At 39.1% G+C, this 72,089-nt stretch overlaps 1 protein-coding gene and 2 long non-coding RNA genes across 4 annotated transcripts; 2 read left to right on the forward strand and 1 right to left on the reverse strand.

Annotated features, from left to right (window-relative positions):
- Positions 1–31,058: 31,058 nt before the first annotated feature.
- LOC110716214 lies at positions 31,059–34,843 on the reverse strand. 2 transcript variants are annotated; one of them, XR_002510428.1, is made up of 6 exons: positions 34,434–34,843; positions 34,042–34,314; positions 32,163–32,231; positions 31,943–32,040; positions 31,764–31,842; positions 31,059–31,412 (listed from the first exon to the last, which is right to left on the reverse strand). It is a non-coding gene; the product is annotated as an uncharacterized LOC110716214 (long non-coding RNA). The 2 variants fall into 2 exon arrangements; XR_002510429.1 differs by having other exon boundaries at positions 32,486–34,314.
- A 4,089-nt stretch (positions 34,844–38,932) lies between these two features.
- LOC110716727 lies at positions 38,933–42,086 on the forward strand. Its single transcript, XM_021895363.1, has 5 exons — positions 38,933–39,205; positions 40,699–40,897; positions 40,990–41,234; positions 41,601–41,804; positions 41,913–42,086. The coding sequence occupies exons 1-5, from the start codon at positions 38,933–38,935 to the stop codon at positions 42,084–42,086; spliced, it is 1,095 nt and encodes a 364-aa protein (XP_021751055.1).
- Positions 42,087–42,098: 12 nt separating this feature from the next.
- Positions 42,099–43,165, forward strand: LOC110716223. The gene is made up of 3 exons (XR_002510430.1): positions 42,099–42,221; positions 42,307–42,687; positions 42,857–43,165. It is a non-coding gene; the product is annotated as an uncharacterized LOC110716223 (long non-coding RNA).
- Positions 43,166–72,089: the final 28,924 nt, after the last annotated feature.

Consider the following 72,089-nt stretch of genomic DNA (forward strand, 5'->3'; position numbering starts at 1 on the left):
GCCTTTAATTCCATTCTTGGTTACCCATGTTACAAACCCGATGGCCGATGTTTTACCAACCCTTAGTTGTGAAGCGTTTACCTCGCAAGGTTTGTTTGAGCTTATTGTGTATAAATCAAGAATAATGATCGATAGTTGGTTTGAGCAAGTTTGAAAGTGAGCTTAATTGTAAAGATGTAATATGAAAATTTGTTTTTGAAAAAAAAAAAAGAAAAAAAAAAGAAAAGAAAATCAAAAAAAAAAAAAAAGGAGAAAAGCCGTCCGAATTGTGAAAAAGGCGAGGACATATGAATAAAAGCTTTGAAGTTTGAAAAAGGTGATTTGAGTGTGTATAACATAGAGAGTTTGGGATGTGTAAAAGTGTGATCAATGTTTATTGTGGAATGTGAATTGCATCTTTTGAACTATTGTTTTTGAGAATTGTGATTCTTGCGCTTCAATTAGGAATTAACCCCATTTTTTAAATTGTTTTCACCTACCTTACCCATTGCCAATACATTACAACCCTTTAAGACCCTTAGACTTTAGAGGTGTTCGGTTCTCAAACGGTGGAGGGAGATACCTTTCAACCCTATGGAAAGATTATGCGTAATCGAGATGTCGGGATACCTTTGTTATTTCCTCAAAATATCACTTTTTCCGGTTCCTTCGAGGAATCACGAGGGGCCAATTAGGGTGGTGATTTGAAGCAAAAGGGGAGGACGTGGCCGGTTTGGTTGGGTTTAGAGGGAAGCATGACTTCTTTGTTCTCTATGCTTGGTTTAGGTTTTGTTTGCATTTTGATCAACGATACCTTGGATTGTGTGTCTCGTTGCTTGTTTGAGTGAGTTTTCATTCCGTGCATGGTTGTTCTAAGTAGGATCCATTGACTTCATTCCGTGCTAAATTGGATTTATATGTAATGGCAATAGTTTATTTGATCATGTGTGTGTGTGTGTATCCCTTAGTTTTTCTCGAGGACTAGCAAAAGTGTAGCTTGGGGGATTTTGACAAGCGCACATTAGGGCGCGCTTTAAGGCATATAAATGGGTGATTTTGGATGTATTTAGGCCCGTTTTGGTCGTTTATTGCCTTGTTACACTCGTTTCCTTCATATTACGTGCTTCACGGGTTTCGGTCTGTTTTTGGTGTGATAACAGGTATAGTTGACCAAGTTATGTCGAGTCCCGAACCATTGGTGCGTAATCAGGCTATTATCGATCCTAGTCCACCAAGCTAAGGCTTTGCTGCGGTTCTCAAGGCCTTGAAAGGCAAGTTAAGTAGCAGGCAAGGCAGAACAGTTCACAAATATGACACCTTTTCACTATTTTGCTCACAACTTTCGGTATACAAATGATAATGGAGTGATTCCAATTGCATTGGAAAGTAGACTTGAAGAGCTTTCCAACGATATATTGCACGCCTTAAACGGAGCTCTGGATAAGAAGTTGTGACTGTTTTAAGAAGACCAAAGTGCCTACAACCTTCCTGCCTATGCTGCACGGCCGTGCCAGGCATTAGCACGGCCGTGCCAGATTCAGCACGGCCGTGCCAGGCATTAGCACGGCCGTGCCAAGCCAATTTCCATGCCCGTGCCAGTGCCAGATTCAGCACGGCCGTGCCAGATTCAGCACGGCCGTGCCAGGCATTAGCACGGCCGTGCCAACTTCAGCACGGCCGTGCCAGGAAGCTGCACGGCCGTGCCATATATAGCACGGCCGTGCCAATTTGAAGAAGAAACCCGGTTTACTTACTGACAAGCTAGCACGGCCGTGCCAAATACAGCACGGCCGTGCTGATCCAGGGTTAACTGCGCGCTTGACTACTCCGAATTAGAAGACGTATATAAGGCCCAACTTTAAGAGGATTCCGGAGACAGTTTTTAGAGATAGTTTGGAGAGCTTTGGTAGAGAGTTATTGGAGAACGTTCTTAGTATTAGAGATTCATTAGTTTTATTAGAGAATTTCCTAGAGATTTTAGTTTTCTTGGATTGATTTGAAGCAAGATTTGTGAAGATTCTTTGTATTATTCATTGACGACGGATATCAAAGTTCTGAACTTTTCCATTGATTCGCATCAATACAATTGGTATTATTCATTCTTGTTTATTAATCAAGCTTTATTATTCCTTAATCAGAATTCATGTTTATATCTATTATGCTTTTGGAATTCATTATTGCTTTGATTATGAATATGTGTGAGTAGTCTCCTAGCTAGGGTTTCGGGATGAAACCCGGCCTAGGTAATCTATGTAATTGAGGATTGATTTTGATAAACGGATTGTGATTAAATTGATTATATGCGATTGCATGTTAATTCATTATAATAGGAGTAGCTAACCTAGAATCTTGAATTTAATTGCATGATATTCTTGATTTGAACAAGAGATTGTGAATTGAGTATTTCATTATTGAATGTGGTTTGATTATGTATCGAGTAATGTTAAGTGCATGAGAAATCCAAGCTTAGTATTGCCCGTTGTCTTCCTATCACATGATATTGATCAGACTTATAGTCTTTGCATATCCCGTTTGTCTCTGTGATTCCTTGTTGCTTAGTTACCAATGGTTAGGCGGATTCCCGTTCTCCCTAGTGTCTTAGTTTATTGATTTATTCCATCTTATTAGTAGTATTTTAGAACACCATTTTCCATTGATTTCGAACTAGCTTAGGTTTAAGATTGATTTGCAATTACTCTCGTTCCTCGTGGACCGAACCTTTATTTGCCATTGTACTTGGTTATAGGGTGTTCGTATAAGTATTGTTTGATTGAGAGTTAGATTGTAGCGACCGATTTAACCCCTGTCATATTGTTATTATGATATTCCTAGTATCATGTCTAGGGTAATTTTCATATTAAATATGATTACTATGATGCCTTTTATTCTCTTCCTAATATTTATGATTGTTAGTATCATGTTAGGGTTAAAGATTTGATTTTTATTGCTTAGTGACATGCTAGGTTTTGTTATTAATCTTGTTAGTATCATGCCTAGGATCTTGCTATTTTTATTACGCTTTAATATTCACATGAACATGATAATTATTATAATTGTTATAATTTATGATTATTATTATTATTATTATTATTATTATTATTTTGATAACGATTATAATTATTGTCATGATTATTATTATGTTGCTTGATACTTATTATTTATTGCTTGATCACACATTTTATTGCATGTTTAAAGGGAATTGGTACTTGTAATCACGCTTAATGAGATATTTAATAATCTTGTTAGGTTAACTTTGATTATAATTCAAGTGATCGCCAATAATAGATTTATTTGTGCATTAAATTCAACCAACATAGATTAAACAAGTTTAGGGTTAACCTAATGATTGCATGTTAATCAGAAAGCGCACATGAATACGATCAGAATAAAGTATAGGCCTATTATTAGGGCAGATTCAATCTCTTTTAGGTTGGATTTGTACATTCATCCCCGAACCCTTATTTGGTTCATGACCTTATGGATTTGACGATCTCTTGGATCGTTAAGGGGTGTAACCTTCATCCTATGAACGGTTTACAAGTTCCTTAAAAACTTGTTGGCGACTCTTTTGCTCTATCTTCTTCCCTTTTGGACGCCACCGTACTTTAGTGTATGATCACAGTGGGGTTCAAGCTAGTGGGATTTAAAGGCTTAAAATTATTCCCTACAGTTTTTGGCGACTCCACTGGGGAGGATTTCTATTTTAGTTCCTGAATTTGTTTCGGCAATGATTTAGAATGAGTGGATGAGACTCGAAAAGTTCTAAGTATTTCATGTGCGTAATATTGATTAACATTATTGTCATATGCATAAAAAAGATCTCATTGGAAAGACCATCCGTAATGAGTTAAAAACATAGGATTTTACACGTAGGAAATTTGAGGAATGTCTTTCACAACTAGGAGTGAAATAACACCGCGCGAAACTGGAAACTTTTATCGAGCACAGAAAGCTGCTGAGGCATGTGGGAAGTAGCGTCAAGGGCCAGAGCTTGGCGCCAACAACTTAATCGTAGCGCCAGACGCCAGTATTGGCGCCAGGCGTTACAGTTAAAAGCTGGCGCCAGTCTCTGATTGTTGGCGCCAATTTCCCCCAATACCGAGCCAGAAATATGCATTCTAATTTCGACCAGTTTTTCGTATTGTTTGCTCAATCCTACTTCCTGATTGAATTTTTTCTCACTTTTCTCAAACCCATATGTGTTCTACATATGGACATAACCCTCTCGGAATTCATTCTCCATCTACCTGATTGAACGCTCCGTGCAACCAAGGGTACATCCGAGATGTTGAATTCACCAAACCATGGAAGCGAGTTTTTCTAAACTCGCGGTGTCCCATCCACTCGCGCCAACCCTTCACGGTTAGGCTTCCGTGCGGTGCATCAGGACAATTAACCATGGACCCTTTTTGACTAACCCATATCCCGAACTTTAGAGAACTAGAGCCATGGTTAGGTTGCAAACGCATTGCATCATATTGTGCTTACTTGACTAATTGTGCATCATTTGTTGTGCATATATATGTTTCTCTTAACCGTTTGTTGACTTGTGTTGAGACTAAATAAATTAATGACTTAAAGAACTTTGCCTAATCAATTAATTAATTAATTAATTTGAGTCAATAAAGTCTAATATTTTAATCGGAATTGACCTAGTACGACTTTAGGCATACCCCAGTTGACTAATAACACCGAAAACAGTCCCAGACCGAAGCTCCAATATTGGCGCCAAGGTCTAAGCTGTAGCGCCACATTATGGAGTGTAGCGCTTGACGACTGGACAACCCTGTTGTCTGGCACCAAGCTCCATGGTGTGACGCCAGTCTCGTCGCTTAGCCGACAGTTCGGATTATTGGTCGAGTCATTACCTAGTGTCTAATTAACAAGTTTGCTAATTAATTCGGATTATTTGGCGTTGGTTTCATCCAAATCAGAGTCACAAATAAAAAGTTATGACTAAAATACCACAGTCTGTCCAGTTTAATGTATATACGTGAAGTCTTAACTTAGTATTTGCTTGAGTCTAGTCACATAGTCTAGCCACATGGTCATGACACGAGTCTTAACGCACCAACTACACTCACTAGTCTTAGCACACACTTTGAGTATATGTCACCATGACCATGTCTTAGGTTCATGCATGAGCCGGTCTTTTCCGTCATTTGAGTTGGGGGGTACATTCTATTCCTAATTCTTCATATCCATCCACCTAAATCTTCTTCACATTCTTCCATCTTTCTTCACTTCCTCCATTCATTGCATGTTGAATAAAGTTTAAGTCAAATAATTAACAATAAGTATCCCCAAATTCCTTTTCCACAGTACTTGGTCGAGGAGAGAAGGTCGATTAATCAAGGACAACCTCTTTATTCAGGTCTCGCTTTTTGATAAACCGATTCATCAAAAGAGGAAGGCTAAGAAGATAATGGCAGCTCAAGAAGAAGTCAATGATCTTAAGAACCAACTGGCTACCGTAACTGAGACACTGAAGCTCCTCACCCTCAAGGTCGATGATCCCGTGAAGCAACAACAAATGAACCTCATGCAAGAGAGTTTGAGCAAGCTATCTAGTGACTATAAATTTTAGGGCATGAGTTCACAAGGGGTCTCGCTGGACAAGGAACTTATTCCACATAAGTTCAACGCCACTGACATCCCAAATTCAAGGCAACGGATAATCCTTACTTTCATCTAAGAGCTTTTGAAACCATAATGAGTATTAAGGGTATCGATAAGAAGGTTTTTCCCTCTCTGTTCTCACTATCTCTTGAAACCGTTTACCAACAATGGTACTTCTCCCTTGACAAAGAGAAAACCTCTACTTGGGAATCGATAGTAAACGCTTTCATTGATAGGTACAAGTGCAATATCCAAGTTGAAACCGACCATAGACAACTTGAGATGCTAAGACAAAAAGAGAATGAAGGTTTTACTTCTTTGTTTAATAAATGGAGGGAAACTTCCGCCAAGATGATTGAGGTCCCCACTGAAAAGGAGTCTGTGAGGATGTTTGTCAAGAATCTCTAAGAAAAGTATTCAAAGCACTTAAAATATCAACACAACTTGAATACTTTCAAGGCCGTTTATGACATCGGAATTGAAATCGAAGATGACCTCGCAAAGCAAAAAGCTACTAACAATAATAACCACGGTGGCTGGAAAGGAAAGAAGAGCGACAATCCTTCTTCTTCCGAAAACGCCTACTCTAGTAATAATGTTAGTACCTTTGACCATAATGATGTCTTAGCCGTGGACAATAAAGGATCTAAAAGGAAACCCAGGCGAGAGTTCACACCCATTGGAATGACCTACGATGCTGCTTTCGATCGTCTCTATGATCAAGGATTAATCAAACCTATTGGCCCTACCGAGGATCCAACACCAGAAAATCGATCTTCGAGATGGAATCCAAACTCCTATTGCAAGTACCATCGAGGAAACGGTCATACCACTGATGAATGCTACAGGTTTCAAAATCTCATTCAAGATCTCATAGAGGAAAACAAGATCCCATTGCCTCTAGCTAGAGAGAAGACTGGGTGATGATGACGCGAACAACACAAGAGAAGAGGCGAGCTTCAATAACAAGATTTCATGATCTCTATTTTTCGATTTCTTTTTCTTTTTTTTCCTTTCCCCAATAAGTCTAGCATAGGCACCCTTCTTTTCCCTTAGATTAATTTTGTAGATTCTTTCTTTTCCCTTTTTTTTTTTTTAATAAAAATGAGCATTTATTTCCTCATATATGATCATTTCATTATATTACTAAAAAAAATAAAAAATAATAAAAAATAATAAAAAAAATAATAAAAAAAACCAATGTCGAATTAAGCACAAGGTATACCAATGATTTGAGGCACCCCTTGTAGCCACATCATATCTCATTTCACCCTTCAATTATACATCCTTTCTTCATAAACCACTTTGAGCCTCGTCTAATGATAGACCTTTCTTTTTTCAACCTACATCTATCTATCCTTGGGATGGGATGGTGTGCAACTTATGTCCCAGATTGCGTCTCTTATCGAGTGCTCGGTATCGTGCCTGAGAAACATGAATACCAAGTGAGTGATAGACCGCACGATCGGGATTGCCCACACTTATAAAAATAAAATAGATGCTAAAGCAAAAGATAAAAGAGTAGAAACTCAAGCGTTCAAAAGCAAGGTTGCACACCTTGGGGGCTTATCTAGGGTCTTGAGCCTTTATCCTTTTTTTTTCTATAACCTTTAGTCTAACCACGTTATAACCCTTAAAAAGACCTTTTTGAGGTATACACACTTGTGCGAGGTTCGGCTAGAGCTATGTTCGGCCTGATTCCTGACGGATACGTAGGCAACCTCACATCGAGGTGCAGCCGTAATAAACATGCATTCATGTAGGGAATAATTTCAAGTTTTTAAAATCCCACTAGCTTGAACCCCACTGTGATCATACACTAAAGTACGGTGGCGTCCAAAAGGGAAGAAGATAGAGCAAAAGAGTCGCTAACAAGTTTTTAAGGAACTTGTAAACCGTTCATAGGATGAAGGTTACACCCCTTAACGATCCAAGAGATCGTCAAATCCATAAGGTCATGAACCAAATAAGGGTTCGGGGATGAATGTACAAATCCAACCTAAAAGAGATTGAATCTGCCCTAATAATAGGCCTATACTTTATTCTGCTCGTATTCATGTGCGCTTTCTGACTAACATGCAAGCAATATGATTAACCTAAACCTGTTTATCTATGTTGGTTGAATATTAATGCACAAATAAATCTATTATTGGCGATCACTTGAATTATAATCAAAGTTAACCTAACAAGATTATTAATTATCTTATAAAGCGTGATTACAAGTACCAATTCCCTTTAAGCATGCATAAAGGTGATCAAGCAATAACAATAACATATCAAGCAACATAATAAATAATCAATAATAATTAATAATCATAATAAATAAAATAATCATCATCAAAATAATAATAATATTCATAATCACATTCATGTTAATATTAAAGCATAATAGAAATAGCAAGATCCTAGGCATGATACTAACAAGATTAATAACAAACCCTAGCATGTCACTAAGCAATAAAAATCAAGTCTTTAACCCTAACATGATACTAACAATCATAAATATTAGGAAGAGAATAAAAGACATCATAGCAATCATATTTAATATTAAAAATAACCTAGACATGATACTAGGAATATCATAATGACAATATAAACATGATTTCTACATTATAACATCAATTAAAACCAATAAAGTACTTACTTTGATGCTTCGTACCTCTTTCTAATAACAAAATACACACGTTAGTAACTTCAAGGAAAACAATAAACAAACAACAATTAAATTAAATAATTGAAAGAGAGATTTGGGACCAAACCCTCAGAAATTAAACCTTTCACGTCTAGGGCGAAGGCAACTTCGAATATGGCTAGGTGTTTCTTGATCTTGTGAATGCGGAATTTTGTATGAGAAAAACCAAGTTTTGGAAAAGATGAATGAAAGAGATGAATGATTAAGAGATTTAAAGAATGCTAATGCATGAACGATTTAACTTGCAAATGAAAACTGATTCTTGATGCTTAACTTTTGAATGAAGAGAATACGTGAATAATAGATGTAGATGATGAATGAAAACGGAGTTTTTGATACGATATTTATAGAGAAAATCAGCCAAAAAAGATAATTTAACAAAACAGAGTCTGACGCTCAGGAAATAGAGCTGGCGCCAACCCTGGCTAGCTGGCGCCAGGCGCCAATGGCTAGCGCCTGGCGCCAAGCCTGGTTCCAGGCGCCAAGGCCTGGGGTTGGACGCCAAGCTTGATTTCGACGCGTTTTCGAAAATCTGATAAATTTACCGTACTGGAGGATAAAATAATATAATTTCTTCAAAAATGCTATTTGATTTTGATTAAAACTCTGAAAAGTCAACTTATCAATGCTAATTGAATTAGGAATGAAAAGAACCTTCTAGAAGATTCTAGAAGACTAAAACCATTCCTAATTGTTTAGTAAATTGAATTAGGCCCTCCCCTAGATCATTGGGCCGCATATAAAGCTCAAACCGGGTTCAGTTTAGTAAATTGGCCATAACTTCCTCAATATTCATCGGAATTGGGCTTATAATATATCGTGTGAAAGGTCTTTGCAAGCTCCATCCAACTAAACCATTATTGGACCCATATAATGGACCAACCAAACTGGATTGGCTGTTTTTCTTAAAATAAAGTTTTTAAAAACAGAGAGAAGAGAAAAGAAATAAAATCTTTCCGCAACACTAGACCTTTCCACACTTTCGTTTCATTCGATTATGATTCGACGTGAAAGGTACTCATCACTGGGTCTGGTTTTGGGAGACACAAATGGGTGTCTACAGAAGCCCCCACTTTGACTGAGTTTGGAGAAACACAAGTTTCCAAAACAAAAGTCAAAGTATTGATAGGGACGAAGAATGATTCAGAACGTTCTGCGATCCTAAATCACCCTTGTAACGCCGATACCTGCAAAATTAGCGTTAGTTAAACAGATAAAAGAGTTAAGAAACGCGTATCTTGCACCGTCGAGCACATGTCTCCGAAAGTAACCGATTTGCTGCCGCTTTACTGTTTTGATGACCTCCTACAAGCTAGAGAATTCCATCCCGCTTGAAAACCGCTACGTTCGTAACTTCTTCCAAATTAGAAGATTGCTTCGCCTGAAACGATCCTCCTCCGCATTGGCAATATTCCACGTCCAAGGGAATATCATCGAAGATTGCTTCTCTTGAAACAAATCCTCATCTGTATTGATAATATTCCACGCCCAAGGGAATACTATAGAAGATTATTTCTCTTGAAACAATCCTCATCCGCATTATGACCATCTTTCATGCCTGAGGGAATATGATCGAAGACAACTTCGCCCGAAATTACCTCCAGTTGTTTGTGACAACTCTCCGCAAGCTAGGGAATGCTGTCGAAGATATCTTCTCTTGAAGTCATCCTCATTTGATGCGATAATTTTCCAAAGGAAATTACCGAAGATCCACGCTTGTCGATCTTTAAAAGTTCGCCTGAACTTTGCTCCCGCTATGCCTGTACGTCGGCGCTTCCGTTGCTTTGAACCTGCATGTCGGTGCCTTTTGCTCTTGAACCTATATGTCGGTGCTTTTTGCTCTTGAACCTATATGTCGGTGCCCTTTGCTAATGAGCCAATGCTTAGGCGCTTTAAGCTAAGTGAGACGATCTCTTATCAGGTCGATCACTTTATGTAATCAAGCCGATTACTTAAATCATGTCAAATTGCTTAGAGGGGCTAACTGGCGTACCAAGGAACCCAAAATATGTTGTAGAAGACTAGCACAACCTCAACAAGTGGCTGGGTGCTTTGGCGTCGCTGAAAAACCATCAGCGCCAACTATTTGGTGTTAGCGCCAGGCGCTGATGTTGGCGCCAGGCGCCAAGCCCAACTTGTGACGCCAATGCCTAGGGATTGGCGCCAGCACGGGATTCTCTTTAAATGCCCGTTTTCGCTTCATTTCTTTGCTCTGTTCGTCGCGAAAACTCCTCGAGGAAACCGAAAGCTTCAATTGCTCATTGCTTGCTCGTTTTTCAACCGAATTCGCTCAAATTTGTTGCAAATCAAAGCTCTTCTCATCTATTTTCCCGATATATGTAAGTTTTCCTCAAACTCACATCAGTTTTTATGAATTCTTGGCATGAATATTCACGAATTTCATGAAAATTCGAATTTTATGGTGCTCAATTTGCTTTGTTTGTCAAATTTTATGCCATAAAATTGCTTTTTTATGTTTATATATTGCCTTGGGATTAATTTGAGACTTGTTTGACTCAATTTGGTGAAGAAATAAGCAATCTGCCATTGTTGGACCTCTTAAGGTCGTGAAGAACAATGTGACTTGTTCTTGACATTTTTGCTAGCAATTCTTGTTCAATTTGTCACAATAATCACTATAGTGTTGCAAGAAACTGTTTGATTGCTTGAAAATGTTGTCATGCTCAATTTGAATTTGTGCTCTGTTTTAGTACTACGTACTCTGTTTTTGCGAACATAGTATCATGCGGCTAGGCAAACCTTAGATACTATAGAACCTTAATTTATGATGATTCTTCACAATGTTGCATGGCTAGACAACGAGGCTCGGGTTCACGGTCCCGAAACACTAGACGGGAGCATGAGCCCGTGGAGGACGACGCCACGCCGTCCACTTTGCTTGGTCGGCTTTCGGAGTGGGACGAGCAGACTCTGTTCTTTGCCCCTGTCCACCACATTTCTGAGAGGGTGAGACGGGGTACCGAGCCCGGACGACATCACGGCTCTGGCTGTGATGGTCTAGGCGACTTGTACAGGATGCACATCGCCAGGGACCTTGAGACGAGACTCCTATGGGAGTCTTGCGGGCTAGTTACTCTGTTTGAGACCTCCGAGGCTATGGTCGCCTCCAGCGGGGGTCAACACGTAGTGCGCGCTTTGGTGGAGTTCTTCTGGGACACCACCAACACCTTCCATTTTCCCTGGAGCGAGATGATGGTCACCCCTACAGACTTCAGTCTCATCACAGGACTGGAGTTCACTTCTGTGCCACTGCCGTTCGACGGTGGGATCGACGTCTTTTCTTCAGAGGTCGAGGAGTTGTTGGGGCCGATTGCTATTCGGGCCCGAGCTGAGGTCGAGACGACTCAGTTCAGTGCTAGAGGAATTCGCCGCTCGATGCTGGCAGCGGCTCTTGATGACGATGCGACCACCCGAGAGCAGTGGGTGCGCATCTTTGTGCTGATGTTGTTGTCAGGGACATTCTCCCCTGACAAGGGTAGTAGGGCATTGCTTTACTACCTTCCTGCTGTCTGTGATCTCTAGCGGATCGGGACTTATGACCGGGCCAGCTTGGCTTATGCTGATTTCGTTCGTGCGCTGAGGGACTCGCGTCGTCATCGGTCCTTTAGGACGAACGTTGCTTTGTCTGCTTTTTGAAAGGTCGTAGAGGTAAACATCTTTCTCTATGAAGTTTAGCCCTACATTAGTTAGCATTTATTCACACTTTTAACTCTTTGTAAATCTGGTTCTACGAGTACTTTCCTTCTGTTGCGCCGGCGAGACCATCGCCGAGGGGATTTCCGGTGAGCGCCTCTTGGGGCGGCCACCATGTGGACATGTCTATTGTACGTGTCCGGAGCTGGATCATCTCGGTATGACTTTTAGTGTTTATCTTGATTTTCGCGGTGCTGTAGATATATTCTTGCCTGATTGATGCTTTCTATAGGGACCTGAGGTGGTATACCGACCGTGGGGCGGTTGGACAGTCCCTGGATTTGCCGCACAGTACTCTGCTGAGCGTCGCTATTTTCGGGGGACCTATAAAGCGGTCGCGTACTTAGGAGAGAGAGTCGCCAGACAACACTGTTCTGATGTCTTCATCGTTCCTGCCGCTCCGCCATGTCACATGTTCGACGAGGAACGGTTGTCGAGCATGTCTGAGGGAGTTGGTACCCCTTGGCGGTTCCATGTGATCCTCGGTTGGTGTTACGCTGAGGAGCTACTACCTTTATTAGCTCCAGCCCCTGTACCGGCTGAGGATGTGAGGGTAAGATTCTTAGCTTTTTATTTTTTCGCTAAGTAGCCCCCAAGTAATACTTTACTGATTTTTTCTGTTTTATCAGGACGGTGCTGCTGAGTTTGTGCCGCCCTGTATGTCCATCTACTACCAGGGGATGTACGGGCCGATCGAGGAGATGATTCCTCCAGCTCCCGAGGGCGAGCGCTTCGTAGAGCGGTCGATTCCTCGCCACCAGACTAGTGTAAGCCTAGTTTTAATTCAGAATTTTTGTGTTCATTTATCATGCATTTTCACTGACTTATTTTTCTGACAGTTTTCACGCGAGGTGGTTTCGGTTATGGCACGATGCATAGATGCCTTCCAGAGCCAGCTCGTACGGATGAGGAACGCGTCCACCTGTCGTCGGGATGACGTTGTCCGAGAGGTAACCCTTCTTTACTCATTATCTTTGCATTACTGCTTCAGTTTTACCTTGTTTATGATTTAATTCTTCTTGCAGGGCCAGCCTATCGCTTCTCACACCCGTACGAGACCTGAGGGGCGGAGAGATCCGGTGAGGTCTAGCTCGAGACGTCGTCGCACTTCGTTAGGGGGTAGAGGCGGTCGCTCTGAGGCTGCTCGAGTCGACGTTGCTGAGGGCTTGGGATCTTCTTCTGAGGGTGCTCCTGCTGCACCGGTAGGAGAGGCTACCTCGGCTTTTAGAGGTGGTGGGATGTACGAGGTCGGCTCGTCATCGCAGCAGTCTCCGCGGCCTCAGCCTCAGGTTGATCCTGGCTGGAGTGGTCCTATCTTGAGTCTTCCTCCTCCCACGGAGACTGGAGATGGTGCTGAAGCTGGAGCTGGTGGAGAGGTGACCCCTCGTACGGCGCAGTTTTATGGCATGATGGGCCTACGTCCTCCGGCGCCGTAGTTTGTTCCTGTATATATATTTTATTTTGACTTTTGATATGACTTTGCCTTTGACTCATTATTTAGACACGTTTTGTATTTTTATGTTATCGTAAATTTATTTGATTGTTTATTATTATGTGTATGTTAGTGTGTGCAAAAGAAGTGTGATAACAATTTTGCGCAAAAATTCCGTCATTTTTATTATTGATGGAGGATATTATCCGACTCTTTCCCCCAAAAAAAAAATAAAAAAGGAAAAGAAACGAAAAAATGTCGATTTTTTGGAATTTAAAATAAAGTCCAAAAAAAAGAATAATATAAATTAACAATAATAGCTATATTTAATTAATTAAGAAAAAAATATAGAAAAGATGTTTAGGAATATCAAACGGAGCCATAAAGTCATTAACGACTCGAGTTTAATATCAAAAACGCAAACTGAGCACGCGCGACTGTCTTGGTGACTTGGCGCCAGCTGGCGCCACACTATGGCGCGTGGCTCCAGGCGCTACACTTAGCGTGTGGCGCCATGCTCTGGCGGTTGGCGCCAATCACGGGTGTTTGACGCCAATTGATGCTGACTCCATATTTCATTCTGATTAAAACTCTTCGCAATTTGTGCATAAATAGCCCCTTGCTCAGCCGATTCTTCTCATAATTCCAGCGAATAAAATTATTCTCTGCTTTAGAAAAAATAATAATTATGTCTTTAGCCACTAAAACCTTCTCCCAATACACTCATGAATGGTGTCGATCTCTAAATGTCATAGACAAAAAGGAATTAGATTTATTTCACTTGGGGGGAATTTATGGCATCAAAGGGGTAGATCTAGATCTAGACTTCATACATACCTCTTTAGAATTTTGGAATATTGATACTCATTGTTTCAGAATAGGGTATTATGATATTAGCCTTTTGCCAGAGGAATTTGGTGCTATCTTAGGCTTCCCTGCAATAGACCTGGTAGTAATCCCTAGAGTAGATGCATACTACTATAAGGATTTTGAGCGCTTCTTTAATTTAAAGGAAAGAGATTTATCCAAAATAGTAGATGGTAATATAGTTAATTTGAAAGAATTCGCACGCTATTATTTTGATAAACCTCTTTCTGAATCCTTTCATATATATTGAAGAAGGGCGTTTTTATTTTGCATGCTCAATCAATTTTTTCTTAGTAGTGGTAAAAATAATGAGGGTCAATCAATTATCACCACTGTACTGGAACAAATTGAATTAGGGAGATATCCAATGCCATTAATAGTTGGAGAGACCATGATTAGTCTCGATGAATTGAAAAGGGACCCAAAAGCGCCTTTTCACGGTTCTCCAATTTTATTACAGGTAGAAAAATAACATTTTTAATTACAAAAATCAAAAAATATATTTTTGTATTGTAATAATAATTTTATTTGCATTGAATTTTTTTACAGATGTGGCTAATGGAGAGGCTAGGATTAATTAGCCCTCCGGATGACATCGAAAAATATACTCCCGATTGCTTCGTGAGAAAAAAGAAGCGCATCCCTAAAATTGGGCGCCATGGGTGGAGAAAAGTATTTGAATCACGTGATTTTGCTATCAAGTGGGTCATCCCATGGTGGAAAATAGAAAGGATGGTTGGTGTTAACAAGCAACCTTTCTGCCGTCTTCCAAGCTTATCTCGCGTAACATATTATTATCCATGCAGGGTAAAGAGACAATACGACTTACTTCAAAATATTCCTTCCGGGGATCTTCGTCCTCCCTATGAGTACCCTGTATCTCAAGAAGTAGATAGATTCGACGCTTACTGGAGCGCTAGATCTTTATGGGAAGTGATTACCCAAAAGGTTCCCCCTTCTTTACCTAATGATGTAAAGAAGTGGTTGCTGAAGAAATCTTCGATTGATCAGGGTAGAACCGATGTGAAGAATCGTCTAGGTGACAGGGTAACACCTGCCAAAGAACTCTTAGGTGCAAGCATTGAATTCAAAACACCTACAATGCCTAGGAAGAAAAATACTACTAGAGACAAAGGAAAAAGGAAAGCTAACACCACAGACAAAAAGGCTTGGGTGGAAAAGAAGCATGGAGTGCTAGCTGAAGGGGAGACAATCTACTCCAAAATTGAATTAGGTCCTCTAAAGAATGCCTACTAGCTAAAGTAATGGATGAAGAGGAGGAAGCAGAAAAGAATTGGAAAAGAGCTAAAAAGGAAAAGAAAGATTAAAAGCATTGCTTAGCTTTAGATTTATTAGACTTAGATTGTTGTTTTTATTTAAATTTAATTTTTTTCAGCCTTATTTAAATTCCATCAATAATGTAATTTTATTTTATTAATGAAATTTCAGCTTTCAATTAAATTGTTACTTTAAATTTATTTTATTAAAGCAATGAAAATCGAAAAAAATTAATTTTCCAGAAGTTCTTCAAGTACGGAAGTTGAAAATTTTCCGAAAGACACCGAAATTTGCCCAGATTTTATTTCCAAATTGGCGGCAGTATTTGGGGTTTGGCGCCAGCTATTGAGGTCTGGCGCCAGGCGCCAATTTCATCGGCTGACGCTGATGTCCTCTGGCTGGCACCAGGCTCTGTTCTGCGACGCCAATAATTTGCCGATTTTCTGTTGACTTTTTAATTGATTCTGGAATACGGAGATGTCAAAAAATAAAGTGGCCGCTTCCGTAAAGGGTTGCCTACGTTTCCTTTCCTAAGGAATCAGGCCGAACGTAGCTCTCTTGAGTATCCTACTCAAGTAATTATGGGTAGTATTTTTTAAGTTGGTCAAGATTGGTCATGTTTGAGAATTCATTGCCATCCATATCAGTTAGTTTTGCTGCACCTCCCGACAGGATTGTTTTGACAATGTAGGGGCCAGACCAGTTAGGTCTAAATTTTCCCTTTGGGTCTAAAACATTTTTCCTTAGTGCTTTTAATACCAAATCCCCTACTTTGATATTTCTTGTCTTGACCTTCTTATTAAAATGCCTAGCCATACGAGTTTGATAACATTGAGTGTGATGTAGAGCTTCTAGTCATTTTTTGTCGAGTAGAATCAATTCTTCATATCTTGCCCTAGTCCATTCAACTTTATCGAGTTTACTCTCTAGCGCAATGCGTAGAGATGGTATTTCTAGTTTGACAGGTTTTACGGCATCCATTCCATATACCAAGGAAAATGGCGTATTTCCTGTTGATGTACGGATTGACGTGCGATAACCCCACAATGCGAAGTGAAGCTTGTCAGGCCAATCCTTATAATTTTTTGTCATTTTCTCGATGATAGTATTTAGATTTTTATTAGCTGCCTCGACTGCTCCGTTTGCTTGAGGTCTATACGGGGACGGATGATGATGTTGGATGCCATATTTTTGTAGCAATTCTTCACATTCGGGTTGAAAGTGAGTTCCATTGTCACTTATCATTTCATGTGGGACTCCATATCGAAAAATAATATTTCTCTCGATAAAGAGTGCTACATGTTTTGCAATGAGTTTAGCGTATGATTGCGCTTCGACCCACTTTGTAAAGTAATCAATTGCTACTAGAATAAATTCGTTGCCTCCTGTCCCTGGGGGAGTGATTTTGTCAATTATGTCAATTCCCCATTGTAGACACCCATTTGTGTCTCCCCAAAACCAAACCCAGTGATGAGTACCTTTCGCGTCGAATCATGATCGAATGAAACGAAAGTGTGGAAAGTCTAGTGTTGCGGAAAGTTTTTATTTCTTTTCTCCTCTTTCTATTTTTGAAAACTTTATTTTAAGAAAACAGCCAATCCAGTTTGGTTGGTCCATGATATGGGTCCAATAGTAGTGTAGTTGGATGGGGTTTGCAAAGACCTATCCAATGATATATTATAAGCCCAATTCCGATGAATATTGAGGAAGTTATGGCCAATTTACTAAACTGGGTCAGGTTTGAGCTTTATGTACGGCCCAATGATCTAGGGGAGGGCCTAATATAATTTATCATTCCTAATGCAATTAGAAATGGTTTTAGTCTTCTAGAATCTTCTAGAAGGTTCTTTTCATTCCTAATTCAATTAGCATTGATAAGTTGACTTTGTTGACTTTTCAGAGTTTTAATCAAGATCAAATAGCATTTTCGAAGAAATTATATTATTTTATCTTCCAGTACGATAAACTTATCAGATTTTTGAAAACGCGTTGAAATCCAGTTTGGCGTCCAACCCCAGGCCTTGGCACCTGGAACTAGGCTTGGCGCCAGACCCTAGCCATTGGCGCCTGGCGCTAGCCACTGGTGCCTGGCGCCAGCTAGCCAAGGTTGGCGCCAATCCTGTTTTGCGTTCGTCAGACTCTGTTTTGTTAAATTATCTTTCTTGACTGATTTTCTCTATAAATATCGTATCAAAAACTCCATTTTCATTCACCAATTCTCTTCATTCGCAAGCTTTCATTCACAATTCATTCATTTACGATCATCATCTACATCTCTCGTTCATCAATTCTTAACAAACATTAATTCTTTAGCATTCTTTAATTCCTTCAATTCTTTCTTACCTTTTCATACAAAATTCCGCATTCACAAGATCTAGAAACACCTAGCCATATTCGAAGTTGCATTCGCCCTAGGCGTGAAAGGTTTTAATTTCTGAGGGTTTGGTCCCAAATCTCTCTTTCAATTATTTAATTTGATTGTTTTGATTATTATTTTCCTTGAAGTTACTAACGTGTGTATTTTGTTATTAGAAAGAGGTACGAGGCATCAAAGTAAGTGCTTTAATTGATTAATTGATATTATGATGTAGATATCATGTTTACATTGTTATTATGATATTCCTAGTATCATGTTTAGGGTATTTTTAATATTAAATATGATTCCTGTGATGCTTCCTATGTTCTTCCTAATATTAATTCATGTTAGTATCATGTTAGGGCTAAAGCTTTGATTTTTATTGCTTAGTGACATGCTAGGGTTTGTTATTAATCTTGTTAGTATCATGCCTAGGATCTTGCTATTTTTACTATGCTTTAACATTAACATGATTATGATTATAATCGTTACAATTTATGATTATGAATATTATTATTTTGATAACGATTATAATTATTGTTATTATTATTTATTATGTTGCTTGATACATATTATATTTATTGTTATTGCTTGATCACCTTTTATTGCATGTTAAAGGGAATTTGTACTTGTAATCACGCTTAATAAGATAATTAATAATCTTGTTAGGTTAACTTTGATTATAATTCAAGTGATCGCCAATAATAGATTTATTTGTGCATTAATATTAAACCAACATAGTTAAACAGGTTTAAGGTTAATCTATTGATTGTATGTTAATCAGAAAGCGCACATGAATACGAGCAGAATAAAGTAGAGGCCTATTATTAGGGCAGATTCAATTTCTTTTAGGTTGGATTTGTACCTTCATCCCCGAACCCTTATTTGGTTCATAATCTTATGGAGTTGACGATCTCTTGGATCGTTAAGGGGTGTAACCTTCATCCTATGAACGGTTTACAAGTTCCTTAAAAACTTGTTGGCGACTCTTTTGCTCTATCTTCTTCCCTTTTGGACGCCACCGTACTTTAGTGTATGATCATAGTGGGGTTCAAGCTAGTGGGATTTTAAAGGCTTGAAATTACTCCCTACAGTTTTTGGCGACTCCACTGGGGAGGATTTCTATTTTAATTCCTAAATTTGTTTCGGCAATGATTTAGAATGAGTGGATGAGACTCGAAAAGTTCTAAGTATTTCATGTGCGTAATTTTGATTAACATTATTGTCATATGCATAAAAAGGATCTCATTGGAAAGACCATCCGTAATGAGTCAAAAACATAGGATTTTACACGTAGGAAATTTGAGGAATGTCTTTCACAACTAGGACTGAAATAACACCGCGTGAAACTGGAAGATTTTATCGAGCACAGAAAGCTGCTGAGGCATGTGGGAAGTAGCGTCAGGGGCCAGAGCTTGGCGCCAGACTTTTAGCCGTAGCGCCAGACGCCAACATTGGCGCCAGGCGCTACAGTTTAAATCTGGCGCCAGTCTCTGTTTGCTGGCGCCAATTTCCCCCAATACCGAGCCAGAAATATGCGTTCTAATTTCGATCGGTTTTTCGTAGTGTTTGCTCGATCCTACTTCCTGATTGAATTTTTTCTCACTTTTTTGAAACCCATATGTGTTCTACATATGTACATAACCCTCTGGGAATTCATGCTCCATCTACCCGATTGAACGCTCCGTGCAACAAAGGGTACATCCGAGATGTTGAATTCACCAAACCATGGAACTGGGTTTTTTCTAAAACTCGCGGTGTCCCATCCACTTGCGCAAACCCTTCACGGTTAGGCTTCCGCGCGGTGCATCCGGACAATTAACCATGGACCCTATTTGACTAAACCATATCCCGAACTTTAGAGAACTAGAGCCATGGTTAGGTTGCGAACTCATTGCATCATATTGTGCCTACTTGATTAATTGTGCATTATTTGTTGCGCATATATATTCTATGTTTCTCTTAACCGTTTGTTGATTTGCGTTGAGATTAAAAAAATTAATGACTTAAAGAACTTTGCCTAGTTAATTAATTTTGAGTCAATAAAGTCTATTTTTTTTCAATCGGAATTGACCTAGTACGACTTTAGGCATACCCCAGTTGACTAATAATACCGAAAACAGTCCCAGACCAAAGCTCCAATATTGGCGCCAAAGTCTGAGCTGTAGCGCCACATTGTAGTGTGTAGCGCCAGACATTAACTAAATTGTTTGGCGCCAACCACCATGGTGTGACGCCAGTCCTGTCGCTTGGCCGACAGTTCGGATTATTTGTCGAGTCATCACCTAATGTCTAATTAATCAGTTTTCTGTTTAATTCGGTTAATTTTGCTGACAATAATGCTTAATTGAATCGATGTTCGAGTTTAGGCACTAAGTCCCATGGACTTACACAAGAGTCCAAGCATGTCACTTACACTCAATGCACACACCAATACACATGTTTTGACCATGATTAAAAGAGTCTTGTGTGCGCGCTTTTTTCGTCATTTTTTTAAAGGGGGTAAGTCGGATATTAATCCTCCAATATAAGTAATAATACTTAGTTCCCTAAAAATATGTACATTATTGTTGCCAAAAATATGCATACTTTTTTAAAATTCATAAAGTCAAGTTGATTCGAGTCAAGTAATTAAAACGCAAAATGGCTTAATTTACAGCGCGAGGTCAAGAAAGGAAGGACGATTAATCAAAGATAACCTCTTCGTACAAGTCCAACTTTTCAACTAACCCATAGCCCGCAAGAAGAAAGCAAGAGTTATAATGACAACTCAAGAAGAAGTCAATGATCTTAAGAACCAACTGGCTACTGTAACTGAGACACTGAAGCTTCTTGCACTTAGGATCGATGATTCCGTGAAACAACAACAAATGGACCTCATGCAAGAGAGCCTAAGCAAGTTGTCCAGCGACTACAAGTTTCAAGAACTCACATCCCAAGGGGTCTCGGTGGATAAAGATCTTCTTCCGCAGAAGTTCAGCGCCAACGACATCCCAAAATTCAGGGCGATTGACAACCCTTACTTCCATTTAAGAGCATTTGAAACAATAATGAGTATCAAGAGTATCGATAAGAAGGTCTTCCCTTCTCTGTTCTCACTATCTCTCGAGACCGTTTGCCAACAATGGTTCTTTTCTCTCGAAAAAGAAAAGACCTCTACTTGGGAATCTATAGCAAACGCTTTCGTTGATAGGTACAAATGCAACATTCAAAAACTGACCATAGAGAACTTGAAATCCTCAAAAAGAAAGAGAATGAAGGCTTCACTTCTTTCTTTAACAAGTGGAGAGAAACCTCAGCTAAAATGATCGAGGTACCAAGTGAAAAAGAGTCCGTGAGACTGTTCATCAAAAATCTCCAAGAAAAATATTCCAAACATCTTAAATATCAAAATAACCTTCACACCTTTAAGGCTGTTTATGATATTGGGATCAATATTGAAGATGACTTGGTTAAATCTAAAGCTGCCAACAATAACTCCAACAGTGGCTGGAAAGGAAAGAAGAACGACAATCCTTCTTCTTCCAAAACCGCCCACTCAAATGACATTAGCACCTTTAATCTAGGAGAAGTCCTCGCCATGAACAACCAAGGACAAAGGAAACCATTTAGGAGGAACTTCACTCGTATTGGCATGAGTTATGACACCGCATTTGATCGATTAAATGCAAAAGGTCTTATAACTCCCATTGGACCATTTGGGGATCCACCAGTTGAGAAGAGGTCGGCTAACTGGAACCCCAACGCACATTGCAAATATCACCAAGGTAGGGGCCATTCTACTGAAAGTTGTTGGAAGCTTAAGGAAGCTATCCAAGACCTAATTGAAAATAACAAACTGCCGTTGCCCCCTACCAGTAAGAAGCCAAGCATTGACAATGCACCTCTACCTCATACTCTGGCTATCTCTGATGAAGAAAACGAAGTTGACCCCTCGTCTCTCATTAAGCCTGTCAAAGCAACCAATGTCGAAGAAGGAGGAGAAGAGATATTTTTCAATGTCAGAGATAACCTTCCAGAACCAGCAAACAAGGAAGACATACAATTGCTCAGACTGTCTATGAGGGAGGCATCGCAACTATTACGTGAAGCTCTCAAAGTTTTGAACGAACTTCACAAGAAATATGATGAACTTCCATGTCCAAAGGAAGAACCTAAAAGAGAATTCACACCAGTGAAAACGACTTATGAGGCAAAGTATTTCCCCTTACAAGTCACCGAAAAACCCAAGAAGAGCAATAGAGTTTACACTCCAATTGGGATCCCATATGCACAGATGTTCGAAATGCTCTTCGAGAGTGGCAAGGTCAAACCTCTCGAACTGAGACCATTTGAATCATTAAAAAGGACAGATAGATATTACTGTCAGTATCATCAGTCAGGGGGGCACACCATAGAAAATTGTTTCAAATTCAAGGATTTGGTGCAGAAAATGATTGATGAAAAGGAATTAATCCAATTTCAACAAGAAGAGGACATAACCGTCAATGGAGTGTGGGATAGTGATGAAGAAGATGTCTACCTAAAGGACATAGTAGGACCTTCACCTTCCGTATCATACACCACAGACGACATTTGGGCTGAAGAAAATTCATCAATAGACGTCCTCACAAGATCCGGGAGGATGCAACCTCCCGTTTCAACACAACCTATGCCTACTGTACAACAAGTTCCCATACCTATCATCGAAGACAACGACATCGTTAAAAAATTCAAGAAGACAAAAGTTGAGATGAATGTGTGGAAGCTCTTGGCAACATCTCGAGAACATAGGTTGGCTGTAATGAATGCCTTGGATAAAATCGAGATAGATTCTGACACCACTCCTGAGGGACTAGCTAACTTCCTCACAAGTGACCTTCCTAGTCCGATTAATCTAATCACCTTCTCTGACAAAGATTTACCCCCAGAAGGTGGCAAACACTACAAGGCGTTAAACCTCACGGTAGTCTGCAAAAGGATGAATGTTCCCATGACTCTTGTAGACAATGGATCAGCTATCAATGTCTGTCCACTTAGAACTGCGAGGATGCTCGACATAAAGGATGAGGATTTAACTCCGTCCACATAAGGAATAAGATCTTACGATAATACTCGCCGTCAAGCTCTTGGAAAAATAACCCTAAATGTGACGGCAGGAGCAATAGAACATGCTACTACTTTTCAAGTAGTAGACATCAAAGCCTCATTCAATCTGTTGTTAGGACGCCCTTGGCTCCATGATCTAAAGGCCGTCCCTTCATCTCTCCACCAACAAGTGAAAGCCATAGTTGGAGGAATTCCAATCACTATTGACGCTTCGCCAATGAGGATCAAATCCATAGAAAATCCAATCATCAACGTGGAGCACGACGAAGATGACGAAGACCTGTGGGGCTTTAACAAAGAAGTCTCCTTAATCCAAGAGGATGAAAGGACATCTCTTTGCCACGACCCCCATTCCAACATGATTATCAACACCATGCTGAAGAAACAAGGACACTTCCCTAGGATGACCTTAGGAAAGAAGAAGGGGATAGCAAAATCGGTGGAGTCACCTGGCCTCCCTAAGCTAGATACTTTCGGACTTGGTTTTGAACCGACTCGGAAAGATCTCAAGCGAGGCCAGGACAAGTTGAAAGCACGTAGGGACGCTCGCATTCAAAAGAAAGCAATTCCAATGGATCAGTACCCTCTTACGCTTAATGGTCAGTTTGTAAAAGAAGGAGAGGACTATCCATGCCATGAATTTCCCGAGCCATTTGTTGTAAATGGCATACGACAACCAGGATTCGAGATTTTCTTGGATTGCTACTTCACTGAAGAAATCCCAACTCCCGTTCATAAGGAGAAAGCACCCCCATGCTTTGACTTTAACGTCATGGGATTACTGTTTGGGCAAGAAAAGAATAAGCCAGCGTATGAGGAAGATAACTCCTCACTCATTCAAACGGTCCTACAAAGCGAAAACTTTGACCCCTCAAAGCTAATTACTCCAGCCGAAGGATCATTACAAGGGTGGCGCAAGATTATCAAGGTGACTACTCCGAGTGGAAGGAAGATATCAATCACGATAGGGAAAGGGCCGATGTTCGAAGAGTCGTCGGAGTCAGAGTCGGAGTCAGAGTCTTTCCCTTTAGAGTCTTCTAAGTCTTTAGCAATAACGCCTCCCCTTCTTAATTCTTCTCCTAGGATAGTTAGTGATCCAGTCCCTGAGGACATATCACTCTTTGATGTAATGATCTCAGAGTATAATAATATTTCTCGTTCTCCTTACTTCTCGTGTTCTTACCTAACCCAAGATGACAAGCATTGCTTAGCTAACGATGAAAAAGATAAAGAAATTATTAAAGCAATGGAAACACTTGAAAAGAAAACACCAGTAATTGAAGAGACTGAAACAGTTGACATCTCGAATGATTCAACTCATAAAAGAGAAGTTAAAATCAGACTAACGTTGAATAAACAAGAAAGAACCGATTTAATCAACTTACTTAAAGAATTTATTGATGTATTTGCTTGATCATATGAAGATATGCCAGGCATTAACAGAGAAATAGCTCAACACACTATACCACTAATCCCAGGAATGAAACCTGTAAAACAAAAGTTGCGTCGAATGAAACCCGACGTAGCACTTAAAATAAAAGAAGAAGTTCAAAAACAAATGACTGCAGGTTTCATCAAGGTATCCAAATACCCCGAATGGGTCGCCAACGTCGTCCCAGTTCCAAAGAAAGACGGAAGGGTAAGGATGTGTGTCGACTATCGAGATCTAAATAAGGCAAGTCCAAAGGATGACTTCCCTTTGCCATACATCGATATTCTGGTAGACAACACGGCAAATCACGCGCTTCTCTCATTCATGGATGGATATGCAGGGTACAATCAGATTCTCATGGCAGAAGAAGACATGGAGAAAATGACCTTTATCACACCATGGGGCACTTACTGCTACACGGTAATGTCATTTGGGTTGAAAAACGCAGGTGCTACTTACCAACGTGCATCAACTGCCTTACTCCATGACATGATGCATAAAGAAGTTGAAGTATATGTCGATGACATGATTGTGAAATCAAAAGACCGTCCAGGCCATCCAGTAGCCTTAAGGAAATTTGTCGAAAGGCTAAGAAAATATAATATGAGGTTGAATCCATCAAAATGTGCTTTTGGAGTCACCTCGGGCAAGCTCTTGGGATACGTCATAAGCTCTAGAGGAATAGAGATAGATCCAATCAAGATTAAAGCAATCATGTCGATGCCACCGCCCAAGACCGAGAAACAGATTCGAGGATTTATTGGCCGGTTGCAATACATAAATAGGTTCATATCAAAACTGACAACGATATGTGAACCAATCTTCAAAAAGCTCAAGAAGAATGTACCAGTAATATGGGATGATGAGTGTCAAAAAGCCTTCGACAAGATCAAAGCTTATCTCGCAAATCCTCCCGTATTAGCGCCAACACTTCCCGGAATACCTCTTAGGTTATACTTGACGGTTACCAAAGAGACGATGGGAGCCATGCTAGCACAAGAGGTAGAAAGCAAAGAGAATGTAATCTATTACCTGAGTAAGAAGATGCTCGAGTACGAAACACGCTATAAACCGCTAGAAAAATTGTGCCTCGCTTTGGTATGGGCCACAACTAAGTTGAGACATTACATGTTGGTACATACCGTTTTCGTAGTATCCCGATTGGATCCACTCAAATATTTGTTCGAGAAATCAACACTCAATGGACGTATTTCAAGATGGATAGTCAACTTAGCCCAGTTTGATGTGTGGTTTATGCCACAAAAAGCTATTAAAGGATCTGTGGTGTCAGACTTTCTGGCAGACTTTCCAATAGAAGACCCAACACCAATACAGGACAATGAATTTCCAGATGAAGATTTGATGGTCACCGAAGATGATACTTGGAACTTGTATTTCGACGGAGCCTCAAACCAAAAGGGATGTGGCGTCGGAGTGCTACTAGTATCACCTAAAGAAGAACACGTTCCACTCTCGAAATAGCTTGATTTCGACGTCACCAACAACGCTGCTGAATATGAAGCATGCGTGGTAGGCCTTGAAACAACCCTGGCATTGGGAGTAAAGAAGTTAAGGATATTCGGAGACTCTTCTTTTATCATCAATCAGATATCTAAAAGGTGGAAAGTAAGGAGCGAAAGCCTAGCCCCTTACCAAACTTATCTGGAAACTCTTACCGATCAGTTAGAGAAGGTAGAATACACATATCTACCTAGAGAAGAAAACCAATTTGCTGATGCCTTGGCAAGATTAGCCTCAATAGTTAGGATTCCCACGGAAATCGAGCAAATGCCTCTAACTATCGAAAAAAGGCACAAACCAGCATATATACAGGCTATAGAAGACGACGACTCAGTCCAAGACGAAGAAGAAGAACAAGAAGAAGAACCATGGTACACAGACATACTCAACTATGTCACCAATGGAGAATACCCTCCTCATGCTGACAAAAGAGCAAAGCGAGCATTGAGACTTTTGGCTTCTCAATATGTACTCAAAGACAACGAGCTACATAAAAGGGTACCTAAAGGTCGAGCTCTCCTATGCGTAGGAAAGGTGGACGCACAAAGAATAATGAGAATAGTTCACGAAGGAATCTGTGGAACTCATGTAAATGGCAAAATGTTAGTCCAGAAAATAATGCGAGAAGGGTATTATTGGACTACAATGAATAGGGTATGCCATCAATACGTGAAAAGATGCCTTAAGTGTCAAATTTATGCCAATTTACAACATGTTCCTCCATCTTTGCTCTACACCTACACATCACCATGGCCATTCTCTACATGGGGAATTGACATAATTGGCAAAATCACTCCCCCAGGGATAGGAGGCCACGAATTTATTCTAGTAGCAATTGATTACTTTACAAAGTGGGTCGAAGCGCAATCATACGCTAAACTCGCTGCAAAACATGTAGCACTCTTTATCGAGAGAAATATCATTTGTCGATATGGAGTCCCACATGAAATGATAAGTGACAATGGAACTTACTTTCAAGCCAAATGTGAAGAATTGCTACATAAATATGGTATCCAACATCATCATTCGTCCCCTTATAGACCTCAAGCAAACAGAGCAGTTGAGGCAGCTAATAAGAATTTAAAGACTATCATCGAGAAAATGACAGAAAATTATAAGGATTGGCCTGACAAGCTCCACTTCGCACTGTGGGGGTTATCGCACGTCAATCCGTACATCAACGGGAAATACACCATTTTCCTTGGTATATGGAATGGATGCCGTACAACCTGTCAAACTAGAAATACCATCTCTACGCATTGCACTAGAGAGTAAACTTGATGAAGTTGAATGGACTAGGGCAAGATATGAAGAATTGATCCTACTCGACGAAAAACGACTAGAAGCTCTACATCACACTCAGTGTTATCAAACTCGTATGGCTAGACATTTTAATAAGAAGGTCAAGACAAGAAATATCAAAGTAGGAGATCTGGTATTAAAAGCACTAAGGAAAAATGTTTTAGACCCAAGGGGAAAATTTAGACCTAATTGGTCTGGCCCCTACATTGTCAAAACAATCCTGTCAGGTGGCGCAGCAAAACTAACTGATATGGATGACAATGAATTCTCAAACATGACCAATCAATAGTACCCATAATTACTTGAGTAGGATACTCAAGAGAGCTACGTTCGGCCTGATTCCTTAGGAAAGGATACGTAGGCAACCCTTTACGGGTGCGGCCACTTTATTTTTCGACATCTCCGCGTTCCAGAATCAACTAAAAGTCAACACAGAGTCGGCAAATTATTGGCGTCGCAGAACAGAGCCTGGCGCCAGCCATAAGCCATTAGCGCCAGCCGATGGTATTGACGCCTGGCGCCAGACCTCAATAGTTGGCGCCAAACTATAATTACTGGCGCCAATTCAGGAATAAAATCTGGGCGAATTTCGGTGTTTTTCGGAAAATTTTCGACTTCCGTACTTGAAGAATTTCTGGAATTTTTTTTTTTCCGATTTTCATTGCTTTAATAAAATAAATTTAAAGTAACAATTTAATTGAAAGCTGAAATTTCATTAATAAAATAAAATTACATTGTTAATGGAATTTAAATAAGGCTGAAATAAATTAACTTTAAATAAAAATTAACAATCAAATAAATCTAAAGCTAAGCAATGTTTTTAATCTTTCTTTTCCTTATTATCTCTTTTCCAATTCTTTTCTGTTTCCTCCTCTTCATCCATTACTTTAGCTAGTAGGCATCCTTTAGAGGACCTACATTCAATTTTGGAATAGATTGTCTCCCCTTCAGCTAGCACCCCATGCTTCTTTTCCACCCAAGCATTTTTGTCCGTGGTGTTAGCTTTCCTCTTCCCTTTGTCTCTAGTAGTATTCTTCTTCCTAGGCATTGTAGGTGTTTTGAATTCAATTCTTGCACCTAAGCGTTCTTTGGCCGGTGTAACCCTGTCACCTAGACGATTCTTCACATCGGTTCTACCCTGATCAATTGAAGATTTCTTCAGCAACCACTTCTTTACATCATTAGGTAAAGAAGGGGGAACCTTTTGGGTAATCACTTCCCATAAAGGTCTAGCACTCTAGTAAGTGTCGAATCTATCTACTTCTTGAGATACGGGGTACTCATAGGGAGGACGAAGATCCCCGGAAGAAATATTTTGAAGTAAGCCGTATTGTCTCTTTACCCTACAAGGAAAATAATATGTTACGCGAGACAAGCTTGGAAGATGGCAGAAAGGTTGCTTGTTAACACCAACCATCCTTTCTATTTTCCACCATGGGACGACCCACTTGATAGCAAAATCACGTGATTCAAATACTTTCCTCCACCCGTGACGCCCAATCTTAGGGATGCGCTTTTTTCTTCTCACAAAACAATTGGGAGTATATTTTTCGATGTCATACGGAGGGCTAATTAACCCTAGCCTCTCCATTAGCCACATCTGTAAAAAAATTGCAATGCAAACAAAATTATTATTACAATACAAAAATATATTTTTTGATTTCTATAATTAAAAATGTTATTTTTCTACCTGTAATAAAATTGGAGAACCGCGAAAAGGTGCTTTTCGGTCCCTTTTCAATTCATCGAGATTAATCATGGTCTCTCCAACTATTAATGGCATCGGATTCCTCCCTGATTCAATTTGTTCTAGTACAGTGGTGATAATTGATTGACCCTCATTATTTTTACCACTACTAAGAAAATATTGATTGAGTATACAAAATAAAAACGCCCTTCTTCTATATATATGAAAGGATTCAGAAAGAGGATTATCAAAATAATAGCGTGCGAATTCTTTCAAATTAACTATATTACCATCTACTATTTTCGATAAATCCCTATCCTTTAAATTAAAGAAGCGTTCGAAATACTTATAGTAATATGCATCTACTCTAGGGATTACTACCAGGTCTATTGCAGGGAAGCCTAAGATAGCACCAAATTCCTCTGGCAAAGGGCTAATTTCATCATACCCTATTCTAAAACAATGCCACTACAAAAAAAATGAGAATAGGCAACGGACAAAATTGCAACAAAATGACAAACGTTGCCTTTTGTAGTAAAAGGCAACAATACTTGTTTGTTACCTTGATCTTGAACAATTTGTACTATATGACAATGCAACGGTTTGAAAAGTGTTGCTTTAGATTATGTAAGACAAAAATATGTAAAATGTAGTTATTTATTTTACAAAAGACAACAATTATTTAAAATGTTGCCAAGAAAGATAACAACAATAAAATTGTTGCTTATGTAATAATTTTAAAAACGCTTTTTCAAGGTATCTAAGACAAGATTGTTTCATGTGTTTTCATTGTCTTACATAAGATAGGTTATTATTTAGAACATTCGTTTAAAAATAATAATAAACAGATTATTGCCAATAAGAACAAATTATTATCTATTCATAAAGGTGTGTATGACAACAATAGTTGATGATTAGAAAAAATAATTTAGCACCGGTAATTGTGGTTGGTGGATTTCACATTTCACAACAGCATTTTTTAAGCTAAATCAATGTAGAAAATACAACACATATGTAAAAGTTATATTTTCATACGAGTAGAATTGATGGTAATTATACAGTACAAATAAATTACAAAAGGCTAGCAGTCTTTGTATTAAAAAATTAAAAAAATAAAATCTTTATATGCAAATTTTGGCACTAAACTTTGTTTGTTTTTTAAGCTATTTATAACATTTACTTGCAATTTTTGTCCATCATCTCAGATTCTGGAATTCCTTTAGTAAATGTATTTCACAAAATTTAGTAAATATATTTCACAAAATTTATGTCTCACCTGTATTTAAAAGTTGCTTCATCCTTTCCTCGCACCAGTTTGGCAGAAAAAAGTGCTTAATGAATGGGATCATGCTATCCATTTTGCATTATCTTCACAGTACACATTGATATCGACAAAATTTTGGTTTGAACTCACATTGAATTTTTTAGGTCATCACTCGTGATTTCGGAGGTGGAAAATCCATAAGCCTTTTCTTTAATGTTCGATTACCTAAAATATTTTTTGCAGAGACGGATCTTATGTGTGTTTGTTGATATGCTGATTTTGTTATTATAACAAAAGTCTTCATACGTGCCTTTCTTTGGCTTATCGGCAAGATTGAGTCCTTTGTTTATATTCCTTCCTTCCTTGTGCAGGCAATGGAGTTTGGTCTTATAGATGGCATTTTGGAAACAGAGTATCGAGGATGCTGCGTATGACATGTTGCAACCATTTCATGGATGCACCTTTCTTATAGCTGTTGTATGAAGTATATTTCACTAGTCGTCCAATACTAATTTTGTTGCGTTGCAATCTCAGCTTAACTAACTAAGTTGCAACATTGTAATTGGAAGGGACATGGTTGTTGTCCTTGTATATCTTCAAAGAATTCAATTTTTTTGAAAATCAAATTGTAATTGTTGGCAAGTAATGTTCCAATTGAATTTGTTTTGTTAAACAAGAATCAAATTCTGCTTCTAGCAAGAATGGTTTGCAATTAGAGAGGGAGAGGTGCAGACAATTTGTTGCTTGAACAAGATTTGGACTGGTATGACTGATAAAAAGTTTCTATAACAAGAAACTATTGCAATGATTTCCATCATGATAAACTATTGCAATAACAAGTCTATGTTCATAAATTATAGTTCAAGATGAGCCTTCTCATGGACGTCCACGTTCATAAACAAATCAATTTCAATCAATTTACAACCTTGTGCCAAACTAACAAGAACTTTAAGAAGTACAAAATGATCGCCTCCCTACAAACGGGAACCATCTTTCTTATTTTGGGGGTTGTGGGAGGAGATAACAATTCATTTATTTAAGGTTCTCCCTCCCCATAAGAATGTTGTGGTATAGTGTTAAGCCTACTCATACATGCATATAGTGTTCTGGCATGTTTGAAATGCTTCGCCTTTTATCTGACTCAGTAGCACTTCTGGTGTAAATCATTATATGCTATGTACCTGAGAAAAGAGTAAAAGACAAATGCCAAGAAAATCAGAAACAATGCCTTATAACATGTGAAGTAAAGCACAACTAGTCCATTCTCAAAATCTGAACATTCAATCAGCCAAATGGTTGAATATTGAAAGTCTTGCTGATAGAGAAAATGTTTAATCTCAAGCCTTCACACATTATAACAACCATCAATAATTTTTCAAGTTATGAATAGCAGAACGCTTTGACGGGATAGAAAAAATTATTTTTGCTTATCTACTTATCATTACACAGAACAGGGTAGCCCTTTTCAGTTTCTGAATGTTTTAACAAGTAAAAAGATAATAGAACAAACAATTTACATATAAAAGACTTACCATAATTTTGGCCGTAGTGAATCTGTAAATGGCCTTGATTAAGGAGCCGTATTTCCTAGACTTCAAATTTCTCATATGCCTACAACAGATGAAGAAAGCCTCAATGTAAAACATCCACTGTAAATATATGGTCAAGTAGCAAGATACAAGAAGCATAACTACAGAAAATAGGCCCTTACAATAATTTTTTATGTGACTTAATTAAGGAAATGCTTGTGCTGAATGCTGATTAATGCAGGCTTACTGAATTGTTGTTTAATGCAGGCTTACTGAATTGCTGATTAATGTATGTAGGCCACAAAACAAGTAAATAAATTAGTCATTGAATTGCTTCTTGAATTTGTTATGTGACTTAATTAAGGAAATACTTGTGCTGAATGCTGATTAATGCAGGCTTACCGGTATCATTGCATAGACGGGCACATAGTTCAACAGCATGTTTGCCATATCAGTGTCTTTAGTTGAGACCTGAAGCAACATAGTGAGTTATATGTCTAAAAAGGGAGTGAAGAGCATGCATATCTAGTTCAAAGGTTAAGTAATGAAGAATTACTGTAATTTAAATTCATCTAAACTGTAAGCAAATCCCAACTTTTGAGTTAAAAAAATACAAAATAAAGAAAACAGTATGATTTTAAACCTGTAAGATTCTGAACTCTGAATTATTGTAATTTGAATTCATCTAAATAGGTAGCAGCAGGACATAAGTAGGCACTTCTTACCTTCAGCTACTCATGAGTTTCTTGAGAATCCTCCTAAGCATAAGTTTAGATGATACAAGTTCTATGACGAGTCATTATGAATACAATGAGATCGCAGAGAATCTGCCAGAAAACTTTCAAGCGGTCTAGTAATTCAAGCTACTCAATCGTCTAGTCAGCATTGTGAGGATAGGAAAGCAAGATCAATTTCAGACCATAAGGTTTGAAAAATGTTGCTAGACCTTCAAAAAGTGTCTTATGGAGCTTCTTTATAGCGTGTATCAGCAAGCACATTGCAGCTCGGGGGTAGACAGGTTCAAGGTAGTTACTCAAGCAATATTTCCTACTTGAGGTGTATTATCTCTACAGATCCAAAGCATCAGACTGCCTTAGAACTGTAAATTGCAGAATTTTATGAGCCCATCAGGCAAGAATATAGCTCAGCTACTCAAAGTTTTCTAACTCAAATTTGCAGGATGCTCATAGCGGCTCTTATGCCTAAATTACATACAATGTTGAGCATGGAGAGGATAGATGAAAGTGCAAAGAGCTGTCTGACAATATTCTGTGAAAAAAGTTCAAAGTCAAGCTCCTCCATGCAACAAATCGTCAATTGAGGAGGCAAGCTCAGTACAGAACATCTAACAACAGTTGTTGTAGCAGCCTAGTAGAGGCAAGATTGCAATCACGTCAAGGAATTATCTTGAATCAAGAGCCATTTTTAGTCAAGAAATTGAATTTAAAAGAGCAAAAGGTCATTTGAAAAAGGATAATAAGATATCTCGAGAAAGAGCAACAATTCAATTTATCAACAAGTCCACAACGAAGCAAGTAAGACTTCAAGTGGAAGAAATCAGAACAAGAATCTTAAAGCTCCTCAAGGTTGCCTGAAGAATTAGCAACACTTACAAGCCTGCGGTTATCAAAGGAGAAATACTCAGAGTACAACAAAGTGGGAAAGAGACAGAATTTTCAGTTGAAAAATTTGAAATTTTTGCCTGAGAAATCAAACTCTTCAGCAAAAAAGTCAGAAACTGTCAGCGGAAAAATTCAAGGTTTTCAGTAGAAAATTCAACATTTTTGCAAAATAGCAAGATTTTCAAGAACAAAAAACAATATCCTTGCAAAGATTCAGCAGAGAAAATCAGCATTTCCAACAAAGAAAAAAGAATTTCAGCGAGTTTGTAAGTTGTCCAGAAGAATTTCATCACCTGTTTCAAGCGCATGTCATAGGACAACAGTTATAAAAACTCACTGCTATCTAGCATAAGGGATATATACCCAAAAATTCCAAAATCAGACATGGATGTTGTAAAAATATCAGTTAACTCACAAAATCCCCAAGATCTTTTAATATTTGTGTCTACTTGAGATATATACCATATATCTAGTGAGAATAATAATACTTACAAAGTTGTAATTATCTAATTTTAGTTACCAACATGATTTCACTCAAAGTAAATTTTGACAAACTAATTCTTATTCTAAAGTCCAATTTAACAAATACTTTGCAATAATAAAAACCCAAGAATTGTTTCAGAAAGAAAAAAAAAACCAAGAATTCAGTATATTTTTACCTAAGTTGTTGTTCCTGACTACAGTCTGCGACTGCACGCCCGCTGGTGACTTCCTGCTTGTGGCGGCTAGCTGCATCTAGTGGTTGTCGGCTTGCTGCTTCCTACTAGTGGCTGATAGCTGCAGGCTTCTAGATGCAGGCTGCCAGCTGCTAACGGCTCTAACTGCCTGCTGGTAGGGCTAGCAGCTGCCTGCTGCTGCGGCTGTTTGGCAGCTAAGAAATTCTTAATATCTCCTCCAACATTTGTAAGCTTATCAAATCACATTGATGTATTCTACAAAACTCATACATATCACAACCCCAAATATATTACCAAAATAACAATAATGCAAAATAAAACTAAATAATAGATTATTAAAATAAGACTAGTTTCTTATGGTTTTTCATACTCACCCGCTGCTATTTTCAGGTTGCACCAAGATATTATTAGAAGATGGCAACAAACTATCTATATTTAATTCTTTACTCTCTTCAATCTACACCAACAAATTAAAAGTTGATACGGAGTATTAATTTAATCGAAATCAAAATCAAATTTGATGCTATTTTGGGGTTAACCTATTAGGAATAGATGAGCGAAAGTCTGAGAGTTGGAATAACATAGGGGCAATTTGGTTTTGTTTGTTCGATTTTGTGGGAAAAATTAGTTGGGGTTTTTTATTTTGTGGGAAGAATTAGTTGAATTTGGTTCTGTTTGTTCTACTTTGAAGGAAGAACTAAGTCTCTAACGAATTAGTTGGGGGTTAGTTAACTTTGTGATTTTTTTCTTCAATGATTAGTGATGTAATAATAATAATAACAACAATATAATAATAATAATAATAATAATAATAATAATAATAATAATAATAATAATAATAATAATAATAATATGAATAATAATATGAATAAATGACACTATATCATTATTACATACTCATTTTTTAACAAAATTATTATATACTAGCTCATAATAAATTTAGGGCATGTTCTCTTCGGATTATTTTTAGTTCAGTTCAGTTCTAATAAGTTCCATTCAGTTCAGTTCAGTTCTTAATTTCCTTCTCTCATAAAATATTCAGTTCAGTTCAGCTTCAACAAGTTTAGTTCAGTTCGGTTCAGCTCAGTTCAGTCAATCAAAACAAACCCTTAGATTTTAGACTTAATTATTATTATTATTATTATTATTATTATTATTATTATTATTATTATTTTTGAAACAAGACTTAATTATTACTAATGAGTAACTTATTTATCAATTTAGATTATAATCTATGGTTCGTCAAAAAGCTATTATACTCCTTAATGTGTAATTACATACTTTTTCTGTTTCTATTAATTTGACACGTTCAATTTAGACACACATATTAAGGAGATGAGAGAGAATGCATGATAAAGCAAGTGAAGACACTGATAAATTAACGGTATGAAACTTACTCAAAATAGAATAAAAGTATAAAACTATTTGACTTTCACATTTTTATATAACTTGTTAACATAATAAAACAATTAATTTGATTGAATTTCACATTTGTATAAAACTTAATGGTAAAACTCACTGGGTAACTTTGTTTCTTTTTACTTTATATAGTAACTTGACTTTCACAATTGTGTTAAATAGATTGTCATAATGGTCAAGGTTACCCTTTTGAACCACCTCGGTTTGGATCTGATCAATTTTGAGTCGAGACAATAACTATCGGGTCCATGTCAAATTTGGAAAAAGCCATCAATTTTGTATTAGTTAATGGTCAAATTGGAGTATTAGCTTAGGTTTAAACGAGTTTGAGTGGGTTTATTTCGTATCAGTTGACTTTGGTCTCCTTGATTACATTTTTTTTTTATTTCGATTCAATATTACATCTGTATAAAGTGAAATATTATTACAAACAAGACTCTATTATGTTCACCTTTATTCCATTTATTTTACAAAAAATAATCTCACATAAGCTTAGATAAAATTAATCATGATTTAGAACACGTAAAATAGTTTAGTAGAGTAACTTTTTGCCAATTTTTAATGTAAATAGCCAATGAAATAAGTTTTTTAAGGATATTATAGTTGCTTTTACTTACAAACCTTTTCTTTATTGGGTTACTTTTATGCATATTGTGGTAACTTTTATTCATTATAGGGGTAACTTCTGATCACTTTAGGCTATCTTTATAATGGATGTACAATAATTATTGTACACCCGGTTTTTTTTAAAAAAATACGTTTGTGTGTATATATTAGGAGTAATATTGTACACCCGTTTTTTTTTAAAAAAAAAATTTAGGGTTTATTCTCATTGACTGAACTGAACTTATTAGAGCTGAAGTGAACTAAACTGAAATGAATATTTTATAAGAGAATGAAATAAGGAGTTGAACTGAACTTATTAGAGCTGAATTGAACTGGAAATAATCGTATGAGAACAGACCGTAACTAGTAATCATTTAGGACAATATTAATACGGATATATAATATTTATTGTACACCTATTTTTTATTCGTTAAAATAAATAGTTTTTTTTTTTGAAACAATTAAAATAAATAGTTTGATTTAATATATATTTTTTATTATTATTAATATTACTCCATATTAGATTACCATCCAGAAACTAGCAAGTTGCTACCAATACCAATTTTAATTAATTCATCATATTTTTTAATCCAATAATTTCTTCGTCATAATCCAATAATAGATTACAACTTTGTTTCCTTAAGATATTTGTAATCCCACCCAAGTAAGATCCCCTAGTTTATTCCAAAAAGAAGAACCATTAGCTAGTAGTCCACATTTAGTTCGGGAAATATAGCAAATTAGCACCAAGACTTTAACTCTATGTTCAAATTACCCCCTTAACTTTAATTATAGCAAATGGACCCCAAAACTTAACATATCATGCAACACATCTGAGCATCATTATTTAACAATAAATTCATCAAAACATGCTAATTTTTTGTATTAATAATAAGCATTAAGAGTATTATACATGCGTTATATTTCTTACCATTTCAATTAAATGTGAGCAATTGAAGAGATTAATCAAGTATGATGGTTTGCTAAATTCCGTTAATTTTTTCGCCCTTTGTCATATTTCAATGTCGATAATTTCTATATTTTATAGTATGTATTTAATATGTATGATAATGTATATGCACAATATTTTGGATGTAATTAATTTTTTTTAACATTTTTTTGTCTTTTTTAATATTTTAATGTGATTTTGCTCAAATTTGATGTATAGGTTTTGATTGCACAATTATATTAAGTTGTGGGGTTAATTTGCTACAAGTAAAAGTTATGGGGTTACTTTACACCTGCAATAAAAGTGTTGGGGCTAATTTAGTTCTCAAAATAGAAAATAAGTTAAAAAATAAATAAATAAAAAAAAACCAAACTCCATATTCTTCTCCAAACCCGCGAAATTGTAAATTATTTTTGGCTCCAAATTTTTTTGATCATGAATAAGCAGTTACTCCACTTTTCAGCTGTTGATCTCATTATACAACACACTCGTCATCTTAAAATCATCATATCCCCCAATCGGTTACTCTACTTACTCACCTCCTTTCTTTCTACTTAGGTGAGAGTTAATTAAGAGTATAGAGTATCTATTTCAATTCGTAATTAACTAGTTGCTTTTCTCTCTACTCACACTGCTTTCTTTGGATTTATGGTTGGCTAGTTGGGTTTGATGCCGGCGAAATTGTTGTTGTATTCTGAATTTCATGTAAGTCATCGTTGCCCTTTTAATCTCTGAAGTGAATTTGGCATTTATAACTGGTTAATTTGATGTTGGATTTGATTTTTAGATGTAATATATTCTGGGTTGTCTTATTTTTGTAATTTAATATGATTATGGGTTAAGATGATTTTAATGGTTATGATTTACATGTTATGATTTACAAATAGCTCTGTATTTCTGTTGCTGCTTAGTGATTGACATGGACATTTGCACTTGTTAATATGAGTAGATGCATGACATCAGATAACGGGTGTGAGTTTTAGAGCGTTTTTTAGGGTGTTTTGCTGACACCCTCGAAAGCTAACGAGGCCATTTTTTCGGGTGTCTTAGGCGGTGTTCGTGTGATTAGGCTGTCATCCCCTTAGTTTATCATTGATCATCTCTCTTCTTACTTTCCAATGGCCACATTCACTACACTAGCAGCTATGAAGGGCAATCCAAAAATTCAGGCCATTTATCTGAGTCCAATTTTGATCAATTTTGTGAATTTTACTATCTAGAGACTTATAGTACCTGAACCTGCTCTCTGAACATTGCAAAACCTCACCTTTCTCAATCTGATGCACATTCTAGGTTGTTTATTAGGCTGTCCAGAAATGTTACAGTTGCCAATCTGACCAAGCTCCAATGTGATCTTAACTTCAATTCATACATCAATAATTAGTACATATAAGGTCCTGGAGTCTTGGGTTCTGAGATATATGCTGATTTGTTCACTATAGAAATCAATTATATTTTGTTTGTTCTACTTTAGTCTAAAAAACGTACCGAACAGAATTTGCCACTAAAATTTAAGTTAATAGAGGTTAGTTGTTAAGCTTTCAATCATGCTAACCCTTTTGTGAAATCAGCTAGATTATTAAACAAATGGTTATCCTTACTTGTTTTGTAACTTGAGCAGAAGAGTTTTAACTAGAAAAGATTTAAAAATTAAAGCATATTGAGGACTGTCAATTTATTCCCTGATGTCTAGTTGTTACTGAACTGAGTAATTGCTGAAAGATGCTTAGATATTTGTCCTAGGTCGAATTAACTTACAAACGAATTCACTAATGGTAGCTAGTGGGGTTGCTTACACTATGTGTGGGTTATATGCATCTGCACTAATTTTCCCACCTCTCCACTAAGCTTGGAGCTATAAGAGGTGCTGGTGATGAGCATCAAACTCATGAACCAAGAATGTCAGGATATGAGAGGCTGAGAATAGAAACAATTAGAAAAAATATGACAAGAATGGAAGAATTAGGTTTGAAGGAACAGGCTAAGTCATTGATGGCGCAAGTTCAAAATAATAGAGGCAATCAAAGTAAAAACAAAAAGAAAAAGGTTTCGGGAGACGATGAGCTCTATAGGGCTAACCAAGATATGGAGCATGAGCTTGATTCCATCGATGAAGAGTTACCCATTCCACAGTCTAAAAGTAAAGGCAAGTCCAATGCTATTCAATGGAAGGTAGTTTTTTCTAAGCTGTACATTTATAATTAAGCATGTCTCTATTCTTTACACATGTAATTATGTATGCATCAAGATGATGTGTTGTGCTGCTATATATATGTCATATGTGGGTTTAAAATTTAAAATATAGGTTTTAAATTGAGAATGGAACTCTATTATCTCATGCAAGTATATATGCAACTAGGAATAGATGTTTGAATGTTCTGATTTGCCATCAACTATGAACACGTATTGATTGAAAATTTGTCCAGTTCTCTACAGATTTAGAAAGTAGTAAGAAAAATGTCTTGGTGTGCTGCTGTTGCTTTATAATGTTGTTGTTGCCTATTGCTTTGCGGCTGTTGAAACTTTAATTCTACTGCTCTATTGTCATGAGTTGCTGCCCCCTTGCCTTGCTGACTGTACACTTGTTCTGCAATCTACTGCCAAATACTTCTCTAGAACTTAAAACAAATTCTGCTCTGCGCTGTAAGCAGTTAAACTACAAGTTTCAATTTAGATTGAATGATTCATGATTGAGCTGTACTGTAATAATGTAATGTATGTTTTTTATTGTGATGTTCTGATTTTGATTACATTCATTAGTGATTACCTTAATCCCAAATAAACTTGGATGGTTTGTCATGTCATTTGCAAAAGTGTGAAATTGCGTAAGCATTGTGCTAATAGCCTAGTCTTTGTCTGTCTTGATGCACATATACATTTTCTGTGAGACTCAACAGTCGCACACTCTTAAACTAACTCAATAGAAAACACATACAAAACAAGAATAATCAGCAAGAACAAAGATTCGATAGCCAATGGATTGAAATATATTGATAGTTCAGTAACTTTAGGTTACTACTGCCCAAAGTATCTTTAGGATACAAAGCTCCAAATATCCAATACAATAGTCTTCTCACAGAATTCTTGACAATGGAAAAACATTCTTATATATACAAGGCTTTTGTCCAACACAAAAGAGGCCGCCTTAATTCATTTTGTTTATCTCTATCTACTCTGAAATGCTGCTCTAAGTTTTCTGCTCCACTAGTGAGTGTTGTTCCCCCTTCCTGCAGACTCCCCTCTTCCCCTACCCTTTGTCCTTCAACAATTAATTAAATTTGTTCCCTTGTGCTGCTGTGGTTTTCCTCTTCTCTGATATTGCAATAGAGATTTGGGCTTAAGGTTTGGTGGCCCGTCAGTTTGGTGATATTTTCCTTGTATGCTCATATACCTAAAGATCAGCTCAAATTTGACCTCTTATGTCAATATGGTGTCTGAAACAGTAAAGAACACAATTCTCAAGGCTACTTGAAGCACATGCTTAGTTAGACATTAATGTTTAATTGCTTATAAATGCCCTTATGTATGTGTGGTCTATGATCAATTAATTGCTTATCAATTTAACAAGAGTTATGAAGTGTGAAACTTCTTTTGTATAATGTTTGTACATACATATATTAGAGTTTGTATGTCTTTCTTTTTTCCATGTTTGTTCCCAATTTCAGATTCGTAAAATGAAGGCTCTGACTCGAAAAGCAGTGATGGCAAAACGTCGGCGAAATGTTGATTTGGCTTCTTCACATGGTGGCTCATCTACCCCTAATCATACATTACATCAGCATTATTCAACCACAAGAGAACTAGTTGAAATGCTCGGATTAGAAGTTGAACACTTAAATCATGACAAGAATGATAAAGAAAATGGCAAGCTATCGTTTGTATTTGTAATTAAAATTCTTTACCTACATGCTTGATAAGCCATTTTTTTAACATTTGAATTTCTTTGCTCATGTTAGCTGAAAAGGATAAGCCTAGAAGAGGACCCACTATGTGCTACAAAGTCCATGGACGCACCGTAGAACGCTTGGAAATTACCTTGAATGAGCATGGACAACCTGTTGGTCCGGATGACAGTACATGCAATGAGTTCATTAGCTTCTTAGGAACAATAGCTCGAAAAGCAAATATCCTACCACTGACTGTCAAGAATTGGCCCATACTAAGAAACGAGAAGAAAGAAGAACTTTGGGATTATGTCTTGGTGAGTTACTTATTCAATTAAATAAATATGGTAGAAATGTTTTATAATTGCTTAACTTGTCCTATATGGTTTCTGCTATCATGTCAGAGTGTCATGTTAAACTTTCTTGATTGGCATATGTTATGTAAAAAAAATGAACCCCAACTGTCATTATTGTTGTCGATCTGCCTACATGGTGTTCTGCTTGGCTGCCTTCTACTTTTTAAGATCAGTGACTTGTTTTGTAAGTGCTAGAATAGGTTCTAAACTTTCAGTGAGTTGTTTTCTTATGTTCTTGATTTGTGATTAAGATTAATTAATTGGCAGTGAGTTGTTTAACAGTGCCAATATGATCACTTTAGTATAACTTTTTTTGTATTGTTGTAGAAACATTTTATTGTCCCAATTGAGGGAAAAAAATGGGTTTTGCAAACCATTGGTGCTGCTTGGAGAAGGTACAAATGTTATTTAAAAAGAGTACACTTTCATAAATATGACAATGATAAAACAAGGATGATCAAACGACCAAAACTAGTCCCAAAAAATATGTTCCAAGACTTGTTAAAGATTTGGAATGATGTCAAATATGAGGTATTACATTTATACAAGTCTCTTATATTTTCCCTGCCTTTATAGCAAATGTATATTTCTTGTCTTAAGAAAAATGTTATTCATTAGTTCACCGTCTTAATTTGTCAGGAACGATGTATGCAAAATAAAGCAAATCGGTTAGTTGGAAAGGAAAAGAACATTATGCATACTTCAGGACCAAAGAGTTTTGCTAGGGTTCGATTTAAGTGGGTGAGTTTGTTTGTTTGCTTGTTTACATTTCTCATCACTTTTATTATTGGTTTTATTTCTGCATTAAAATGATTGGCACTCATTACTCTTGTATAGAAAAAGGATAATAAAACAACAAAAAATCCTAGTTTAGCTCAAATGTTCATAGCAACACGCAAGGAGAAGCTAACAAAGCGAAAGCTTGGTGACCTAAGGGACAAATTGATGGTAAGATTCATTGTCATTTCATGTTAATTTTTTTGCATTTAATTTTGTCAATATTAATTTTTGTCCTTTAACTTTTAAAATACAGACTGAACTTGAGAAATTAGATTCAGAGGAGGAGGTTGAAAGTGTGATTTCAACTATTATTGGTTCTGATAACAAGAAAAAGTCTCGATTAAATTTTTATGGAAGAGGTGTTTCATAGAAGGCCTTGATGTAGGAAGCTGAAGAGAAGCATGCTCAGGAGGTTCAAGCTCTACAAAAAGATTATGAGGACAAAAGGCAACAATATAGAAGGGAGATAGCATATGGTCTTAGCTCCATCCTTTCTCAAATTCAACAACAAAATCCACAAATGTCTTTTGATTTAAGTATGCTTGGCTCTTTATTTCTTGATAATCAATTTGAGAAGGATGGTGGTAGTACAACAGAAATGCTTCGATTTCAATCTTCGGCTTCTACATCCAAGGTAAAAACCTTTTGATTTCTATATACGTAAAGTATAGATAGAAAAGTGGCCAAGGCTTTCAATTTTTTTCTCTTTTTTTTTTTTTTTTTTTTTTTTTTTTTGTTGTTGTATTTGAGCGATACTAAGTTGAAATATTTATCTATTTTATTTTATTTTATTTTTTGTACAGGGAGATGAACAAGAAGAAGATGAAGAAGGCTGCGAGTAAGAAGAAGAAGAATATGACTTTATGGCTCAATTTGAAGTTGCTTTAACCTTTTATTATTTCTTCTATTTTTTAGTTAGACTAATATTATGGCCTACAACATTCTATTAAACAATAGATTATTTAGATAGATTTGATGTTGAAAACAAGTTGATATTGTTTTGGTTGTACTGTTTTACTAATTAATTTTATATGTTTGGGATTATGTAGTCAAATGCTTATTACATGTTTTAATGTTCAACATTTTTCTAATATAACAAATTCAAAATAGTACGAAACATTCTCACTCCTTTAATATAATATAGTAATATATTGCAATAGAAAACAAAAATAGCCGATTCATTGTAGTCATTTAATTTATATATAACAGTTTTCTAAATGTTGTCTTTACAATATTTGGCAACACTTTTGTATTATTACTAGCAAATACAACATGTGAAAAGATTGTTTTATATTATGACAAAAGGTAATAATTTTGAATAGTCTCCTAAGGTGGCAACAATTTTCATTTGTTGTCTTTGTAAATATGTTGCCTTAGGTATTATTTTACCTTGGCTTTTAAAATTGTTGCCTTTGTACGAAAATGCGTTGCCTTATGAATAGACAACGGGGGCATAAACTACGCCTCATATGTGTTGCCTTAGATACAAGGCAACACTTTTTTTATATTAGGGAATGGTTTTTCATTGTTACCTTAGCTTCATTTTGTTGTAGTGTGCGTATCGATATTCCAAAATTCTAAAGCGCTATGTATGAAGTCTATGTCTAAATCTACCCCTTCGATGCCATAAATTCCCCCCAAGTGAAATAAATCTAATTCTTTTCTTTCTCTAACATTAAGAGATCGACACCATTCATGAGTGTATTGGGTGAAGGTTTTAGTGACTAAAGACATGATTATTATTTTTTCTAAAGAGGAGAATAATTTTTTCGCTGGAATTATGAGAAGAATCGGCTGAGCAGGGGGCTATTTATGTACAAATTGCGAAGAATTTTAATCTGAATGAAATACGGAGTCAACGTTAATTGGCGTCAAAGCCACGACATTGGCGCCACCCTCCAGTGCTTGGCGCCACACGCTAAGTGTAGCGCCTGGCGCCACGCGCCATAGTGTGGCGCCAGCTGGCGCCAAGTCACCATGGCAGTCGCGCGTGCTCAGTTTGCGTTTTTGATATTAAACTTGAGTCGGTTAATGACTTTATGGCCCCGTTTAATTTTCCTAAATATCTTTTCTATCTTTTTCCTTAATTAATTAAATATCACATTTATTTTTAATCTATTTCTTTTCTTTTTGGATTTTATTTTAATCTTCAAGAAACCGGCATTTTTCCGTTTTCTTTTCCTTTTTATTTTTTCTTTTTGGGGGAGAGAGTCGGATAATATCCTTCATCAATAATAAAAATAACGGAATTTTTGCGCAAAATTAGTATCATACTTCTCTTGCATACACTAACATACACTAACATAATAATAAACAATCAAATGAAGTTACGATAACATAAAAATACAAATGTGTCTAAATAATGAGTCAAAGGCAAAAGTTTTATAAAAAAGTCAAAATAAAATACATATACAGAAACAGACTACGGCGCCGGAGGACGTAGGCCCATCATGTCATAAAACTGCGCCGTACGAGGAGTCACCTCTCCACCAGTTCCAGCCTCAGCACCAGCTCCAATGTCCGTAGGAGAAGGAAGACTCAAGATAGGACCGCTCCAGCCAAGATCAACCTGAGGCTGAGACCGCGGAGGCTGCTGCGATGACGAGCCAACCTCGTACATCCCACCACCTCTGAAAGCCGAGGTAGCCTCTCCTACCGGTGCAGCAGGAGCACCCTCAGAAGAAGATCCCGAGCCCTCAGCAACGTCGGCTCGAGCAGCCTTGGAACGACCACCTCTACCTCCTGACGAAGTACGACGACGTCTCGAGCTAGACCTCGCCGGATCTCTCCGCCCCTCAGGTCTCGTACGGGTGTGAGAAGCGATGGGCTGACCCTGCAAAAAAAGAATTAAATCAGGATCAAGGTAAAACTGAAGCCATAATGCAGAAATAATAAGTAAAGAAAGGTTACCTCTCGGACAACGTCTTCCCGACGACAGGTAGCCGCGTTCCTCATCCGGACGAGCTGGCTCCGGAAGGCATCTATGCATCGTGCCATAGCCGAAACCACCTCACGTGAGAACTGTCAGAAAAATAAGTCAGTGACAATACATGATAAATGAATACAAAATTCTGAATTAAAACTAGGCTTACACTGGTCTGGTGGCGAGGAATCGACCGCTCCACGAAGCGCTCGCCCTCGGGAGCCGGAGAAATCATCTCCTCGATCGGCCCGTATAGCCCCTAGTAGTGAATGGACATACGGGTAGGCACAAACTCAACGGAACCATCCTGATAAAACAGAAAAAAATCAGTAAGGTATTACTTGGGGGCTACTTAGCAAAAAATAAAAAGCTAAGAATCTTACCCTCACATCCTCAGCCGGTACATGGGCTGGAGCTAATAAAGGTAGTAGCTCCTCAGCGTAACACCGCCCAAGGATCACATGGGACCGCCAGCGGGAACCAGATCCCTCGGCCATGCTCGACAACTGTCTCTCGTCGAACATATGACGTGGCGGAGGAGCAGGAACGACGAAAACATCAGAAGAGTGTTGTCTAGCAACTCTCTCTCCTAAATACACAACCGCTCCGTAGGTCCCCAGAAAATAGCGACGCTTAGCAGAGTACTGTGCGGCTAATCCAGGGACTGTCCAACAGCCCCACGGTCGGTATACTACCTCATGTCCCTATAAAAAGCACCAATCAGGCAAGAATATGTCTAAAACACCACAGAAGAGCAAGATAAACACTAAAAGTCGTACTGAGATGATCTGGCTCCGGACACGTGCAGTAGACATGTCCACATGGTGGCCGCCCCAAGAGGCGCTCACCGGATATCCCCTCGGCGATGGTCTCGCCGGCGCAACGGAAGGAAAGTACTCGTAGAACCAGATCCACAAAAAGTTAAAAGCGTGAGTAAATGCTAACTAATATATAGGGCTAAACTTTATAGGGAATAATGTTTACCTCTACGACCTTCCAGAAAGCAGACAAAGCGACGTTCGTCCTAAAGGACCGGTGACGACACGAGTCCCTCAACGCATGAACGAAATCAACGTAGGCCAAGCTGGCCCAGTCATAAGTCCCGATTCGTTGGAGATCACGGACAGTAGGGAGGTAGTAAAGCAATGCCCTACTACCCTTGTCAGGAGAGAATGTCCCTGACAATAACATCAGCACGAAGATGCCCACCCGTTGCTCTCGGGTGGTCGCATCATCATCAAGAGTCGCTGCCAGCGTCGAGCGGCGAATCCCTCTAGCACTGAACTGAGTCGTCTTGACCTCAGATCGGGCCCGAATAACAATCGGCCCCAACAACTCCTCGATTTCTGGAGAAAAGACGTCGATCCCACCGTTGAACGGCAGCGACACAGAAGTGAACTCCAGTCCTGTGATGAGACTGAAGTCTGTAGGGGTGACCATCATCTCGCCCCAGGGAAAATGGAAGGTGTTGGTGGTGTCCCAGAAGAACTCCACCAAAGCGCACACTACGTGATGACCCCCGCTGGAGGCGACCATAGCCTCGGAGGTCTCGAACAGAGTAACTAGCCCGCATGACTCCCATAGGAGTCTCGTCTCACGGTCTCTGGCGATGTGCATCCTATACAAATCGCCTAGACCATCACAGCCAGAGCCGTGATGCCGTGTCCTCCCAGGCTCGGTTCCTCGTATCACCCTCTCAGAAATGTGGTGGACAAAGGCAAAGAACAAAGTCTGCTCGTCCCACTCCGGGAGCCGACCAAGCGAAGTGGACGGCGTAGCGTCGTCCTCCACGGGCTCATGCTCCCGTCTAGTGTTTCGGGACCATGAACCTGAGCCTCGTTGTCTAGCCATGCTACATTATGCAGAATCATCATAAATTAAGGTTCTATGGTACCTAAGGTTTTGCCTAGCCGCATGATACTATGTTCACAAAAAACAGAGTACGTAGTACTAAAACAGAGCACAAAAGCAAATTGAGCATGACAGTATTTTTTCAAGCAATCAAACAATTTCTTGCAACACTATAGTGATTATTGTGACAAATTGAACAAGAATTGCTAGCAAAAACATCAAGAACAAACCACATTGTTCTTCACGACCTTAAGAGGTCCAACAATGGCAGATTGCTCATTTCTTCACCAAATTAAGTCAAACAAGTCTCAAATTACTCCCAAGGCAATAAATAAACATAAACAAGCAATTTCATGGCATAAAACTTGATAAACAAAGAAAATTGAGCATCATAGAATTCGAATTTTCATAAAATTCGTGAATAAACATGCCAAGAATTCATAAAAACCGGTGTGAGTTTGAGGAAAACTTACATAGATCGGGAATATAGATGAGAAGAGATTTGATTTGCAACAAATTTGAGCAAATTCGGTTGAGAAACGAGCAAGCAATGGGCAATTGAAGTTTTCGGTTTTCTCGAGCAGCTTTCGCGACGAACATAGCCAAGAAATGAACCGAAAACGGGAATTTAAAGAGAAACCCGTGCAGGCGCCAGTCCCTAGGCGTTGGCGTCACCAACTGGGTTTGGCACCTGACGCCAACATCAGCGCCTGGCGCTAATGCTAATAGGCTGGCGCTGATGGTTTTTCAGCGACGCCAAAGCACCCAGCCACTTGTTGGGGTTGTGCTAGCCTTCTGCAAAATATTTTTGGGTTCCTTGGTACGCCAGTTAGCCCCTATAAGCAATTTGATATGATTAAGTAATTGGCTTGATTACGTAAAGTGATCGACTTGATAAAAGATCGTCTCACTTAGTTTAAAGCGCCTAAGCATTGGCTCATTAGCAAAAGGCACCAACATATAGGTTCAAGAGCAAAGGGGACCGACATACAGGTTCAAAGAAAAAGAACGCCGACATACAGGTATAGCAGAGGCAAAGTTCAGGCGAACTTTTAAAGATCGACAGGCGTGGATCTTCGGTAATTTCCTTTGGAAAATTATCGTATCAATGCAACTGAAGATTGTTTCGAGAGAAATAATCTTCGATGATATTCCCTTGGACGTGGAATATTATCAATGCAGATGAGGATTGTTTCAAGAGAAATAATCTTCGATGGTATTCCCTTGGACGTGGAATGTTATCAATGCGGATGGGGATTGTTTCGAGAGAAATAATCTTCGATGATATTCCCTTGGACTTGGAATATTATCATTGCGGGGAGGATAGTTTCAGGCGAAGCGATCTTCTAATTTGGAAGCAGTTACAGGCGTAGCGGTTTTCAAGCGGGATGGCATTCTCTAGCTTGCAGGAGGTCATCAAAACAACAGTAAAGCGGCAGCAAATCGGTTACTTTCAGAGACGTGTGCTCGACGATGTAAGATACGCGTTTCTTAACTCTTTTATTTGTTTAACTAATGCTAGTTTTGCAGGTATCGGTGTTATAAGATTGATTTAGGATCGCAGAACGTTCTGAATCATTCTCCGTCCCTATCGATACTTTGACTTTTGTTTTCGAAACTTGCGTTTCTCCAAACTCAGTCAAAGTGGGGGCTTCTGTAGACACCCATTTGTGTCTCCCCAAAACCAAACCCAGTGATGAGTACCTTTCGCGTCGAATCATGATGGAATGAAACGAAAGTGTGGAAAGTCTAGTGTTGCGGAAAGTTTTTATTTCTTTTCTCCTCTTTCTGTTTTTGAAAACTTTATTTTAAGAAAACAGCCAATCCAGTTTTGTTGGTCCATGATATGGGTCCAATAGTAGTGTAGTTGGATGGGGCTTGCAAAGACCTTTCCAATGATATATTATAAGCCCAATTCCGATGAATATTGAGGAAGTTATGGCCAATTTACTAAACTGGGCCCGGTTTGAGCTTTATGTACGGCCCAATGATCTAGGGGAGGGCCTAATATGATTTATCATTCCTAATGCAATTAGGAATGGTTTTAGTCTTCTAGAATCTTCTAGAAGGTTCTTTTCATTCCTAATTCAATTAGCATTGATAAGTTGACTTTGTTGACTTTTCAGAGTTTTAATCAAGATCAAATAGCATTTTCGAAGAAATTATATTATTTTATCTTCCAGTACGATAAACTTATCAGATTTTCGAAAACACGTTGAAATCCAGATTGGCGTCCAACCCAAGGCCTTGGCGCCTAGAACCAGGCTTGGCGCTAGACGCTAGCCATTGGCGCTTGGCGCTAGCCACTGGTGCCTGGCGCCAGCTAGCCAGGGTTGGCGCCAATCCTATTTTGCGATCGTCAGACTCTGTTTTGTTAAATTATCTTTTTTGGCTGATTTTTTCTATAAATATCGTATCAAAAACTCCGTTTTCATTCACCAATTCTCTTCATTCGCAAGCTTTCATTCACAATTCATTCATCTACGATCATCATCTACATCTCTCGTTCATCAATTCTTAACAAACATTAATTCTTTAGCATTCTTTAATTCCTTCAATTCTTTCTTACCTTTTCATACAAAATTCCGCATTCACAAGATCTAGAAACACCTAGCCATATTCGAAGTTGCCTTCGCCCTAGGCGTGAAAGGTTTTAATTTCTGAGGGTTTGGTCCCAAATCTCTCTTTCAATTATTTAATTTGATTGTTTTGATTATTATTTTCCTTGAAGTTACTAACATGTGTATTTTGTTATTAGAAAGAGGTACGAGGCATCAAAGTAAGTGCTTTAATTGATTAATTGATATTATGATGTAGATATCATGTTTACATTGTTATTATGATATTCCTAGTATCATGTTTAAGGTATTCTTAATATTAAATATGATTCATGTGATGCTTCCTATGTTCTTCCTAATATTAATTCATGTTAGTATCATGTTAGGGCTAAAGCTTTGATTTTTATTGCTTAGTGATATGCTAGGGTTTGTTATTAATCTTGTTAGTATCATGCCTAGGATCTTGCTATTTTTATTATGCTTTAACATTAACATGATTATGATTATAATCGTTACAATTTATGACTATGAATATTATTATTTTTGATAACGATTATAATTATTGTTATTATTATTTATTATGTTGCTTGATACATATTATATTTATCGTTATTGCTTGATCACCTTTTATTGCATGTTAAAGGGAATTTGTACTTGTAATCACGCTTAATAAGATAATTAATAATCTTGTTAGGTTAACTTTGATTATAATTCAAGTGATCGCCAATAATAGATTTATTTGTGCATTAATATTAAACCAACATAGTTAAACAGGTTTAGGGTTAATCTATTGATTGTATGTTAATCAGAAAGCGCACATGAATACGAGCAGAATAAAGTAGAGGCCTATTATTAGGGCAGGTTCAATCTCTTTTAGGTTGGATTTGTACCTTCATCCCCAAACCGTTATTTGGTTCATGACCTTATGGAGTTAACGATCTCTTGGATCGTTAAGGGGTGTAACCTTCATCCTATGAACGGTTTACAAGTTCCTTAAAAACTTGTTGGCGAATCTTTTGCTCTATCTTCTTCCCTTTTGGACACCACCGTACTTTAGTGTATGATCACAGTGGGGTTCAAGCTAGTGGGATTTTTAAAGGCTTGAAATTATTCCCTACACCCATGTAGAGAATGGCCATGGGGATGTGTAGGTGTAGAGCAAAGATGGAGGGACATGTTGTAAATTGGCATAAATTTGACACTTAGGGCATCTTTTTACGTATTGATGGCAATCTCTATTCATTATAGTCCAATAATATCCTTCTCGCATTATTTTCTAGACTAACATTTTGCCATTTATATGAGTGCCACAGATTTCTTCGTGAACTATTCTTATTATTGTTTGTGCATCCACCTTTCCTACGCATAGGAGAGCTCGACCTTTAGGTACCCTTTTATGTAGCTCGTTGTCTATGAGTACATATTGAGAAGCCAAAAGTCTCAATGCTTGCTTTGCTCTTTTGTCAGCATGGGGAGTGTATTCTCCATTGGTGACATAGTTGAGTATGTCTGTGTACCATGGTTCTTCTTCTTGTTCTTCTTCTTCGTCTTGGACTAAGGCGTCGTCTTCTATAGCTTGGATATATGTTGGTTTATGCCTTTTTTCGATAGTTAGAGGCATTTGCTCGATATCTGTGGGAATCCTAACCATTGAGGCTAATCTTGCCAAGGCATCAACAAATTGGTTTTCTTCTCTAGGTAGATATGTGTATTCTACCTTCTCTAACTGATCGGTAAGAGTTTCCAGATAGGTTTGGTAAGGGGCTAGGCTTTCGCTCCTTACTTTCCACCTTTTAGATATCTGATTGATGATAAAAGAAGAGTCTCCGAATATCCTTAACTTCTTTACTCCCAATGCCAAGACTGTTTCAAGGCCTACCACGCATGCTTCATATTCAGCAGCGTTGTTGGTAACGTCGAAATCAAGCTTTATTGAGATTGGAACGTGCTCTTCTTTAAGTGATACTAGTAGCACCCCGACGCCACATCCCTTTTGGTTTGAGGCTCCGTCGAAATACAAGGTCCAAGTATCATCTTCAGTGACCATCAAATCTTCATCTGGAAATTCATTATCCTGTATTAGTGTCGAGTCTTCTATTGGAAAGTCTGCCAGAAAGTCTGACACCACGGATCCTTTAATAGCTTTTTATGGCATAAACCGTACATCAAACTGGGCTAGATTGACTATCCATCTTGAAATATGTCCATTGAGTGTTGATTTCTCGAACAGATACTTGAGTGGATCCAATCGGGAGACTATGAAAACGGTATGCACCAACATGTAATGTCTCAACTTAGTTATGGCCCATACCAAGGCGAGGCACAATTTCTCGAGCGGTGTATAGCGGGTTTTGTATTCGAGCATATTTTTACTTAGGTAATAGATTGCGTTCTCTTTGCCTTCTACCTCTTGTGCTAGCATGGCTCCCATTGTCTCTTTGGTGATCGTCGAGTATAACCTAAGAGGTATTCCGGGAAGTGTTGGCGCTAATACGGGAGGATTTGCGAGATAGGCTTTGATCTTTTCAAAGGCTTTTTGACACTCGTCATCCCATATTACTGGTACATTCTTCTTGAGATTCTTGAAGATTGGTTCACATATTGTTGTCAGTTTTGATATGAACCTACTTATGTATTGCAACCGGCTAATAAATCCTCGAATCTGCTTCTCAGTCTTGGGCGGTGGCATCGACATGATTGCTTTAATCTTGGTTGGATCTACCTCTATTTCTCTAGATCTTATGACGTATCCCAAGAGCTTGCCCGAGGTGACTCCAAAAGCACATTTGGATGGATTCAACCTCATATTATATTTTCTTAGCCTTTCGAAAAATTTCCTTAAGGCTACTTGATGGCCTGGCCGGTCCTTTGATTTCACAATCATGTCATTGACATATACTTCGACTTCTTTATGCATCATGTCATGGAGTAAGGCAGTTGTTGCACGTTGGTAAGTAGCACCTGCGTTTTTCAACCCAAATGGCATTACCGTGTAGCAGTAAGTGCCCCATGGTGTGATAAAGGTCGTTTTCTCCATGTCTTCTTCTGCCATGAGAATCTGATTGTACCCTGCGTATCCATCCATGAATGAGAGAAGTGCGTGATTTGTCGTGTTGTCTACCAGAAAATCGATGTGTGGCAAAGGGAAGTCGTCCTTTGGACTTGCCTTATTTAGATCTCGATAGTCGACACACATCCTTACCCTTCCGTCTTTCTTTAGAACTAGGACAACGTTGGCGACCCTTTCGGGGTATTTGGATACCTTGATGAAACCTGCAGTTATTTGTTTTTGAACTTCTTCTTTTATTTTAAGTGCTACGTCGGGTTTCATTCGACGCAACTTTTGTTTTACAGGTTTCATTCCTGGGATTAGTGGTATAGTGTGTTGAGCTATTTCTCTGTTAATGCCTGGAATATCTTCATATGACCAAGCAAATACATCGATAAATTCTTTAAGTAAGTTAATTAAATCGGTTCTTTCTTGTTTATTCAATGTTAGTCCGATTTTAACTTCTCTTTTATGAGTTGAATCATTTGAGATGTCAACTGTTTCAATTTCTTCGATTACTGGTGTTTTCTTTTCGAGTGTTTCCACTGCTTTAATAATTTCTTTGTCTTTTTCATCGTTAGCTAAGCAATGCTCGTCATCTTGGGTTAGGGAAGAACACAAGAAGTAAGGAGAATGAGAAATATTATTATACTCTGAGATCATTACATCAAAGAGTGATATGTCCTCAGGGACTGGATCACTAACTATCCTAGGAGAAGAATTAAGAAGGGGAGGCGTTATTGCTAAAGACTTAGAAGACTCTAAAGGGAAAGACTCTGACTCGGACTCTGACTTAGACGACTCTTCGAACATCGGCCCTTGTCCTGTCGTGATTGATATCTTCCTTCCACTTGGAGTAGTCACTTTGATAGTCTTGCGCCACCCTTGTAGTGATCCTTCGGCTGGAGTAATTAGCTTCGAGGGGTCGAAGTTTTCGCTTTGTAGGAGTGTTTGAATGAGCGAGGAGTTATCTTCTTCATAAGTTGGCTCATTCTTTTCTCGCCCAAACAATAATCCCATGACGTTAAAGTCAAAGCATGGGGGTGCTTTTGACGAGGGTTAAATCGGTCGCTACAATCTAACTCTCAATCAAACAATACTTATACGAACACCCTATAACCAAGTACAATGGCAAATAAAGGTTCGGTCCACGAGGAACGAGAGTAATTGCAAATCAATCTTAAACCTAAGCTAGTTCGAAATCAATGGAAAATGGTGTTCTAAAATACTACTAATAAGATGGGATAAACCAGATAAACTTAGACACTAGGGAAGACGGGAATTCACCAAACCATCGGTAACTACGCAACAAGGAATCACAGAGACAAACGGGATATGCAAAGACTATATGTCTGATCAATATCATGAGGTAGGAAGACAACGGGCAATATTAAGCTTGGATTTCTCATGCACTTAACATTACTCGATACATAATCAAACCACATTCAACAATGAAATACTCAATTCACAATCTCTTGTTCAAATCAAGGAAATCATGCAATCAAATTCAAGATTCTAGGTTAGCTACTCCTATTATAATGAATTAACATGCAATCGCATATAATTAATTTAATCACAATCCGTTTATCAAAATCAATCCTCAATTACATAGGTTACCTAGGCCGGGTTTCATCCCGAAACCCTAGCTAGGAGACTACTCACACATATTCATAATCAAAGCAATAATGAATTCCAAAAGCATAATAAATATAAACATGAATTCTGATTAAGGAATAATAAAGCTTGATTAATAAACAAGAATGAATAATACCAATTTTATTGATGCGAATCAATGGAAAAGTTCAGAACTTTGATATCCGTCGTCAATGAATAATACAAAGAATCTTCGCAAATCTTGCTTCAAATCAATCCAAGAAAACTAAAATCTCTAGAAATATCTCTAAGAAAACTAATGAATCTCTAATACTAAGAATGTTCTCCAATAACTCTCTACAAAGGCTCTCAAAACTATCTCTAAAAACATTGTATGAGGAATCCTCTTAAAGTTGGGCCTTATATACGTCTTCTAATGCGGAGAAATCAAGCGCGCAGTTAACCCTGGATCAGCACGGCCGTGCTGTATTTGGCACGGCCGTGCTAGCTTGTCAGTAAGTAAACCGGATTTCTTCTTCAAATTGGCACGACCGTGCTATATATGGCACGGCCGTGCAGCTTCCTGGCACGGCCGTGCTAAAAATGACACGGCCGTGCTGAATATGCTCTAGCACGGGGCTCACACTGAAGCTGACACGGGCACGGGCAACATCTGGCACGGCCGTGCTAATGGCCTGCATGGCCGTGCGGGTGCGTGGATACTGACACGGCCGTGCTATTGGCTTGCACGGTCGTGCTGCCTTGCCTGGGGTTGCTTGCTTATAGGCCAGCACGGGTGTGCCTATGGTAACACGGCCGTGTTGCCTGTGCTATGTAATCAATGCACGACACTTGAACTTCCTTAACTCCTCGGACTTCGGTCAAGGCTAGCTCGGTTACGCATCAAGGGCTCGGGATCCGATTAAACTCGGTTGATATTACATGAAAACACATCAAAAACAAACCGAAAACCCGTGAAGCACGTAATATGGGGAACGTAAGAATAACAAGGTAATAATCGGCCAAAGCGGCCCCAAATACATCCAAAATCATCCTAAAATATGCTCTAAAGCGCGCCCTAAAGTGCGCTTGTCAAAACCCCCCAAGCTACACTTTTGCTAGTCCTCGAGCAAAAACCAAGGGAAACACACACAAGATCAAATAAACTATGCCATTGCGAACAAATTAAATTAAGCACGGAATGAAATCAATGGATCCTACTTAGAACAACCATGCACGGAAGGAAAACTCACTCAAACAAGCAACGAGACACACAATCCAAGATATCGTTGATCAAATGCGAACAAGACCTAAACCAAGCATAGAGAACAAAGAAATCATGCTTCCCTCTAAACCCGACCAAACCGGCCACGTCCTCCCCTTTTGCTTCAAATCACCACCCTAATTGGCCCCTCGTGATTCCTCGAAGGAACCGGAAGAAGTGATGTTTTGAGGAAATAACAAAGGTATCCCGACATCTCGATTACGCATAATCTTTCCATAGGGTTGAAAGGTATCTCCCTCCACCGTTTGAGAACCGAACACCTCTAAAGTCTAAGGGTCTTAAAGGGTTGTAATGTATTGGCAATGGGTAAGGTAGGTGAAAACAATTTAAAAAAGTGGGGTTATTTCCTAAATGAAGCGCAAGAATCACAATTCTCAAAAACAATAGTTCAAAAGATGTAATTCACTTTCCACAATCTCATTGATTCACATTCTTACACATCCCAAATTATCCATATAATACACACTCAAATGACCTCTTTCAAACTTCAAAACTTTATTTATGTGTCCTTGCCTTTTTCACAATTCGGACGACTTTTCTCTTCTTCTTTTTTTCTTTTTAAATTCTTTTTTTTTCTTCCTTTTTTTTCTTTTTTTTATTGATGGAAAAATGACTTTCACATTACATATTTACAATTAGGCTCACTTTCACACCTACTCAAACCAACTATCAAACTTTATTTCTTGATTAGTAAACAATAAGCTCAACAAACCTATCTAGGTAAACACTTCACAACTAAGGGTTGGTAAAACATTGGCCATCAGGTTTGTAACACGGTTAACCAAGAATGGAATTAAAGCTCAACATGGTTAGCAAGTAAGATGATGTAAAAAGAAAATCAATTTGTAACAAAACAAAAGGAACAAAATAAGAAAAATGAAAAAGGTGCCCTCTTCCTCCCTTAAAAGTGTCAAGTCGGTCTTGGGAGCTACAAGTCAACACAAAGATCGAAACATGCGTAATCAGGGATCCAAATATGTCACTTAAGAAGAATGATGAAGGCTAGAACAATAAAACCTCACGGGATTCAAAAACAAAGCAACTACCAATTAAGGGGATCAAATCCACAAATGGGAAGCGACTCCATCTTACCACAGCCCAAAGGCATAGAGTTTCACATGACAAAAGTGTTCTAACCAACTACCTTCGCCTAGACTCATCTACATTGATCAACAATAGACTCAAACTGTGTATTCATCACTGGCTTAAGTGGAAATAGACATTCCATACACATTCATTCACATTTCGAATCCAACATGAACAATATTCCAAAATTTTGCAATTAGACAAGTTTATTATGATCCAAAAACATAGGAAAAGACTACGAGGCATATCATATAAGCTAAACCACACATCCTCATAGCAGAAGCTTTTCCTATCTAACACAAACATATGTACAACTAAGCCAACTGAATAAGTTGAAAGGCACATAACGAGGCATAAAAATCACATAAAATCCCAATCGACAAACAAGTGATCGAATGATATCAACATCAACGATCCCAGGTTCCTTAGAACCGATCAAACATCCTCGAACCATTCAACTTCTTCCTAAACTAAACTATCCTAAGCACACAAAAAAAAAGGAAAAGATCTCACCAAATTTGCTTCCCGGGAGCTCCAATTAACGGCCATAGCATCGTTCTTCAAACTCATGCCGCGTCTCGAATGTTCCCAATCTGCAAAAAGGAAAGACATACTAGCAAACAAGTTAAGGTTAGTCTAGGAAAGCAGTAAATCTTTTTTTTTTTTTTTTTTAGAATGAATACAAGTAAGACCCCCCCCCAAGCTAGAATCAAACATTGTCCTCAATGTTTATACATCAAGGACTTACAATAGTAAGGAGAGGGAGGTAACTAAAGGGAAAGGGAAAGGGATCACGAGCTAGGCCCGCCCGGGCCATAAGGGAAACGGGAGGCCATATCATCAACACTCCTCTTCAGGTCTCTGAAGGCGGAGGTCATATCCTCGTTCGACCGGCGCAAATCCGCTACCTCGAGCTTCAAATCTTCCATTCCTTGGCGGAGCCAGGCGAAGTCTTGCGCCGGGATCTGCTGGGCCGCATCCGGGCCACCCTCCTCGTCATCATCATCATCATCAGCATCGTCACCTCCTTGGCCCCCGTGGGCCTGCTCATCCCCCTGGTGAGGCTGGGGACTGCGGTCTACATACTCCGTGCCTCCGTCCCCGTGCCAGGCGAAGTCGGGGTCGAAGATCCAGTTGTCTTTGTTGTAAACCACCGTCCTCTCTGGATCGGGCAAGTAGGTGTATGGCTTTCCTGCTACGAGCCACAAATAGCAATCCTGCTGGGATGTCCCTTCAAGCCACTGCATGGCTCTTAAGGTGCGCATATCAAGCCTCGTAGTGCCTGGGATAGCCTGCAATTCAGAAAAATCAATCCCATTATATTGCGCAAGAATGGTGATCATGCCACCGATAGTAATATCACCCCTACCCCGGGCTACACCGTCGAGGTGGTCTAGTAACCACGCTCCCATGTCTAGACGCCCGTCCCCACGGGTGAGGTGCCAAATAAATTGTAACTCCCTAATGGAGACTACACCCGAACTATCTCCTCTAGCAAAGATAGTAGAGGAGAAGGTCCTGTGGGACAACCGAAAGGCGGGATTGACGATGGAAGTCGCCTTATCCCTACGGGGATCTCGATCCATTTTCCCCGTGATTTGCCGCCAAAACAACCCGGAGTTGTAGTGTTTTGAGTGGCCATCCTTAGGACCATATTTCAGGTCGGATGTCCACCCAAAGGCGGCATTAACTTGGGCCACCGACATTTGAATGGTGCCCGAGTTCATTAGTTGAAAGGACAAGTACCGGGGTGAGTTATTCTCATCCCGATGCACGTACAAAGAAGACAAAAATTCGAGGGTAAGCCTCTTGTAAGTGAGAGCATGAATGGTAAGGAAAGAATCAAAGTTGGTAAATGAAAATAGTTGAACCATGTCGCTTTCGATCCCTAGAGCCCTAGCGGCTAAAGGGTCGTAGAACTTGGTAGGCCGGATTGGTCAGTGGGATAATCCTACAAATTTGTCCAAAAAGGACGGGTTATTAAAAACAATACCCATGGTGTCCACCGTGGGTGGAACCATGGATGAGGATGCATCGTCCTGACCCGGTCTCCTAGTCGATGTCTTTGTTCTAGGCATGTTTGATTCAAGAAATTAAGCACAATATACCAATTAACAAGCAAGAAACTATCCTAGCATGAAATGTACTACCCTAACACTACTAGTTCACCCAAACTTGCAACAATAAAGCACAATTCAACAACAAATATTCAATAAAACTAATGAAATTGGACAAAAATTGCGAAAATCAATGAGTTTAAGAACGAATTCACCGAGGACTCCACGAAGTGGAGTTGTGGCGAGTTCAAAGAGGGCCTAATTTTGCGTCCAATCACTTGAAAAATGCTCCAATGCAAGGAGGGTGCCGAGATCTTGAAAGAAGAATATGGGGAATTAGGGTTTGATTTGAGGAATTGAGGGAGGAGGTTGGGGGTTTGGGTTAGTTTAGAGAGAAAAAGGGTAGGAAAGAGTGTTAGAGAGTTGGGGAATAATGAGAAAGTTTGAGTGAAATCGTGTTTAAAAAAACACGAAAAACTATCCGGAACCCGCGCTGCACGACCGTGCTATAACTGGCACGGCCGTGCCGAATTTGGCACGACCGTGTTGGCTTGGCAGGCTTTTTGCGAAATTGAATTTCAGATGGCACGGCCGTGCTAGAATGTCAGTGGGCTTTTGAGGTTTGGCACGGCCGTGCAGATTTTGGCACGGCCGTGCAGATTTTGGCACGGCCGTGCTGGATTCTGGCACGGCCGTGCTGTCTGCTGCAGTCTGCAGGTTTTCTTTTCCTTCAAGGCACGCATCACTCTCTTCATTCCGACTTCTAACCAATCTTCTACCTGCACAAAAACACACAAGAGCACACAAAACTCACACAAATTAGGAGCTAAACCAACTACAAAACAAAAGAAACTACTCTAGTAAAAGTAAGAAAATCGGGTTGCCTCCCGGAAGCGCTAAGTTTATCGTCGATAGCTTGACGTGGTCACATTCAACTCTTGTGACCGCATTCGAACACATCTATCACACCAACATGGGCTCCCTCATAGTATGTCTTCAACCTTTGCCCATTAACCACGAAGGATTGCAACCCACTAGAATCATAAAGCTCAACCGCACCGGAAGGGAAAACATCTTTGACAGTGAATGGACCCCTCCATCTTGACATCAACTTACCGGGGAAGAGCTTCATCCTAGAGTTATATAAGAGGACTTTGTCACCAACATTGAACACCTTCCGCTCTATCTTCCGGTCATGGAACTCCTTAGATCGGGACTTGTATAGGTTCGCACTGTCATATGCGTCCATCCGAAACTCCTCCAATTCATGAAGGTCCAACATCCGTTGCTCTCCCGCGCTTGCTAGATCAAAATTTATCTTCTTGATAACCCATTGAGCACGGTGCTCTAGTTCGACCGGGAGGTGACATGCTTTCCCGTAGACCAAGCGGTATGGGGTGGTGCCTATTGGGGTCTTGAAAGTAGTCCGGTATGCCCAAAGTGCATCATCAAGCTTATCGGACCAATCTTTCCTATACTTCGCTTGCCCACTAGATTGAGGGTGATAGGTTGTCTCGAACCTTTGATGTACTCCATTCTTTCGAAGCATCCTTTGAAAGGCCCCATGCACAAAGTGTGACCCGTTGTCACTTATAACCGCCCTAGGAACCCCGAACCTTGGAAATATAATCTTCTTGAAGAGTTTCACCACCACCTTGTGATCATTTGTAGGGGAGGCAATTGCTTCCACCCACTTAGACACGTAATCCACAGCCACAAGTATGTATTGGTTCCCACGGGAGGAAGGGAAGGGTCCCATGAAGTCAATGCCCCACACATCAAAGATCTCAAGTTCAAGTATGGGTTTTTGAGGCATTTCATTCTTCTTGGAAATGTTTCCACTCCGTTGGCAAGCATCGCAAGTCTTCACAAATGCCCACGCGTCCCTAAAGATATGGGGCCACCATAGCCCACATTGCAAAACCTTTTGGGCTGTCTTATTAGCCCCCATGTGACCTCCGCAAGGGTCGGAGTGGCACATTTTCAGCACACTATGAACTTCTTCCTCCGGAATGCACCTGCTTAGGAGACCATCTACACCTCTCTTGAACAAAATTGGATCATCCCATATGTAATGCCTTGCATCTCTCCTAATCTTCTTCCGTTGGTTCTTGGAGTAATCGGGGGGAAACTCCTCACAAGCCAAGTAGTTTACCAAATCCGCAAACCATGGTAGAATCTTCTCCTTGAGGAGGTATAAAACATCATCCTTCAACTCATCACAAATGGGCAGCCCATCATCTTCTTGTTGCTCCCTCTCCATGCGCGAAAGGTGATCCGCAACCACATTCTCGACTCCCTTCTTGTCCCGGATCTCCACATGAAATTGTTGTAAAGAGAGGACCCATCGGAGGAGGCGTGGTTTGGATTCCTTCTTCGAAATTAGGTACTTGATGGCAGCATGGTCGGTATAAACAATCGTTTTGGAACCAATGAGGTAGTCCCAAAATTTCTCAAATGCATGAACAATGGCTAGGAACTCTTTCTCTGTAGTGGTGTAGTTCCTTTGTGCTTCATTTAAGGTCTTGGACATGTAATAGATCACGTGAACCCTCTTCTCAACTCTTTTCCCAAGAACACCTCCAATAGCCGTATCACTAGCATCGCACATCAACTCAAAAGGTAGATCCCACCGTGGTCCTTGCACAATCGGTGCCGAAATCAAAGCTTTCTTGAGTATGTTAAAATCTTGTAGGCACTCTTTGTCGAACTTGAAGTCGACTTCCTTTTGCAATAAGGCAGTCAAAGGCTTGGCTATAAGAGAGAAATCTTTTATGAATCGCCGGTAGAACCCCACATGCCCTAGGAATTGTCTTACCCCTTTTGCATTGACCGGTGGTGGTAGCTTTGCTATAACTTCAACCTTTGCTTTGTCCACCTCTATGCCTGCATTTGAGATCTTGTGACCGAGGACAATACCTTATTCAACCATGAAGTGACACTTCTCCCAGTTCAGGACTAAATTCACTCTCTCACACCGTTGTAGGCACTTCCCCAAGTTCACTAGCCAATCATCAAAGGAGGCTCCTCCAACAGAAAAATCGTCCATGAAAACCTCCATCTCGGCCTCCAACATGTCCCCAAAAATGCTCATCATACACCGTTGAAAGGTGCCCGGTGCATTGCAAAGTCCAAAAGGCATTCTCCTGTAGGCAAAAGTACCATATGGACAAGTAAAAGTCGTCTTCTCTTGGTCATCCGGGTTTATAGGTATTTGGAAAAACCCCGAATAACCGTCAAGAAAGCAATAATACTTGTGCCTAGTTAGTCTTTCGAGCATTTGATCAATAAAAGGGAGGGGAAAATGGTCCTTTTTGGTAGATGCGTTTAGACGTCTATAGTCTATGCACATCCGCCATCCGGTCACCGTTCTAGTTGAGATGAGCTCACCATTCTCATTCTCAACTACAGTCATTCCCCCCTTCTTAGGGACAACATGCACAGGGGAAACCCATCTAGAGCTTGAAATGGGGAAGATGATACCTGCATCAAGAAGTTTGGTGATCTCTTTCTTCACCACCTCCCCCATTTGAGGATTGAGTTTCCTCTGCCTCTCAATAGAAGGCCTCGCACCATCCTCGAGAGTTATGTGATGCATACATATAGCGGGGCTAATACCCTTGAGGTTATCAATGGTATAGCCTATGGCACTTTGATGCTCTCTCAATACATCACACAACTTCCGAGTTTGATCCGCATCTAAAGAAGAATTCACAATGACAGGATAAGTTGAATCAGGGCCAAGAAATTCGTACCTTAGATGTGATGGTAGAGGTTTCAATTCTACCTTAGGGGCCTCGTTTACCTCTTTTGTGGTGGCCTTAGCAAGTGCATACATGGGTGTAATTTCCTTGAAACCTTTATCACCATCATCTTCCTCTAGCATTTGCTCCTCTATGTACCTGCTCTCATCGGTATCACTTGGCTCAAGATCATGGTTAGTAGAAAGCAATAGTGTATGCATACTAGAGACAATCGAATCAATAGTGTCAATCATCATGCAGTTTTCGGAAGTAGACAAAGGATATTGCATGCTTTTGTTCAGATCAAATTCAAGGACCTCCTCTCCTACCTTTAAAGAAATCTTGGCACTCTTCACATCAATGAGAGCACCAGAGGTAGCTAGGAAAGGTCGCCCAAGAATAATAGGTATATGATTATCTTCATCCATTTCCAAAACTACAAAATCCACAGGTATCACAAATTTCCCAACTCGTAGGGGAACATCTTCTACCTTACCCTTAGGAAATTTGATCGAACGATCAGCTAACTGTAGGGTAATGTTGGTAGGAAGAAGTTCTCCTACCCTTAATCTTTGATATACAGAATATGGCATAAGACTAACACTAGCCCCAAGATCACATAATGCATTATCAATTTTCATTTTATTAATAGCACAAGGGATTGAGAAATTACCTGGGTCTCCCAATTTGGGAGGCATCTTGTTCATGATGATTGCACTACAATTCGCGGTGAGGTTAACAGTTTCCACCCCATCACAATTCCTCCTGCCACTCAAAATATCTTTCAAAAACCTAGCATAGTTAGGCATTTGTTTTATAGAGTCGGTGAATGGTATGGAAAGGTGAATTTGCTTCAAAGTATCTAAAAACTTACCGAATTGAACATCCAACTTATGTCTCACAAACTTATGGGGGTAAGGAATTTTTTGCAATAGATTGGGTTCTTTGACTTGTGTTACTTCCTTTTCATTTAAGACCTCTACAGTTTTATCATTCTCTCCGGTCCTCTCCTCCTCACTCTCTATAACAGTATCAGTGGTAGGTGTAGTCACAGATTGACTCCTAGGGGGTACTACTTCATCGCTCCCCCTCAATGTCTTTCCACTCCTAGTGGTGATAACATTTACAGAGTTTTTAGGGTCAATACCTTGAGGTGGGAGTTTCGACACTCCAATCCCATCCTTTATAGAACTAGCCAACTGAGAAATCTGGGTTTCAAGCATTTTATTATGTGTCATCACTTCATTAAACTTTTTGTCACTGGTGGCCATGAAAGTGTTGAACATTTTGGTCTGTGCTTCCATCATCTCCTCCAAACTAGTCCTTTGCGATGGTCCTTGAGCATTGTAGTTGTCATTAGAGGCTCGGGAGCCACGCGCATTAGACTGTTGGGGATTTTGATTTTGGAAGTTGTTCCTGTTACCATTGTTATTCCAATTTCCCCTGTTATTGGCATTCATGTTCTGATTGTATTGCCCTTGATTACCTGCATTTTGTTGGTAGTTATTCTGATTACCAAAATTACCATGTTGATTATAAGACCCTTGGGGATTTTGGTCCCTTTGGTTCCTGTTTCCCCACTGGTTTTGCTGTTGGTAGTCAGAATTATTACCCTGCTGATTATAACTGTTCCCTCTTTGATTAGGTGGTAAATATCTGTTATTGTCATTCCTAGGTCTGTTATCATAAGACAAGGCATTGACTTGTTCATTATCACACTCATTACCATCATTATAGTTGGATTGAAATTGGGAATCTACGTTACAGGCAGAGGTATCATGGTCATAAGACCCACAGTTTTCACAGAATATACATCCAGCAGGCATATTATTAGAGTTAGAGTGAATACCTGCTCCCTTAGAATAGGATGGAAGATTTTGATGCGGTGGAGCGTTGAGCTTCTCTTTGATAATTGACATTTCCTTACCTAGATTTACAATTTGCGATGTCAAATTCCCGATTGCATTAAGATGGTCTACCGAATAGACCGCTCCTCCACTCTTGCTCGTGGCCTCTCGCTCTCCATCTTGCCAATCCATGTGGTGTCGTACCACATCTTCTATGATATCAATGACTTCTTCTTCGGTTTTGTTCATAATGGGGCCACCTGCTCCCGCATCCAAACTGGTCTTCCCTTGAGGACTCAATCCTCCATAGAAAATCTGTAAAACTTGATATGTTGGGATTCCGTGGTGTGGGCACTCTCTTTGATACTCCTTGTACCTTTCCCATGCTTCGTAGATTGACTCCCCACTCCTTTGCCGAAATCCCTGGATCAAAGCTCTAGCATCGGCCGTCTTCTTTTGGGAATAAAATCTTCCCAAGAATGCTGTCGTGACATCATCCCAAGTGTGTAGAGAGTTCGGCTTCACCTCCTTCTCTAACCATTCGAGAGCTCTCCCAATAAGTGAAAAGGGGAAAAGCTTCAATCTCACGAACTCTTGATTCACCCCATTAACCTTGATGGTATTGCAGTACTTCTCAAATTCGTTCAAATGAGCCAAAGGGCTCTCATGCTTGGCACCACTAAACTGCCTTCTCTCGATGAGGGTGATCATAGCCGGCCGGATCTCGAAATCATTGGCCTCAGTAGTGGGTGGAGCAATCCCACTTGAAGCTCTATACGCCCCAGGAGTTCCCAACTCCTTAAGGGGTCGTGGTGCTGGCCGATTGGGTTGGCGCGGTATGTCTTCCATTGGAACCTGTTGTGTGTTGTGTTCCTTTCCTTGAGAGTTTGATGATGTCAATCGAGATTTACGATTGCTCTTCAAAGTTCTTTTGATTTCTGGATCGAAGGGTATTAATTCTCTCTGTTTAGACCTGCGCATACACACTAACCAAACCAATTAAATAGCAGGGCTACAAGTGTAGCCAAAAGGGAAAAATCTTTTTGTGCTTTTTTATGATGAACTAGACTCAAGAAATCAAAAAGCAATTAACAAACACCGTTCCCCGGCAACGGCGCCATTTTGACGAGGGTTAAATCGGTCACTACAATCTAACTCTCAATCAAACAATACTTATACGAACACCCTATAACCAAGTACAATGGCAAATAAAGGTTCGGTCCACGAGGAACGAGAGTAATTGCAAATCAATCTTAAACCTAAGCTAGTTCGAAATCAATGGAAAATGGTGTTCTAAAATACTACTAATAAGATGAGATAAACCAGATAAACTAAGACACTAGGGAAGACGGGAATTCACCAAACCATCGGTAACTACGCAACAAGGAATCACATAGACAAACGGGATATGCAAAGACTATATGTCTGATCAATATCATGAGGTAGGAAGACAACGGGCAATATTAAGCTTGGATTTCTCATGCACTTAACATTACTCGATACATAATCAAACCACATTCAACAATGAAATACTCAATTCACAATCTCTTGTTCAAATCAAGGAAATCATGCAATCAAATTCAAGATTCTAGGTTAGCTACTCCTATTATAATGAATTAACATGCAATCGCATATAATCAATTTAATCACAATCCGTTTATCAAAATCAATCCTCAATTACATAGGTTACCTAGGCCGGGTTTCATCCCAAAACCCTAGCTAGGAGACTACTCACACATATTCATAATCAAAGCAATAATGAATTCCAAAAGCATAATAAATATAAACATGAATTCTGATTAAGGAATAATAAAGCTTGATTAATAAACAAGAATGAATAATACCAATTGTATTGATGCGAATCAATGGAAAAGTTCAGAACTTTGATATCCGTCGTCAATGAATAATACAAAGAATCTTCGCAAATCTTGCTTCAAATCAATCCAAGAAAACTAAAATCTCTAGAAATATCTCTAAGAAAACTAATGAATCTCTAATACTAAGAACGTTCTCCAATAACTCTCTACAAAGGCTCTCAAAACTATCTCTAAAAAAACTGTATGAGGAATCCTCTTAAAGTTGGGCCTTATATACGTCTTCTAATGCGGAGAAATCAAGCGCGCAGTTAACCCTGGATCAGCACGGCCGTGCTGTATTTGGCACGGCCGTGCTAGCTTGTCAGTAAGTAAACCGGATTTCTTCTTCAAATTGGCACGGCCGTGCTATATATGGCACGACCGTGCAGCTTGCTGGCACGGCCGTGCTAAAAATGACACGGCCGTGCTGAATATGCTCTAGCATGGGGCTCATACTGAAGCTGACACGGGCACGGGCAACATCTGGCACGGCCGTGCTAATGGCCTGCACGGCCGTGCGGGTGCGTGGATACTGACACGGCCGTGCTATTGGCTTGCACGGCCGTGCTGCCTTGCCTGGGGTTGCTTGCTTATAGGCCAGCACGGGTGTGCCTATGGTAACACGGTCGTGCTGCATGTGCTATGTAATCAATGCACGGCACTTGAACTTCCTTAACTCCTCGGACTTCGGTCAAGGCTAGCTCGGTTACGCATCAAGGGCTCGGGATCCGATTAAACTCGGTTGATATTACCTGAAAACACATCAAAAACAAACCGAAAACCCGTGAAGCACGTAATATGGGGAACGTAAGCATAACAAGGTAATAATCGGCCAAAGCGGCCCCAAATAAATCCAAAATCATCCTAAAATATGCTCTAAAGCGCGCCCTAAAGTGCGCTTGTCAGCTTTCTCCTTATAGACGGGAGTTGGGATTTCATCAGTAAAGTAGCAATCCAAGAAAATCTCGAATCCTGGTTTTCGTATGCCATTTAAAACAAATGGCTCGGGAAGTTCATGGAATGGATAGTCCTCTCCTTCTTTTATGAACTGACCATTAAGCGTAAGAGGGTACTGATCCATTGGAATTGCTTTCTTTTGAATGCGAGCGTCCCTACGTGCTTTCAACTTGTCCTGGGCTCTCTTGAGATCTTTTCGAGTCGGTTCGAAACCAAGTCCGAAAGTATCTAACTTAGGGAGGCCAGGTGACTCCAGCGATTTTGCTATCCCCTTCTTCTTTCCTAGGGTCATCCTAGGGAAGTGTCCTTGTTTCTTCATCATGGTGTTGACAATCATGTTAGAATGGGGGTCATGGCAAAGAGATGTCCTTTCATCCTCCTGGATTAAGGAGACTTCTTCGTTAAAGCCCCATAGGTCTTCATCATCCTCGTGGTGCTCCACATTGATGATTGGATTCTCTATGGATTTGAATCTCATAGGCGAAGCATCAATAGTGATTGGAATTCCTCCAACTATGGCTTTCACTTGTTGGTGGAGAGATGAAGGGACGGCCTTTAGATCATGAAGCCAAGGGTGTCCTAAACAAATTGAATGAGGCTTTGATGTCTACTACTTGAAAAGTAGTAGCATGTTCCATTGCTCCTGCCGTCACATTTAGGGTTATTTTGCCAAGAGCTTGACGGCGAGTATTATTGTAAGCTCTTATTCCTTATGTGGACGGCGTTAAATCTTCATCCCTTATGCCAAGCATCCTCGCAGTTCTGAGTGGACAGACATTGATAGCTGATCCATTGTCTACAAGAGTCATGGGAACATTCATCCTTTTGCAAACTACCGTGAGGTTTAATGCCTTGTAATGTTTGTCACCTTCTGGGGGTAAATCTTTGTCAGAGAAGGTGATTATATTAATCGGACTAGGAAGGTCACTTGTGAGGAAGTTAGCTAGTCCCTCAGGAGTAGTGTCAGAATCTATCCCGATTTTATCCAAGGCATTCATTACAGCCAACCTATGTTCTTGAGATGTTGCTAGGAGCTTCCACACATTCATCTCAACTTTTTTCTTCTTAAACTGTTTAACAATGTCGTTGTCTTCGATGATAGGTATGGGAACTTGTTGTACGGTAGGCATAGATTGGTTGAAACGGGAGGTTGCATCCTCCCGGATCTTGTGAGGACGTCTATTGATGAATCTTCTTCAGCCCAAATGTCGTCTGTGGTGTATGATACAGAAGGTGAAGGTCCTACTATGTCCTTTAGGTAGACATCTTCTTCATCACTATCCCACACTCCATTAACGGTTATATCCTCTTCTTGTTGAACTTGGACTAATTTCTTTTCATCAATCATTTTCTGTACCAAATCCTTGAATTTGAAATAGTTTTCTATGGTGTGCCCCCCTGATTGATGGTACCGGCAGTAATATCTATCGGTCCTTTTTAATGACTCAAATGGTCTCGGTTCGAGAGGTTTGACCTCGCCACTCTCGGAGAGCATTTCGAACATTTGCGCATATGGGATCCCAATTGGAGTGTAGATTTTATTGCTCTTCTTGGGTTTTTCAGTGACTTGTAAGGGAAAATACTTTGCCTCATAAGTCGTTCTTACTGGTGTGAATTCTCTTTTAGGTTCTTCTTTTGGAAGTGGAAGCTTATCATATTTCTTATGGAGTTTGTTCATAACTTTGAAAGCTTCACGTAGTAGCTGCGATGCCTCCTTCATAGACAGTGTGAGCAATTGTATGTCTTCCTTATTTGCCGGTTCTGGTAGGTTATCTCTGACATCGAAAAAGATCTCCTCTCCTTTTTCTTCGACATTGATTTCTTCGACAGGCTTAATGAGAGATGAGGGGTCAACCTCGTTTTCTTCATCGGAGATAGCCAAAGTATGAGCTAGAGGTGCATTGTCAATGCTTGGCCTCTTACTGGCAGGGGGCAACGACAGTTTGTTATTGTCGATTAGTTCTTGGATAGCTTCCTTAAGCTTCCAACAGCTTTCAGTAGAATGACCCCTACCTTGGTGATACTTGCAGTGTGCGTTGGGGTTCCAGTTAACCGACCTCTTCTCAACTGGTGGATCCCCAAATGGTCCAATGGGAATTATAAGACCTTTTGCATTTAATCGATCAAATGCGGTGTCATAACTCATGCCAATAGGAGTGAAGTTCCTCCTAAATGGTTTCCTCTGTCCTTGGTTGTTCATGGAGAGGACTTCTCCTAGATTAAAGGTGCTAACATTATTCGAGTGGGCGGTTTTGGAAGAAGAAGGATTGTCGTTCTTCTTTCCTTTCCAGCCACTGTTGGAGTTACTGTTGGCAGCTTTTGACTTAGACAAGTCATCTTCAATATTGATCCCAATATCATAAATAGCCTTAAAGGTATGGAGGTTATAAATAGCCTTAAAGGTTTGCTATGGACTCCCAGGTAGAGGTATTTTCTTTCTCGAGAGAAAAGAACCATTGTTGGCAAACGGTCTCGAGAGATAGTGAGAAAAGAGAAGGGAAGACCTTCTTATCAATACCCTTGATACTCATTATTGTTTCAAATGCTCTTAAATGGAAGTATGGATTGTCAATTGCTCTGAATTTTGGGATGTCGTTGGCGTTGAACTTCTACGGAAGAAGATCTTTATCCACCGAGACCCCTTGTGATGTGAGTTCTTGAAACTTGTAGTCGCTAGACAACTTGCTTAGGCTCTCTTGCATGAGGTCCATTTGTTGTTGTTTCACGGAATCATCGATCCTAAGTGCGAGAACCTTCAGTGTCTCGGTCACAGTAGCCAGTTGGTTCTTAAGATCATTGACTTCTTCTTGAGTTTCCATTATAACCCTTGCTTTCCTCTTGCGAGCTATAGGTTTGTCGAAAAGATGGACTTGTACGAAGAGGTTATCTTTGATTAATTGTCCTTCCTTTCTTGACCACGCGCTGTAAATTAAACCATTTTGCGTTTTAAATACGTGACTTTAATCAACTTGACTTTATGGTTTAAAAAAAAAGGGTGCATATTTTTGGCAAAAAGTAACGTACATATTTTTAGGGAACTAATTATTATTATTTATATTGGAGGATTAACATCCGACTTACCCCCTAAAAAAAATGACGGAAAAAAACGCGCACACAAGACTCTCTTTAATCGTGGTGTGTGCATTGAGTGTAAGTGACATGCTTGGACTCTTGTGTAAGACCATGGGACTTAGTGCCTAAACTCGATCATTGATTCAATTAAACATTATTGACAGCAAAATTAACCAAATTAAACAGAAAACTGATTAATTAGACTTTAGGTGATGACTCGACAAATAATCCGAATTGTCGGCCAAGTGACAGGACTAGCGTCACACTGTGGAGGTTGGCGCCAGACAACTTAGCTGTCGTCAGGCGCTACACACCATAGTGTGGCGCTACAGCTCAGACCTTGGCGCTAATAGTGGAGCTTCGGTCTGGGATTGTTTTCGGTATTATTAGTCAGCTGGGGTTAGCCTAAAGTCGTACTAGGTCAATTCCGATTGAAAAATTAGACTTTATTGACTCAAATTAAATAATCAACTAATTAATTAATTAATTAGGCAAAGTTGTTTAAGTCATTAATTTATTTATTCTCAACACAAATCAACAAACGGTTAAGAGAAACATAGAATATATATGCACGACAAATAATGCACAATTAGTCAAGTAGGCACAATATGATGCAATGCGTTCGCAACCTAACCATGGCTCTTGTTCTCTAAAGTTCGGAATATGGTTTAGTCAAAGAGGGTCCATGGTTAATTGTCCGGATGCACCGCGCGGAAGCCTAACCGTGAAGGGTTGGCGCGAGTGGATGGGACATCGCGAGTTTTAGAAAAAACCCGCTTCCATGGTTTGGTGAATTCAACATCTCGGATGTACCCTTTGTTGCACGGAGCGTTCAATCGGGTAGATGGAGCATGAATTCCCAGAGGGTTATGTCCATATGTAAAACACATATGGGTTTCAGAAAAGTGAGAAAAAATTCAATCAGGAAGTAGGATCGAGCAAACACTACGAAAAACCGGTCGAAATTAGAACGCATATTTCTGGCTCGGTATTGGGGGAAATTGGCGCTAGCAAACAGAGACTGGCGCCAGATTTAAACTGTAGCGCTTGGCGCCAATGTTGGCGTCCGGCGGTATGGCTAAAAGTCTGGCGCCAAGCTCTGGCCCCTGACGCTACTTCCCACATGCCTCAGCAGCTTTCTGTGCTCGATAAAATCTTCCAGTTTCGCGCGGTGTTATTTCAGTCCTAGTTGTGAAAGACATTCCTCAAATTTCCTACGTGTAAAATCCTATGTTTTTGACTCATTACGGATGGTCTTTCCAATGAGATCCTTTTTATGCATATGACAATAATTTTAATCAAAATTACGCATATGAAATACTTAGAACTTTTCGAGTCTCATCCACTCATTCTAAATCATTGCCGAAACAAATTTAGGAATTAAAATAGAAATCCTCCCTAGTGGAGTCGCCAAAAACTGTAGGGAGTAATTTCAAGCCTTTAAAATCCCACTAGCTTGAACCCCACTGTGATCATACACTAAAGTACGGTGGCGTCCAAAAGGGAAGAAGATAGAGCAAAAGAGTCGCCAACAAGTTTTTAAGGAACTTGTAAACCGTTCATAGGATGAAGGTTACACCCCTTAACGATCCAAGAGATCGTCAACTCCATAAGATCATGAACCAAATAAGGGTTCGGGGATGAAGGTACAAATCCAACCTAAAAGAGATTGAATCTGCCCTAATAATAGGCCTCTACTTTATTCTGCTCGTATTCATGTGCGCTTTCTGACTAACATGCAAGCAATAGGATTAACCTAAACCTGTTTATCTATGTTGGTTGAATATTAATGCACAAATAAATCTATTATTGGCGATCACTTGAATTATAATCACAGTTAACCTAACAAGATTATTAATTATCTTATTAAGCGTGATTACAAGTACAAATTCCCTTTAAGCATGCATGAAGGTGATCAAGCAATAACAATAACATATCAAGCAACATAATAAATAATCAATAATAATTAATAATCATAATAAATAAAATAATCATCATCAAAATAATAATAATATTCATAATCACGTTCATGTTAATATTAAAGCATAATAGAAATAGCAAGATCCTAGGCATGATACTAACAAGATTAATAACAAACCCTAGCATGTCACTAAGCAATAAAAATCAAGTCTTTAACCCTAACATGATACTAACAATCA

The sequence above is a fragment of the Chenopodium quinoa genome, unplaced genomic scaffold, assembly GCF_001683475.1.
Source record: "Chenopodium quinoa cultivar QQ74 unplaced genomic scaffold, ASM168347v1, whole genome shotgun sequence".
Taxonomy (NCBI): domain Eukaryota; kingdom Viridiplantae; phylum Streptophyta; class Magnoliopsida; order Caryophyllales; family Amaranthaceae; genus Chenopodium; species Chenopodium quinoa.

Coding starts and splice junctions, on each gene's coding strand:
- LOC110716727 (XM_021895363.1), top strand. CDS start 38,933: ATGTCAGGATATGAGAGGCTGAGAATAGAAACAATTAGAAAAAATATG. Junction 40,898..40,989: donor CAAGAATGATAAAGAAAATG/GCAAGCTATCGT, acceptor TGCTCATGTTAG/CTGAAAAGGATAAGCCTAGA. Junction 41,235..41,600: donor AACTTTGGGATTATGTCTTG/GTGAGTTACTTA, acceptor GTATTGTTGTAG/AAACATTTTATTGTCCCAAT.